At 42.9% G+C, this 72,089-nt stretch overlaps 1 protein-coding gene across 1 annotated transcript; it reads left to right on the top strand.

The window, feature by feature from the left end:
- Nucleotides 1–3,777: 3,777 nt before the first annotated feature.
- TROAP (trophinin associated protein) lies at nt 3,778–31,934 on the top strand. Its single transcript, XM_063444733.1, has 17 exons — nt 3,778–3,918; nt 5,938–6,258; nt 8,227–8,452; nt 14,695–14,861; nt 16,291–16,384; nt 19,316–19,419; nt 21,130–21,287; nt 22,218–22,294; nt 23,010–23,158; nt 23,649–23,727; nt 26,650–26,753; nt 28,928–29,044; nt 29,179–29,268; nt 29,675–29,737; nt 30,380–30,641; nt 30,737–30,918; nt 31,590–31,934. Exons 2-17 carry the CDS (start codon nt 6,007–6,009, stop codon nt 31,677–31,679), a joined length of 2,214 nt encoding a protein of 737 aa, XP_063300803.1. The 5' UTR covers nt 3,778–3,918; nt 5,938–6,006; the 3' UTR covers nt 31,680–31,934.
- Nucleotides 31,935–72,089: the final 40,155 nt, after the last annotated feature.

Raw genomic sequence — 72,089 nt, forward strand, 5'->3', positions numbered from 1 at the left:
TAAAAAGAGAGAGGGAGGGGGGTTAAAAGAGAGAGGGAGGGGGGTTAAAAGAGAGAGGGGGGGTTAAAAGAGAGAGGGGGGTAAAAAGAGAGAGGGAGGGGGGGTTAAAAGAGAGGGGGGGGAGAGTTAAAAGAGAGAGGGGGGGAGTTAAAAGAGAGAGGGAGGGGGGTTAAAAGAGAGAGGGAGGGGGGGTTAAAAGAGAGAGGGAGGGGGGGTTAAAAGAGAGAGGGAGGGGGGTTAAAAGAGAGAGGGAGGGGGGTAAAAAGAGAGAGGGAGGGGGGTTAAAAGAGAGAGGAAGGGGGGTTAAAAGAGAGAGGGAGGGGGGGTTAAAAGAGAGAGGGAGGGGGGGGTAAAAAGAGAGAGGGAGGGGGGGTTAAAAGAGAGAGGAGGGGTTAAAAGAGAGAGGGAGGGGAGGTTAAAAGAGAGAGGGGAGGTTAAAAGAGAGAGGGGGGTTAAAAGAGAGAGGGAGGGGGGGTAAAAAGAGAGAGGGAGGGGGGTTAAAAGAGAGAGGGAGGGGGGTTAAAAGAGAGAGGGGGGGGGGTTAAAAGAGAGAGGGGGGGGTAAAAAGAGAGAGGGAGGGGGGGTTAAAAGAGAGAGGAGGGGTTAAAAGAGAGAGAGAGGGAGGGGAGGTTAAAAGAGAGAGGGGAGGTTAAAAGAGAGAGGGGGGTTAAAAGAGAGAGGGAGGGGGGTAAAAAGAGAGGGAGGGGGGTTAAAAGAGAGAGAGGGGGGGGTTAAAAGAGAGAGGGAGGGGGGTAAAAAGAGAGAGGGAGGGGGGTTAAAAGAGAGAGGGAGGGGGGTTAAAAGAGAGGGAGGGGGGGTTAAAAGAGAGAGGAGGGGTTAAAAGAGAGAGGGAGGGGAGGTTAAAAGAGAGAGGGGAGGTTAAAAGAGAGAGGGGGGTTAAAAGGGAGAGGGAGGGGGGGTAAAAAGAGAGAGGGAGGGGGGTAAAAAGAGAGAGGGAGGGGGGTAAAAAGAGAGAGGGGAGTAGGGGGGTAAAAAGAGAGAGGGAGGGGGGTAAGAAGAGAGAGGGAGGGGGTAAGAAGAGAGGGGGGTAAGAAGAGGGAGGGGGTAAGAAGGGAGGGGGGAGTAAGAAGGGAGGGGGGAGTAAGAAGAGGGGGAGGGGGAGTAAAAGAGGAAGGGGGGAGTAAGAAGAGGGGAGGGGAGAGTAAGAAGAGGGGGAGGGGGTAAGAAGAGGGGAGATTAAGAAGAGAGGGGGGAGTAAAGGGGGTAAGAAAAGGGGAGGGGGGAGTAAAAAGAGGAAGGGGGAGTAAGAAGAGGGGGAGGGGGGTAAGAAGAGCGGGGAGGGGGTAAGAAGAGGGAGGAGTAAGAAGAGGTGGGAGTAAGAAAAGGGGGAGGGGGAGTAAGAAGATGGGGAGAGTAAGAAGGGGGAGTAAGGAGAGGGGGAGGGGGGAGTAAGAAGAGGGGAGAGTAAGAATGGGGGTAAGAAGAGAGTGGGAGTAAGAAGGGGGTAAGAAGAGGGGGAGGGAGGGTAAGAAGAGGGGGAGGGGGGAGTAAGAGGAGGGCAATTGCCCCCTCCCCTGTCCGCAGGCACCGTGCGGGCAGCCGGCAGGGGAGGGAGGAAGAGAGGACCCGGGAGCTCAGCCTGCAGCTCCTCTGGGTCCTTCTTGCGCGAGCACAGATCGTTGCCGCGGTTACCACGGCAACGTTACGGCTCTTGCAAGAGTAAACTCTAGCCCTGGAGCTACGGGCTAGAGTTCACTCTCAACACTGTGACCACCAGGTATTCCTGGTGGTCGCAGTGGTGAGAGTGAACTTTAGCCCCATAAACACACTGCCCCCACACCATACACATTCACACACTGCCCCCCATACACCATACACACACACTGCCCCCACACACACCATACACATTTACACACATTGCCTCACACACACACACACACACATACACTTCCCACCCATACACACACAGCCCCCATACTAACATTGCCACACACATACACAGCCCCCTCGTACACACATTGCCCCACACACCCTACACATTCACACACTACACCCCCTCACACACACTGAACCTTTCACACAGACTGCACCCCTTACACATTGCACCACTGCTCCTATACCCTACTACAGCCTCATATCCCAGCAGACCCCAGGTAAGTTGTCAAACTGTTCTTAAACGGTTTGACTACTTACTCTGGGAGGGGGGCCCGGCCCTCCTGGCACCATAACGACTACACAGAGTAGTAGTGGTTATTGTGCATGGATTATTTCTTTAAATAATCTACGAGTGCCCCAGTAGCCAGCAAGCCAGCCAACCCACAGGCCAGCCAGCCCACAGGCTGGCCAGTAGACAGCCAGCCAGCCTACAGGCCACCAGTTAGGCTTAAAGCCAGCAACCCCACAGCCTGCCAACCGCAGCCAGCAAGCCACAGCCTGCCAGCCAGCAAGCCACAGCCTGCCAGCCGCAGCCAGCAAGCCCACAGCCTGCCAGCCGCAGCCAGCAAGCCCACAGCCTGCCGGCAGTAGCCAGTAAGCCCACAGCCTTCCAGCAAGCCCACAGCCTTCCAGCCGCAGCCAGCAAGCCCACAGCCTGCCGGCAGTAGCCAGCAAGCCCACAGCCTGCCAGCAAGCCCACAGCCTGCCAGCCGCAGCCAGTAAGCCCACAGCCTTCCAGCAAGCCCACAGACTGCCAGCCAGCAACAGTAATTAAGGTAAGAGGAGCCAACTTGGCCTAGGTATCAGCTATGTTGTGTTGCTATATTGTGAATAGGAACCAGAGTGTTGGAGAGACCCCCCTCCAGGCCCCATTAGACTCCATTGTAGTCTCTAATGGGACCTGGAGGAAATTCTTTCTAACACACTCTCTAAAGGACACTGAGATAGCCTCTGCTAGAATGCTCCCCCCCTCCATGGCCCATTAGCCCTCAATTGTAGTCTCTACTGGGGCCTGGAGGCGACTGTTTCCAGCAGGGACACTGAGATGGCCTCTGTTAGAAAGACCCCCTTCCAAGCCTGTTAGACTCCATTGTAGTCTCTAATAGGGCCTGGAGGGGATTCTTTCTAACACACTCTCTAAAGGACACTGAGATAGCCTCTGCTAGAAAGACCCCCCTCCATGGCCCATTAGCCCTCAATTGTAGTCTCTACTGGGGCCTTGAAGGGATTATTGCACTTTTGTTCCTTGTGTCTAAAGATTGTGTAGGGTGTGGCTGGAGGCGGTGCATGGAGGCGGGACATGGGTGGCGCTTGCTGCGGAGTATGGGTGGGGCCTGTAAGGGGGCCCTTGATTTATTTTGCCCGGGGGCCCTGAGGGTTCTCAGTCCGCCCCTGTCTGTAGAGACTCACATTGTACAGCGCTACGGAACTTGCTGGCGCTATATAAATAATAATTATAATAGAGGTGGAATTAACCCTGAAATATAAACATTGCACTTTATACAAAACAACTTTATCTACATAGCTGGGTTAAAAACACCCGGTCTGGGTGACTTTCATGGTGCTTTAAATAAAAGGTAAACCCAGTATGTGTCCCATGGTGATTTACAGCCATGTTGTGCAGGTCAGTCACTGTGACGGCCATGTTGTGCAGGTCAGTCACTGTAACGGCCATGTTTGGCATGCGCACTCCTTCCCTCTCCTCCCCCCTCCCATCTCTAATAACGGCTTCCACTGGAGGGTTCCTACCTCTCGCGGCCAATCACTGTGAGCGTGATCCGGGCAGTGCCCCGCCCACTATTAATTCGTCACTCCGCAATTCGTTCTCCCATTGGATGTCAAACGGCGTGCCACTCAGTGAGCCCCGCCCCTCGCCCCGTTACCCACCAATGAGGAAGAGCTGCTTTTTACGAACGGGAGAAGTGGGTCTTGTGTGGAAACAGCTGAGCTCAGGGAGCCGGAGTCCGAGAGTTGGGAGCGGGCCGGGTCCTGTGTGAGCCAGGCTGGAGCGGCGGCTGTCCGGTGGGTCTGTGATTACCCGTGTATAGGATAAACTATCACCGCGTGGCTTCTGTCATTGTTACCGGCTGTGCGGGGTGCCTGTACCTTTAAATAGCGATCACTGCTGGCTGTGCGTGCTGGTAATGGCTCCCCATATACTGCAATCCATCCATATCTACTGTCTGTCCATCTAGCCACAATAAAACCTGTAAATACAGATACCTTGTTAACTGCATGGACGACAATGGCTTTATGTGAGGGGAACCGGGTCTCATTTCATCAAAATGTATTATTGTTGTTATTATTATTTATAAAGTGCCAACAAATTCCATAGCGCTGTACAATACGGGACTGACTGACAAGTATTCGCAGCAACGCGAGCCGGACGCACCGGAACAGAGCCCACATACTATAGGGGGGGGGTATTAACGTGCATGCGCATTAGGTATCTGCCGCTGGCTGTAGAGGAGCAGTGGCGAAGGGTTTTAGGGTACATTACACTTTAACTTAAAAGTGTATTTTGGGGGTGCAAATGGTAACTGCAGCAAAGCTCCGAGCTTGGGAGAGGAGAACCCAGCAGAGCTGCCGGTTAGAGCTCCTGGGTCTCTCCCCTCCGGTCCGTTAAGGTACACTGCATGGCACTGGCCCTGCGTGGGCCAGCAAGGGAGCGCCTCGGCGCTGTACTACAGTATTTTCTCAGGGGTCTCACACACACACACTGCGACCTATGGTCACCTGCCGCTGGATGTCCTCACGCTATGCATGAGGACATCCAGTGTCACCCAAAACCCCATAGGAAAGCATTGTATGTATGTTCTGTAATGCTTTCCTATGAAGGAAGTCCTAATGCAAGCACGGGCATTAACGTGCATGCTCATTAGGTATCCCCCGCCAGCTGTAGAGGAGCAGTGGTGAAGGGTTTTATCCCCTTATGCACCATGGGGAAGGAGGGTGACACTATAGGGAACTCCAAAACACATTTGTTTTCCTGGCACTTTAACTGTAAACTAGGTTTTGCCTCATTCACTGGCTTTCATTTGCGGGAAAGATGTGCGAGGGACAGCTTTGTACACTGCAAAGCTGTACCTTGCATCTTTGCTGCGAATGAAAACCTGTAAATAACAGTACTGTGCATTAAATGTACTGTACAGTACTGGGATCCCACTGAACATGACGACATTTGCAGAGTTGAATCTTGCTGCGTTCAGAATTGTGGGTTTCCATTCTTGCAAAGATGCGAGGTACATCTTTACACAGTACAAAGCTGTACCTCACGCTTCTTTCCCGTGAATGAAAAAAAGGAGAACCCAGCGGAGCTGCAGGTTAGAGCTCCTGGGTACTCTCTCCCTTCCTTCATGGCTGCCCAGCAAGGTGCATGTGGGCAGTTGAGGGAGATCTATGATCTTCCCCCCCCGGTGACACTAGTGATCCTTTTAAGCTGATTTAATGTTGTTTATACAGTGTAAAATGTTGTATGATTTCCAAAAACGAAGGATTTTGTCACCACTTTGTTTCTGCTACAGCTTTGGAAAAAGTTGTGCGCAAATAGTACGCTTTGAACGTAACTATAGCCCCCTGGTCCATTGGCTGTAGGATAACAGTCATATTTTTAGGCAGGTACACTCCCTTTACATCTGGGTTTAGATCAAGATGCTAGGGGTGGCCTGGGGCATTATCAAGCAGGAGGATAAGGTGTGTGTGTGTTTTGTTTAACAAAAATGTGTTCGTTTTCTACTGAACGGATTTCGCAGTTAGCGAGAAAACTATCAAATTTGAGTCGCGCGGGGCCCGTTGTAGAGTGAGGAGCATCTGTATTCATAATCTAAATCTGATATAAAAATAATGCTATTCTTGGGTAGCTTTATGACTTATAAGTTGTGGTACATGAGTAGCACTCCCTGGGTAAAGTAATTTAATTTTTATGCAGGGTAGCTGAACCAGTCTTTGTATTTTTACTTTTATCTTGCCAAATGGATGTCTTTCCACTCCACATGTTTATCAAAGAAAACTAACTTTTTTTTCCCCTTCTCTCACAAATAGAATGAATTACAAATTGCCTTAATTTGTAATTGCCTGAGGACCTATGTTTGATTCACCTAGCTGCTCAAAATGGAGGTTATTCGGGAACCGGATATTTCAGGCAACTATGAGCTTTCAGTTTCCCATAAAAGCAATGGAAAAATAGGGAAGGAAAACTTTAAAAATCCTTTCGAATGTCACCTGCAGGACAAGGAAAAGCTGTCTGTGGGAGATATTAATCTGACTGAATCTCAGAAGAGCAAACTTCCAGTACTGGCAAAAACCAAGGCACCCCCAGACTTCCAGAAAATGCACCAGGCCTGGCAGAACCAGTTTCAGAAGGTAAGCGCTGACCAGTAAGGAATTGGTCACGCTATATATATCATTTTTTATTATGTGAGCATTTATTTTTAACCACCTTAATTGTTCAAAGTAGCAGCCTACTGATTTCCATGCATCTTCAGGCATCCGTTATCTCGACGTGACTAATCAAATGCTTTTCACATAGCAGCATTTGATGGACCATGTAGAATATTATATTCATATTGGGTATGGATGTCTAATGGCTATTCCAATCTCCCATATACATATTTATTACTGACAACTTAACTGGCACAGTGCGTTTTGAGCCAGTAAGGGCATGGTGTGGGGTTTGACAGAAGAGGGGATATTTAAAAAAAAAAAAAGCCCAACAACCCTGTGATGACAGTAAGTGAAGTAGCTCTGTATGTCTGTCGCCAGCATGGTGTGCTCTTTGACAACAGATGTATTTTTGTGTTTGATATTGGGCAGCCTGGAACTGCCTAAGTCCAGTATGCTGGGTGTGCAACTATTCCTCTAGCACACATTCAGTATTTCTGGATGGTAAGTGTTTCAAGTAGATATGCTGCACATACAGACTCCTACCACCATGACCACTTTGGGGTTCATTTTTTAAATATATATATTTTTTTGATACATTAAAAGTTAACAGAAAAAAAAAAAAATACCTTAAGATTCCCTTGATGTGCTATTTGGCGAGACTGCTTGCAGTTGCCGGCAGACTTCTCTCGCAAGGCAGAAAAACGGTATTTGCAGATACATTGCAGAGCAGAGATTTATAAGTAGTTTTTTCGCCAGTAGTGATTCCACTCATAATAGAATGAATGGAGCTGTTCTGTATTTTGTAGCAGCTGAAGTAGGATTTCTACAAGTTCAGACATTTCAAGATTCACTGTTTAGTGAACGGGGCTATGCAGACTTACCTAGTAACACAATTATCTCAGTCCTTCCGATCAGCTGACAATTTGGCTTTGACAATTAGATTTGTGAGGATTGAGAGAGAATATAGTATGAGTGCACATGTAACTCACTCTCACTTCACTATTGAAGTGTTTTAGAGCATTCAAGGCCATATGTGAACTATTGAGGTATGCTTAGTATATAGCAACCTTAATTGGCAGTGTGTTATCCTTGCTTGCATGCTCAACAGGCAAGTTGTCCATGATGTCTATTGCATCTAAGACATCCACCCATCCCTTTTCCGTTATTCGATCTGCCAAAATTGCATATAGGGTGTCTAATCCAAATCGGAAGGAGAACACTGTATAGCGTTTGTTTTACTAATTCTATAGTGTTTCTTTATTTTCCTGTTCTATAGTGGCAGTACCATAGCATATTTTCCTCTATAGGACAGATAGTATATAATAATAAAAATACCTTAACATAACAAGTCCTTTACCACCATTCACTAAATATTGTTACTTACAATTTCCCCTAAGTTTATGCCTATCAGGCGAGTAAGGGGGGACCCAGTTTGTTTTGTATACTGGAGGAGGAAGACAAAGAATGTGATACTATATATATATATATATATATATATATATATATATATATATATATATATATATATATATATATATATATATATATATATATATATATATATATATATATATATATATATATATATATATATATATATATATATATATATATATATATATATATAGAAAAATGGTGCAAAAAAATATTTACTATGTACTGATAGCCAGGAATAGAGATTTGAATTTTCAAGCCAAAATGAAACCCTTCAAACAAAAATCCCCCTTTGAAAAAGCAACTCACAAAATCAAAGTGACTGTGTGCCACTCTGATAAACCAGAGTCCGGGGGATCAGCCCATTGAGTATGCATTGGATTCTATCTTGCCGGTAACTCTGTTGCACAGATAATGATGGAAAGACTGCCAGGTTTAAAAAAAAAAAAGAGTGAGTGAGTGTACTGGTATTTGAAAGATATAAATGTTTTTTTTTGTTTTTTGTTTTTTCAGGGCAAAGCTTTGAGTAAAAAATCTTGTACCCGTCCTCAACCTTTCAACTTGTCGCAAAAAGGAGATCGGTTCCGTGTGACGGCTATCACAGATATTGGACAGTCTGCTACTCTTTCCAACACCAATCAATGTCAGAATCAACTGACTGGCTGTGCAAACAGAGAGCCATTAACTGAAGTCTGCCTTGGCCAGAAAAGTCTCAGAAAAAACATTGCACATTCAAAAGGTACCCTGAAAATGGTTTGTGTAGATTTAAAGTGGTTTTAGATATCCAATATTCTTCATAAACTCTACTTCTATCCAAAAATATATACGCCTGATTAACCACTTGATGGCAAATCCCTTACCAGGACTGTCAAAATATATAAGGATTTACTTAACCCTTTTGTCACTTAACAATTGACAAATATAAAGCTGTAAATGGTTAAGATTAAATTAGCAACTCTGGATCCAATTGATATACTCTGCAGATAGATTTGGTTTACCTACCCTGTAAAGGCATTTTCAGAGCAGCATATTGGTCCGATCCCTGCTTTTGGCATGAATGGCATGTAATTTTAAACCAATATTATGTCTTTTTAAAATAGCAGCAATCATCTCCTTCTGATGTTACCATGCCATAAATATATATATATTTTTTTCTTTGTTTTCCATCTTGACAGAAGTAGTATGATAACTTTTGCTGTGCAGCTTACGCAGAAGCCTATAAATTCACAACTTATTTAAACATTGGAATAGAAATGTTATTTCAACGCATTTCTAATAAAAGGTACAGCAATAGGCTAAACTATCTACTTGCCAAGGGTTTTTCTGTGTATTTAACTTAAACCATACATTTTGAGTTAACCTCTCTTTGTATTGCAGTAGTGGTGTCTCATTTTTCTAAGCACTGAAGTGGTCCGTATACAATGTACTGTACAATAGTAGGTGGTGACCTACTTTTCAAAGTATATTGTAGCTCATGTTATCGTATGATGAATGGGTGTTGGTCTGGAGGGAGTTCTGGTCCTTGTCCCCTGCATAGCTTACTGAGGTTAGTTAGGGGTTGACTAGGACACTTATCATGCAGGTTTTGGTTCCCGGGCTCCTCCAAGAGAATATGAATCTAGAAGAAAGAAGGTAGGGTATAGGATAGGAGAAAGTATAGAGTTAGATGGGAGACGGGCGAAGGTGGTGGGGGGGGGGGTCCATGCGTCAGGCCCATATAGCATGGCATTGTATGGGGTTCTGTGGGGCTATAGCTATTCCCTCTAGAGTGTCTTACGTGGTTCCTCCTTTCACACTGGGGATCGGGTGGGTATCCTTTCGTCAGAGAGGTCGCTATTGTGCCATGGGTCCCATAATTTGTCAAAGCTGGGTATGGTTTCTCTCAGTCTGGCGGTTAAATTGTCCATTAGGTGTACCTCTTTTTTTTTTATATTGGATATGATCCTCTTTATTGGTGGTAGTTTAGTTTGTAGCCATGTCTGCGCTATCGTTCTTCTTGCTGCTAGTGTGATCTTATGAATCCATTTCTGTTCCCTCCTTGTCCAGTCATCTAGGGATCTATTAGGCAAGTATGTCCAAGGGTTTAAGGTCGGTGCCCTATGCAAGATGCTTTCAATCAGGTTGCGTATTTTTAACCAGAATGCACTTGAGGGCATTCCCACTACATGTAGGCCACATACCCCGTAGGCCACATACCCTCCAACAGGTGTCGGTTGGTGTTTGTTTCATGCAGTGCAGTTTAACTGGTGTGGTGTACCACCTAAACATTGTTTTATATGCCTGTTCTTGGAGGGTTACGCAGACGGATACCGAGGTGTTGGCTTCCCAGATTTCCCTCCACTCTACTCCTTCTAGTACTTCCCCATGATCTTTCCCAAGCGTCCGTATATGTTAGGGTTCCCCATTCTTGTGTTTCTGAGCATATGTGTGTTTAGGATAGTTATTAGGCCTCGTTGTGCTGTTTCCTTAAGACGCATCCTTTCAAAGAAAGTTTGTGAACTCCTAGCGGCCTGTTGCACTCTCGGTTGTTGTACATAGTTCCTAATCTGCATATGTACAAAGTAGATCGATTAGGTGCTCACTATATGATGGTTAGTAGGCAGCAGTAACCAATACAAGGAACCCCAACCTTGTAATAAAATAGCGTGAACAGAAAAAAGGGAAGGAAACCGCGCCTTGAATATGAAGAGGTATACAAATAATATACATACACAATGGTAGAAATGGTGGTCTCTATACAATTGACCTCAAAAGATAAAACATACAAAATAATAGTGCAGTAAGTCAAGTACAATGGGTATGTGAATGGATACTTGAAATAATTCACACTCACATTTCCCAAAGCTAACTAAGAGCTCAGCCGTTGGTACGCGTGGACGGAACAATCCCTGTCTAAGGATATGAGTAAAACAGTAGATGTCTTGACCTCCTCAGGTAGATGTTATGTAAAAAGACAGAGAGATCCAAATGGTGCAGTGTATATACTGGTAAAATAGATAAATTAAATCTGCATATACCTGAAGAAGTCTGTTGGAGTTAGATGCGCTATTTGTTTTAGGTGGTCAAAAGTGACCAGCTGACCGTTGTCAAACATGTATGACAAATCCTTTGTATACCCACCCTTTCTATGTTTCTAAACTCCCTTGCTGACATACCCGGGGGGAATGCCCTGTTTCTCAGAAGGGGGCTTAGTGGGGATGGGGGTGAGGCCAGTTTGTACTTACTTGCCGAAGCGTCCCAGATTCTCAATGAATTCAGTATGGCTGGGCATGTCGATCTTAGGATAGGTCTGTCTTCCTTTGGGACCCACATATAATATTTGTGGGAGGTCTACTCCAGTCATAAGGGACTCTAGATCCACCCATCTCCTCTCTTCTAATGGTGCATGCCACATAGCCACATGTGCAAGTTGAGCTGCCAGGTAATAATAATACAAGTTTGGCAGTCCCAACCCGCCTCTTTGCTTATGTCTATATAGGATATTCCTGGAAATCCTGTGGTGACGATTTTGCCATATGAAATTTTCTATTGCTTTTTGTAAGTGGGCTAGGTCGGATTTTAGGAGTTTTACTGGCAGTGCTTGAAAAAGGAATAATATTCGGGGGAGGACATTCATTTTAACTGTATATACGTGGCTTATTCATGATATGGGGCTATCCTGCCATTTTTCCATGTCTCGTATTAGGGTTCGTATAAGCTGTGCGTGATTTAATTGATAGATTTTTTTTCAGGGTCTCTTGGTAGTTGTACCCAAAGGTATTTCAAATGGTCTGTTACTATGGGTATGTTGTCCAATGCCGCCAAGTCCCCCGCCGACATGCCCAACGGGAGAGCACTGGATTTGTCTTAGTTGTCTTTGTAGCCGGAAGAGACTCCAAATCTAGAAAGGAGTTCCTTTAGTGCCTCTAATGATGCTTTTGGCTCTGTGAGGGTCAGGAGAACGTCGTCTGCATAGGCTGACACGAGAAACTCCTGGCCACCCACCATTATCCCCTTTTATATGCGGGTGTTGACGCAGAGCTTGTAATAGTGGTTCAAGTGTGAGCACGAACAGGAGCGGGGACAGAGGGCATCCCTGTCGCGTCCCATTCCCCAGTTTGAAGGGTTTAGGTCCCGTTGTGGCAATTTTTAACTTGGGTGGAGGCTTGGTTGTACATCGCTTTGATTGATGCCACATATCGGTCAGGGAAACCGAGGTATTCTAGGAGGCCAAACAGATGGGGTCGAATAGCCCTATCAAAGGCCTTTTCTGCGTCAATTGAGACCAGTCAGGTTGGCATGTTTTTTGTCTCCAGATGAGATCGATATTCCTTTTGGTGTTCTCGAAGAGTTGTCTATCCTGTAATGAATCCCACCTGGTCAGTGTATCAGCGTCTTCAAGCTGGGGTTAAGTCGGTCTGCTAATATTTTTGCTAGGATTTTGATATCTTGGTTAATCAGGGAAATAGGCCGGTAATTAGCAGGCAGTAGAGAGTCCCTGCCTGGTTTTTGCATGTGAATTATGTTGGCCATGGCCATCTCTCTCTCTGTGGTTCCCCCGTCCATGAAGTGGTTTAAAAGCTTTTCCAAACTTGGTGATAGATCTTCTCGGAACGCTTTATAATTTGACCCATCTAAGTCATCTTGTTCCGGGGGCTTTGTTGCACTTCAGCCCTGTTATCGCCTTGTCAATGTCTTCAATCGTAATGGGCTCATTTAGTTGCGACGCGGCTGCTGTTGTTAGTTTTGGCAAGTCTAGGTCGGTCAAAAAGGTATGCATACTTTCCATTGATTCTTCTTGTGCGGTTGAGGACCTGGGTGTGTGGTTGTATAGCTGCCTGTAATAGTCTGTGAATACCTTGGCGATATCGTTTGGAGTCGTTTTAATAGATCCGTCTGAGTGTTTAATCGCAGTGATGGGGGTCCGATTCTGTCTGGGGCATAGGGTTCTTACTAACATTGTGTCCATTTTATTTGATTTCTCGTAGTAAGTCCTTTTCGTCCATGACATAGCCCTAGCAGTGTCATCCAGTAAAAGTTCTGATATGGATCTCCTGGTCTCTCGTAGTTGTGGCGTGGGCGCTGTCTTGTGTTTATGTTCAAGCTGTCTCAGGTTTTCCAAAAGTTGCTTTAATGTCCTAATTTTTTTTTTTGTGCTTTTTTTCCTTGTTGCTAGTTTGATGCAAGTTCCTCTGATCACCGCTTTATGGGCTGCCCAGATTATACTTGGGGATACGTCATCTGTGTCGTTCTCGAGAAAATATGCTTTAATATCTTTCCGTATTTCTGCCCGAGTGCCCTTGTCCCGTAGTAAGCAGGAGCTCAGTCTCCATTTCCAGTGGGACGCTGTGGAGAGATTCCCTAATGTTAGAGATATGTCCGCGTGGTCTGACCCCGTAATAGAACCTATCTTCGATTCCATCGCCCTTGCCACGCTAGTGGTCTTTATTAGGAAACAGTCGATCCTAGAGTAAGTCCCATGGGGGGGCAGAATAAAAAGTGAAGTCCCACTCACTGGGGTGCTGTGCTCCCCTGACATCTATCAGGGCCGTGTCTCGTAGCAACTTATTCTGGCTCCCTCTACCCGTTGATCTTTGTTGACCCTCTTTAGAGCTCCTGTCCGCGGCGGGGCATGGTACGGCATTGAGGTCACCCCCCACTATGGTCACACTGTGGGGTAAGGCCCTTATTTTCGTGGCAAGGTGTTCCCAGAAGGTGGCTACGGGTGCATTGGGGGCATATATATTTAATCAAATGGATTGGGTGAGAGTATAGGGTTCCTGTCAGTATGAAGTATCTCCCCTCCTTGTCTAGCTCAGATGACAGAATCTGTATCGGGCATCTATTATGTAGAAGTATGGCTACACCATTACCTTTACGGAGTGCTCTAGCTTCATATGATGTGGGGTAGGTGCGGTCTTTTAGTTGAAATCCTGTACGTTTAGCTGTGTGCGTGTGTTTTTCCTGTAGGAAAGCAATGTCTGAGCCTAGTCTCTTAATTTCCCTGAACATCAGCCGTCCCTTTTTAGGTGCATTTAGCCCTTTAACATTTAGGGATGTCCGTATTAAAGCCATCTTTTCGCCATAAACATTTTTGAGAAAAAATAGACAATCAAATTAACATTAGAGTATAAACGGACATAAAGCAAATGTGCAACAGTTATGAGCCAAGCCAGTTGTTGATACTCTATGGACAGATTTTAGTGACTGAACTAGCATATCATCTGTTGAAATATGCTGTGAGGTTTATAAAAAGATTCCTTACAGGTAATTACTGATGAAATGTACTGGTGTTTTTATTTTATATGAGGCTCCAATATCAGTTTAGCTAGTGGTTGTACAATGTCCCTCACATATCTGTTTTAATTTATGAAACATTTAGTGGCCATGTATTCCAACACTTTAGTTCCTGCAAAGTACAGCCATCACGGCATTTACTAAAATAAATTAACAAATTTACCCAGATTTGGGTATTCAAAGGTACACCGTCTTTGGTTTACCTGCTTTATTTATTTATTTATTTATTTATTTTTTTCCCCATCATTATAAATATTAGCATGCCTATAGATTCCTCTAGCAATCATCAGAGGGGCTAGCAAATCATTGTCTCCATCCCTTTCCCTCACCACATGTGCAGTATGGTTGGTTAAATGGAATCTGTACTGTCAAATTAAAGAGACACTATAGTCACCAGAACAACTACAGCTGGTGATTTACTCTCGATGCCTTGTTCCAGCACTGCCATTTCCTCGAGTGTTACATGCATCCTTAGCTCTTCCTCTGCTCTTCATTGATTTGTCCTGCTTGGGAACGTATCCTTAAACGGGTCAAACCTCCCCAGTGATGCTGACACACTGGTTTCTATGCTAGAATCTCAAAGGAGAAATGTCCGTCACCCTGTTCTTTTACTCTCTAGCCAAGTAGTATGTGCATATACACAACAGCACAAATAAATACAAAAATATTGTATTCTCCTAAACATGTGATTTTGCTTTATTTCAGATCCGTCTGAGGATGAATTTAAGGCTGATCCAGCTGCTCTGGCTAGCATACTCTCTAATGCTGGGGTGTCCAATGTTGCTGGTGGCATAATGGGAAAGCTCAGCCTAGCACAGAGGGTGCCAGTGAAAATATCTGCTACATCTTCAGTCAGCAATGCCAAGGGCACAGTAAGATGGGCATGATTGTTTTTTTGAATAAGGCTATGTATTTTCTTGGAATTTAAATGGGCACTCTAGACACTATAAAGCAACTTCATTTCATAAAAGTGCTTATAGTGCCTGGCATTGACCTTCCGTTTGTTACACTGTTTTTGAATGTTTTACCACTTAGGTAAGGTTCCTTGCAGTCTAACCCCTGCTTTAGGATTTACAATCTGCCTTTTTAAAGCCATGCCAATTCATACCAGCCATGGACTTTGACGCCTGAGATCTGTCTGCTCTTGATTGTAATATTGTCTGTGAGACTCTGCATGGTTGCGTGGCTATGTAAGTGTGAATAGCTAGTCAAGTATGATGTTTAAAGTGCAACCTTGCTTTAACCACTTAAAGGGACACTATAGTCACATGAACAACTTTAGCTTAATGAAGCAGTTTTGGTGTATAGAACATGCCCCTGCCGCCTCACTGCTCAATCCTCTGCCATTTAGGAGTTAAATCCCTTTGTTTATGAACCCTAGTCACACCTCCCTGCACAGCCTTCCATAAACACTCCCTGTAAAAAGAGCCCTATTTAGGCTTTCTTTATTGCAAGTTCTGTTTAATTAAGATTTTTCTTCTCCCCTGCTATGTTAATAGCTTGCTAGACCCTGCAAGAGCCTCCTGTATGTGATTAAAGTTCAATTTAGAGATTGAGATACAATTATTTAAGGTAAATTACATCTGTTTGAAAGTGAAACCAGTTTTTTTTTTCATGCAGGCTCTGTCAATCATAGCCAGGGGAGGTGTGGCTAGGACTGCATAAACAGAAACAAAGCAATTTAACTCCTAAATTACAGTGAATTGAGCAGTGAAATTGCCGGGGAATGATCTATACACTAAAACTGCTTTATTTAGCTAAAGTAATTTAGGTGACTATAGTGTTCCTTTAATGTTGGGGTGTGCTATGTCGTCCTTCAAATGGAGGGATTTAACAGGAGGCTGGATGTTCACCTTCTTCACTGGAACTCATCGGGGGGACTGCCTGACAACTGAGGCAACTGCCCATCTATATCGTGTCTGTGTGTCTCCATTTTTTATGTGAAATTGAAGCCCTATTTCTCCTAAACTAAATGGTTATGTAATAAGTGTAGGCACACTTAATATGAAAGAGGTAATTTATGACCAAACAGACATGTAGTTTAAATTCTAGGTTTTGTTTTGGTCAGAACTTGTACAATTGCCTTCGTCCTTAAAGGGACACCAAAACTACTTTTAGGTTAATGATGCAGTTTTGGTGTATCGATCATGACCCTACAGTCTCACTGCTTAATTCTCTACCATTTAGGAGTTAAATCACTTTGCTTATACAGCCCTAATTCTACCTCCTTCTCCATATAGGTTTTTCATTTAGCATTATTCTTGTTTTTAACTTTACATTTATTTTTTTTCTTTCTCTAAGATGGTCAGAAGTTCACTTTATACAATGCGTAGTAGCCAAGCAAAGTGCACTAATTTAGAAAGGATGTCCTGCTTCTCCAGGTTGACAACAAAAGGTGAGTTCTTGTGAATTTTGTCTTTTTTCTTGTTGTAACTACAAAATGTCTGTTACACGAGTTATTTGTTGAACTATGCCCAACTATGAACAATTTTTTGTAACTGTTCTACATTTTGAATGTTCGGAGGACACTACTGAGTTCTCCAGCAATATGAATTGTATGGTAGGGAAGAGGAGATAAAAAGAAAAACAAATGTGGGTTAAATGGTGAAAGGCTTTTTTTATTTTTGTTTTTAGAAACCGTGACGGACTGCCTGGCACCCCGACTGGGTACCTCAGTCAAGCTAGCTTCCTAGCTCTTCACTGGGACACATTAGTGTTTCAGCATGACTGGGTTCTCTTTGTCGCTTCCTGCCCCACAACAGGGTCCTGGGTACAGCTTCAAGTGATAAAGCTCCCCTGCAGAGAGTATAGCTGATCCACCCAAACACTAGCCCCGACTGAGTGAAGGGTGTTAAGGAACTGGTTTATTATGGCCAAGTTGCCTGCTTATAAACACAACCCCCAGCAGGGGGTCTCCACACAATACAATGCGAACCCTGCCCAAAGATCTCTGGAACTCCTCCTCATATGGGGATGCTGCCTGGGGGTTAGCTCGCTCCATCTTTCCGTGTTCCTCTCCAGACAGGCACGCTGCACAGATGCTAGCGCTATTCCTCTTGCCAGGATCCCTTAAGATACTACGGTGTCCCAAGGATGCTTCCTCACTTGCTAGGAAGCCATCCAACGCTGCCACCAATGGGACAGACTGCCTGGCACCCCAAATGGGTACCTCTGTCAAGCTTGCTTTCTAGCCCTCCACCGGAACATGGGAGTGCTTAAGCCCCTAGCTGCTGCAGCTTGGCTGAGTTCTCTACATCGCTTCCCGCCCTGGAACAGGGTCCTGGGTACAGCTTCAAGTGATTAAGCTTTCCTGCAGAGCGTATAGCTGATCCACCCAAACACTAGCCCAGACTGAGTGAAGGGTGTAAAGGAACTGGTTTATTATGGCCAAGTTGCCTGCTTATAAACACAACCCCCAGCAGGGGGTCTCCACACAATACAATGCGAAACCCTGCCCAAAGATCTCTATGCCTGGGAGATAATTGGGTTAAAGCCCGGTAAGGAACTTAATTTAGACCAGGAACAGCGAGGCAAACACAAAAATATGAAACCTAAAAATTCTCCAAAACAGTATAAAAATATACAATAACTCCACAAATCATACATCCACAAATAGCCCCGATCTGAGCACCAAAGTTCTCCAAATAGCGCTCAGATCCATGCAGTCTAGGGGCAACGCTACCATGTTGAAGTTCTGACCAGCCGCACACATGGTCCTATGCCCAAAACAGTTCTAGGGTGTTTGGTGCTTTTGCTGGTCAACTCTCGGCAGCTCCTACGGCCACAATACAGGGTGTTCTGTCTGGCTCTCGGGTAGCTTTGTGCCCCTTAATCTCCGCCACTCTTCCTCCACAAAGCACTCTCCTAGTAAATTTTAAAGTTGTTCAAAACCCCGGACCAAACCATTCCATAACATTCGCGGCTAAGTATCACTGAGGTGACAGGGGACCCATGAAGTCCTCATGCCGAATGTAGTTCCATAACGATTGCGGCTAAGTACAGCTGAGGACATTTTGTGGGTTTCTTCATGGGAACGGCCATCAGGGAGCTAGTGTTCGGTTCCATTTGAATAAAGGGAAAGTGCCGAACCAGAGGCACCCAGAGAAAGGTGCTATTGGTGGATGGGGAGGGTTAACTCCTGAACAGGGTCTTTGTATATGGCCCATAGTCCTAAGGCAGGAGACTAGCTAGCAGGCTCCTTCAGGAGCTCGTGGCATAGGGACGTTTGCCACAAAAACTTATTTCTATTTTAATTAAAAGGATTGCATCTTGCATACAGTTATAAAACATTGAACTGTGAATGTGAAGTAGAGCTAATACAGTGCTCTCTGTTGGTTCTTCGGGTGTAAGTGGAGTGGCCATGTCTGGTACCATATCTCTTCAGTTTCATTTTCACAAACTATAAACCTGAAACAAGGGAGTGTAGAATTAGGACAAAAGGCAGCAGTTTGGGGAAGTATTGTGGTGAAGGAGAAAATAGAAAACAAAGGGGAGAGAAATGAAGAGGGTTTTCTCCAATCTGTTAAACTTTAATGCCAAGTTGTGAAAAGCTAGTAGGTTTATCATCCGTGGGTATAAATAATGGTGTATACTGAGGCTATATTTTAGCCTCTGGGTTTTTCCCCAGGTATCATGTGAATACTGATTTCGGTGCTGTGAAGTCTGACAAAGGGATGCTTAGGTTTGAAGTGGGTATAGTAGGGTAAAACATTTAATTTGTAATACACTAATGTAACCATCAGGTGACATGGGGAGTGACCAACATGATGGTACATTCTTATTCAAAACCTCTTTTTTTTTTTTTTTTTTTTTTTTTCTTTTTTAAACCACTGGATGTTACTCCATGCCTCTTCTACGGCCAACACATTTCCGGAAGAGCTATGTCTGAGCTAAGCACTGTGATGTAGTGCTTAGCTCATTCGCAGAGAGTGATCAGCTGACCCCAGGAGAGCTAATGCTTAGTAGACTTAATGCTTTTCAGCTGGTACAAACACCTCAAATTGTTATGGTGCTTGGAGTGTTCCTTTAAAATGTACAATCAATAAGTTATCTATGATGCCCAAACTGTTTCAATCCATGGAAGATCATTTCCGGAGCAAAGTTCTAAATGTGGACTATCACAAAGAAAACTGATGAGACTTATCCCTCCCCTTAGTTGGGTAATTCACAATTGGCACTTTGTCTCCAAATTGCATGTTATAAATATGACTTGATGTGTTCGATAACTAGTATGCAGCATGCTTCACACAAGACTGATTAGTTAAGCCGAATAGATAATGTTTGAATGCAAGAAGATGTAATAATGTGCTGTCTTTTTGTTCACAAGGTGAAAAGCAGAGAGTTCCCTTTAGACCAGAGCAAGCATCTCAACCATTTGATAACATCTTGAAATGTTTAACATCTAAGGATGATTGTATTCTTCAATCCCAGGTCAGCAGTTTTTTTTTTTTTTTTTTTTTTGTGGTCTTTATAGATTACACTCCTTTTATTGAGACATCACATGTGATATATAATTATCCTTTTTATGACTTAAAATTATAAAAGTGATATTTATTTATTTTTGTGTATGTGGTGAATGTGTAGGTAATAATGTGAAACAAAGCCTTTATTACAGAAATATTTTTTTTTTCTCTGTATTCTTTGTGTAAGATGATTGATAAAGACTAGTGAAACTGCCTTTAGCCAAGTTGGTAGGATGGGGAGCGGGTAATGTACTGAAACATGTACAACCACGTAGACAAGATATTCCTCTCTATCAAAACAAATGCTGTTTTATAGAACTTACTTTCCAAAATATGGAGTAATCTAATATATATCTAACTTCCCATATGAAACACATGTAATTACAGTTCCAAATCATGCAAATTGATTGCCAAATATTAAGAGAGATCCCCTTGTTTTAGTATATAGGAAGAGTCTAACCTAGAACATGCATCAGTCTAGCAGCTAATATTGAAGACTGATTCCCTATAAAGCATGATAAAAAGAAATGGAGTGATGGGAAGTCTAACTTTGCCTGGGTGTTTACAGAAGTATGGAAAAGAGGTTAATTAAACCTCCTTTAGCAAATAAATGTCCAGGTGTAGCATTTATGCTGAATGAAACACAAAGATGCTCTCAACCAGTGTGTGTGTGGACCTATTTCAGATCAACATAGATCATTGCTTTGGCCAAAGTAAAGCCTAGAAAATGGCCGTAAAGAATGATGATTAACTGCAGAACTGGGAAATTATTTTAATACTTGTATGTAAAGTGGATGTTCTGATATATATAATGTGTGTGCTAGAAACATTTTCTGGTTTAAATCTTTTTGATTTTGTACTGATTTATCTTTAACTTTAGATTTTATTTTATTTTAATCCCTGTAAAATTTTTACTTGGCCAGAAAAGCTAGAAGTGCATATTGGAGGATGCTCCGTTTAGACACTGCTGCTAAAGTATGTGAGAATATCTAAATTGTAAGAGAGTGTGTATACATAATCTAGGAATCATGTAAAATTGTAACCACAATTCTACATTCTTTAAAGTTAACACTATAGGGTCAGAAACACAAATGTATCCCTGACCCTATAGTGTTAAAAAACACTATCTACCCTACCCGTGCACCCCTAAATATAGTAAAATCTTACCTTTTATTCCAGTCTGCTGTTGCGTGCTGGCTCTGCCCCTGATCTGTCTCCTTGGCTAAGATTGTCAAGGAGGAGGCCTGGGAACAGTGTCATATGCAGCCCTGGCCAATCTGCATCTCCTCATAGAAATGTTTTGAATCAGTGCATTTCTGAAGAAAAGTCTGTGTTTGCATGTAGAGAGGGTGGACACATTGAATGTCAGTGCAGCACTGCCCCAGGAAGCATCTCTAGTAGCCATCTGAGGAATGGCCACTGGAGGTATACCAGGGCTGTAATGTAAACAATGCCCTTTCTCTGGGGAAAAAGTGTTGCCTGCAAAAAGGCTGCAAGGACTAACTAAACTCACCAGAACAACTACATTGAGCTGTAGTTATTCTGGTGACTACAGTATCCCTTGCATGTTTTCGCTTACATATATAATTGGCATTTTAGGGAATTCTGTAAAAGTAATTGATACACCATAAAGTTTTTGGTTTTTATATATTTATATTTAATCGTCGCTATTCCGCAGGTGAATCCTGTCTTACAGCAGATGAACCAACCTCTTCACGTACCTGTTACTAGTAAACCACCTCAGCCAGTCACCCAATCAGATGTTTCAACAAAGCCCCAACTTTTGCCTGATCAGAGTAATGTGGTTATCAAGAAATTTGAATCCTCGACAACAATGTATGGCTTTTACCTATATTTCTTTATGAATTCAATAAATCAAGATTATCTCATGATTGTATTGTAAATGATGATCAAGTTCTCTTCATTTCTACTTTCTTAAAAAGGTTTATGCAGAGCATAATAGGCCTTATTTATGAGCCGTTTAACAAACCCATAACTACCAGTGAGCTACATTTGCCTGCCATTGATTTATAGATTGATTAGATTAAACCTTGCTGTGTGTAATGTGCAAAGCATTAAAATATTTTAAAGAGCGCTCCAAGCAGCATAACCACACTACAGCCCACTGTAGTGCCCATCTTGTCAGGGGTGCTCTGGAACTTTGCAAAATAATTTTGTCAAACTGTTTTAGAACAGTTTCACTACTTACATGGGTCCTGACGGATGCCCCCACCTGCCCTTTGCAGGGATAATTGTGGGATAAATAATTTTTGGCATAATATGTCTGACTCCTCCCTGCTTCTGGATTCTTCCTGCAGGAGACTCCAGTCAGCTCCACTGAGCTAAGCAGGGTCGTACAAAGCCGCTCTCATTACCTCTTTCCAATGTTGTTGGATAGGCAGGTGAAAACTATTTTTAGTTAAAGTGAAAAAACTAACTGAAATAAGTCTGTTTTTTAAATCATGGGTGACACAATGAATAATAAAATCTTATAATGCTCACTGTTGCGTACATTCTTCCTGAGTCTATTTAGAAACCCCTTCGGAGTGTACAGTCTAACTAATCTTGGACTGCTGCACATGGACTGCTTTTAATGTTAAGCAATGAGTAGCCTCTTAACGTAACCTCTAAATTCTTTTCAACACTTTCCTCACTCTATTAAATATATATTTTACTCTTCTAGAAGGCTATAGAACAAGCATGTGTATTGGAGTGCTTTCATATTTATAATATACATATATTAATATACTTTTATCTCATACACAGGTGCCAAGATACTGGAGAGATACTGCCTGTGGTGGAAAGTGCTTCGGTTAAAGATACTCATGACAAACTGATATCAGGTGGATGATCCTAATGCATGCTCAGTCCAACTGCCTTCTATACAGGATAGCCCTAATTTAATATTGTTGGATACGTTTTTTTTTTTTCAATTGATTTATTATTTTTGTATAAACCTTTAAAGTTATTTAAAGGAACACTCCGGTCACCATAACCACTTAATCAAAATTAAGTTATGGTGCCAGGAGGTCATGACGCTGGCTCACCTTCTAGGATTTTTTATTTTTTTTTGCAACAGCAAAAAACTATGTGAGCGGCTGAGCTTGATGGACACATGCCTCTTTTCAGAGGACAGTTTATATAGTCCCAGCGCCTGATCTTTGCCCTCTTTTTCCGTTCGCTGAAAAGCTTCAAAAGAAGATTATGGATGCCACAGGCACGGTTGCTTCTGATTTGCTTAGAATGGTCATCTGACACTGTCAATCAGTGGCTCCCATTTCACAAAACCGTTTAAGAAAGATACATAGTTTTCTCAGCCAATTAGTGGCACCCATAACCACTGTAGCCATAATTTCCTTTTTTGTTTTTTTTTTGTTTTTAAGCAAACTTTGTGGACCTCCTGGCACCATAACAACTTAATTTAGGTGAAGTGGTTATGGTTCCCCAACTGGTCTTTTAATATAAAAAAATATATTTCAGTTAAGTAATATTTTCATATCCAACAATATTAAATCAAGGCCATAGTTTGTTACTGATGGCTCTTTAAATCTCTTGCAGATCCTGGATTTGGAGAATTTGTTGCAGATTCCCAGGCTTTGGCCAGCATTCTTTCAAACACAGGAGTGACTGTAAACAATGATGGGAAACTAAGCCTTGCGCAAAGGGTTCCTTTGCAAGAAAACCCATTGTCAATGAAAAATGGCACGGTGAGCAGTCATGTTTAAGGTGATCGGTGATCAGCGGGATTTTAGATTACAGGTTGGACATAAGATTTGGGCTTACTGTTATCAATTAATGGAGTAGTTGGATACCCAAAAAGGGGGAAGCAACTGGGTGTGTGTCTGGGGGCGACCAAGACAGGGGGTAACCCTCACATACATGTGTTAGTTGAGAAGTAGATCTGGATAGGTCCTATCCAGGTCTACCTCTGTTATCAATTAAGACTACTTTAAAGTCTGACTGCAATACAGTACATGTATTATAAAATGCATAGATTGCTGGTGTGCTGTGGAAATGTATCCTGCTTCTTAGTGAGTTTACATGCCTGATTTCTGTTTGCACTGAATATCTGTTTTAATATCTGTCGAGGAATGTTTTAATGAAGTGGCAGCACTATTCATGCATTTGGACATTTTATTGAGGAAAGGAGATGGTAACGTCAATTCTATAGAAAAGTTATCATTTTCTCTTTTTTAGGTATCTTTAGGGAGTGTGGTGGGAAAGGAGAAGACCCCAAAGCCTGCATTTGGGCGCATGTCTAATGTTCCTCTTAAAGGTGAGATTTCTTTTTTTTTTTTTGTCCTCTTGTTCCCCAATGTCACAGGAATAATCGGTAGCTGAATATTTCACCAATTTTTTACTTTTCACAGAAAGTCAAATGTGAAATGTGGTGTAGTTAGCAGGAATTATCTGTTTTCGCTGTTCTACATTTTGCTTCACTTTGTCGTCTGTATTAGCACTATAAACACTGACCAATCACCTGGTGTATCCACATTGGCAATGAACTAACTCAAGTTCATAGTTTTGTCCTATTCAAATTATTAATGGTGGCAAGTAAAATAAAAAAAATCCAATAAGTAAATTTTATTAAAGTAATGTCAAAATGTTTAATTATTTGTAATAGCAACTACCATAGTGCAAAATGTTCCACTCCTTTTCAGTTTAACTTGAAATATGGTGAAACGTATGCTCTACCCTTGTTTAAGCATTAGTGAATGTAAAGGTTTTTGCTTGGATACACTTGGATATCATGTGTTTAGTAAATGTTAGTTATTGTGCATATTTATTCATTTAAAAATAGTTTTTTTTTTTGTTTTTTTTTTTTTTATGGTTTCTGTTTAAATCCTGGCCAATTTCATCAATTTCTGCTAGTGTTTATTTTGATCTTGGCATTGATAGTGATAGTTACTCTTAGAGATCACTGGCGTGTTGTACTCCCATTCTAGAGCAGGCTATAGGTGGATTGCTTTGGGCCCATGCTTTCTAACTGGTTCAAAAAAATATGAATAGTTTAGACTGCAGCTTAGTACCACCAGTCTATAATACTCATGCCCAAGTGCTCACCCTTAACCCCTTAAGGACCAAACTTCTGGAATAAAATGGAATCATGACATGTCACACATGTCATGTGTCCTTAAGGGGTTAAAGTTCTCCTATAGTGCCAGGAACACAAACCGGTTTCCTGGCCCTATAGGCTCTTGGAATGCCCCCCTTCCCCATGGCCCCCCTCCCGCTGGGCTGAAGGGGTTGAAACCCCTTCAGCCACTTACCTTAAAGGGACTCCCCCCAGCCTTCCTTCTTGCTTTTATATGAACTTTCATTTATTAAAAATAATTTTCAGAGCGTTTTTATATTAAAAACTTACCTCCGTTCCAGCGCCGATCTCCCAGCCATGCCGCGCCCCCTTTTTCGTCAAAATGACGAAATCGCGGGGCCCAATAGGACGGTTCTCACAGAGAAGCGTCATCGCGATGTGCTGCGCCAATCGCATTCTTCATAGAGCGGCATTGACAGCGGAATGCGCGTTCGCGAGCTTTCTAAAACTAACAATGAGGGGGGAGACCTACTGTCTCCCCCCCCCCCCAGCCCCCACCCCTGAGCGGTGGGTGGGGGCCCTAAAACTAATAATAAAAGGTGGGGGACCTACTGTCCCGTCTCCCTCCCCCCCCCCCCCCCGAGCGGTGGGTGGGGGCCCTAAAATTAACAATAAGGGGGGGACCTACTGTCCCCATCCGGCCCCCACCCCTGAGCTGGTGGGTGGGTGGGTGGGTGGGGGCCCTAAAACTAACAATAAGGGGGGGGACCTACTGTCCCCCCCCCCCCCGGCCCCCACCCCTGAGCGGTGGGTGGGAGCCCTAAAACTAACAATAAGGGGGGGACCTATTGTCCCCCCACCCCTGAGCGGTGGGTGGGGGCCCTAAAACTAACAATAAGGGGGGGACCTATTGTCCCCCCCGGCCCCCACCCCTACGGTGGGTGGGGGCCCTAAATACAAAGGGGGGGGGACCCTAGTTAGCCCTTCCCCCCCCCCCCCCAAAACAAAATTATCTCCCTACCTACCCCCTTCACCCTAAAAATGAGGGGGGGACCTTTAACTAAAAACCTATAAAAAAAAAAAAAAAAAATTAGATAAAAACAACTTACCATTCTATGTTTTCTTTTTTCTAAAATCTTCTTTCTTCAGCCCCAAAAAAGGCCAAATAAAAAGCCATAATAACCGACGCAATTAAAAAAAAAAAAAAGCACAAAAAAAAAACAATCCATGTTCACCCATGGAGGGCTCCGCGCAGACTGAGCTTTGCAGGGTGGGGGAAGGCTTATAAAGCCTTGCCACACCCTGCAATTAGGCTAAGAACACTCTGATTGGCTGGTTTAAGCCAATCAGAGTGCTCTGTGTCATTTTACAAGCGTGGGAAAGTTCTTTGGAATTTTCCCACGCTGTGTAAAATGACAGAGAGCACTCTGATTGGCTTAAACCAGCCAATCAGTGTTCTTAGCCTAATTGCAGGGCGTGGCAAGGCTAAGGGAGGGGGGGGGGGGGGGGGAGGAGAAGGACAGTAGGTCTCCCCCCCCCCCCCTTCAACCACTATTGTGGCCAGAAAGAATCCCTGTGGGTTCGGTCTTCAGCTGTCAGCTGAAGCCACTCCCACAGCAGTGCTGACAGCCTCAGCAGACAAAGCGCGTTCACAGTGCTTTGTGTGCTGATAGCCCGTCTGAAGTATTCACCCATGCGTGAATACGTCAGACGTGGATGAGGCCTTTTTAGGGCCTCTGAACTCGGAAGTCCCTCTGGTGGTCTGATTGACTGCAACAAGAGGTGTTCCAAGCTTCCAATGTAAACACTGCATTTTCTCAGAAAATACAGTGCTTACAAGAAAAAGGCTGCATGGAGCTGTAGCACTCACCTGAACAACCTCATTAAGCTGAAGTTGTTCAGGTGACTATAGTGTCCCTTTAATCCAGCGCTGGGCTAAAAAACTAAACAAAGTGTTCTTTAGGTCTTGTTCTTTTCTTAAACTGTGTGACTGTGTCCTTGTTAAAAATTATTAGAATGTAGTGAAATCTAGATTGCCCACCTCGGTTTGCATTGTGCCATATATCAATTGAGTGGCAGTAAATTTTCTGCAACCATTAGTTATTTATTTAATCTTATGGTTTCAATCAATATGTTCTAATTTTTATCTTCCTTTTCTGTCAGATGCGAAGTTCAGTCCATGCCGTGTTCTTAATTCCAACCAAACGCCAAGCACCTCACCTTGGGGTTCTGCCAGACGAATCCATAAAGTGAAATCCTCTACCATGGTTTGTAATCCGTCTTGGCCTTTTTATTTTCTCACAGACAGTCGTGTCCATTTTAATGTAGAACTGCTAATTGTAGTATGTTTCTACATCTCTTCATAGCAACACCGAAAAGCTAATGAGCGCATACTTTATTTAAGGAAGAAACCGTCATGGTTTGGTCCACTTTTCTAAAAGAATCAATCACAGGGTTGCCCAGTGGGTTTGAGTGCACGTATGTTGATGAACTAACAAAGTTGAGGAGGCCAAGAGCTGACACAGACATGCTTAGATACTATTAAAGTTCAGAGAATTGCTGATTGTCTAAGTGCCCTGTTACGACACTCACCGCCAGGGGAATGGAGCCGCCGTTTAGTAGATAATCCCCTTTCTCCAGAAATGCAATTTTAGTCCAACCGATCGTAAAACTCCCGAACGGAGCATACGAATACGGCAACTCCCGATCAGCAATTCATCCGAAATCCTTCCACAGCCAGAAATAAACGAAAACGCTGTCCCAATAGTAAATCCCTCCACAAACGAGACAAAGCTCCGTCTTGAAGGTCAAACAGGAATGTGTTTAATGGGGGCTACCTGCCCGGTATTTATGCGGGTCTCCACAAGGTGGACACTCCCCTAGGGGACCTTGTGGAAGACTGTAAAATATATTAGACAGTAGCCAATCGCAGTGGCTTCAATACAAGCCCTTCCCATTTTACCCATAAGTCATTCTTTTCTATCCCGGAGATAATTAGGGAGAAACCTAATTATCTCCGAGGATAGAGACCATCGCCATTTTAAAACATAATAAGAAAAATACAATAAAATACATAAAGTCAGAAATACCTCCTCGCCATGGAGTCAAAGTCTCTCATAAGTCCTTCGGTATACGAATGACTCCATGGGACGGCTACCTGGGTAAAGTCCATACGAATTAGAGAAACTCCCGAACTGACCGGTGTTCATACGCCTCAACGAAATAGAAGGTGGGCGGCAGTCTCCAGCGGTGTTCGGTAGATAAAGAGTCCGTTTTTAGATCCATAGGTTTTGCACCGAACACCGCTGATTCGCCTCGTGTCCAAAATGGCCGCCGCCTTGTGGTCGGCATACGAACGACGACCACCCGTACGAATGGAATGGAGAGGTGTTTGCGGTTAACCACAACGTTCTAATTGTGGTCAAGGTGTTAACAAGCTGCACACTCCTCTCCTGGGTGGCCGTTGGTTCGGTAGTTTCAATCGGTACTAGGGAAAACAGACGAACAAGGGCATACGGACAGGAAATCCATGAACTCAAGGCAAACAGACGAACCAGCAATATAAGTCTATACAGATGGGTTCGTCACATGCCCTTTTCAATAAATACGTGTTCATGCATGCTTGTAATACTAACTTGTGGGAATTAATCTTTTCCCCAGTGTAACAGTAAATGATGTGCCTTGGGAATGTTTGTATTAGGTGTGCGTTATTCCTACTGCAACCACCAAAACCCCAAAAATGAATATGAAAATATATTTAATATAATTCCTTACTGACAAGCAAGTCCTGTGTTTTATTACATTGAGTTAAAGGGGCACTTTACTAACTAGTACAAGTTATAGCACTCGAACTCTCCCTTATAATTTTAAGTGCTCTAATTACTAGATTGCTATGTATTTTTAAATTTTCTTCTTTTTGTATGATCTTTTTGGTGTGACTTCTGTTTGTATGTTTGCGCACAATGAAACATACTGTACAAACATTACAAAATGTACAGTGTACTTAAAGAAAAACTCCAAACACCATAACCACTACCTGCAGAGCAAGTAGTCCAGACCTTTAAGAATGGTTTGATAGCTTGCCTCTTATTTAATTTTTCACTCTAGGTACCTGCTACCGAAAGCTCTGCAGAGCTACGCTCCGTGTCTAAGAATGTTAATCTGATGCTCTCAGTGTGCTGGACATGCACTGCAATGCTTAGCTAAGTGGAACTAATGTTTCACCATCAGTTTTCCAACAGTTTTTATTTGGTTTGACTTACTCTGGACACTTTTGGCACCATGAAAACTATATTGGGCAGTAATGGTTATAGTGGTAGGAGTGTTGCTTTAATAGTGTGAGGCTTCTTGGTTGTAGAATCTGTTAATTGGAGAATACTGATTCCTACATTGATGTCTAAATTTTGTGTTTTAGTTTTGCAATTTCTGTTCATTCCCTTAGACATTCTCTCAAGCCTTCAGCTTTAATGTGAGGCAACCAGTGTTTCATAAAACCCCCAAAGCACTTGCTGTGGAAATGGCAAACAAGCGTTTTGAAGCGAAGTTCCCTGAACCTCAGGTAGGTTATTACAGAGTGGTTTTGGTTCTTGGCATTGTCAGTCAGTTCATCATATCCTAAGTTGCTGCAATGTGTTCTTTTGGAAACAGGACACCATTTTCAGAGGATTAAATTTACTTTATCTTCCTATGCAGGCATTGATGACAAAGTCTTCTGTGAAGTGGGCAGATCAGCCATCTCCTACCGCTGTTCCTGATTCCTTATTTGAAAAGGAATCTAGCCTGGTATGTATGCAGAGACTACAAATATTAATAATGTTTCTGTGTCCACCACCGTAATCTCCTAACTACTATAGTTGACATTTTGTTTTCTTTTTTTGAAAAGCTGATTAAATGGGAGTGTAATCACAGAAAACACTCAAGACACCAAATATCTGTCTAACCTGTTTTAGCAATAGTGTCCTGTCCAGAAAATACAGCTGCAATTCATATCCATGCTCATTGAAAATCATTTAAGAGTAAACTAATGGCAACTCCTAGTCTGCAAACTTTTATGTTTGTGTGTATTTGTGTTTTTTTTTTTTTTTTTTTTTTAATGCTTTTACAACCCTGTTTTGCCAAAGCCTACAGACCTCTACTTTAAATATAAACCATTTCTATATATTGAACACTTTAAAAATTTCCTCTATAGGAACAAGTGGCAGTTAGACTCTTCCCTGATGCAGATTGTACTGGAGACATAGACAAAAAGGAGGTGAGAGCTTTGTTTGTGTTGAAAATCCTTTTTTTAACCCTTTACTCTCCCCAGAGCCCGGCGGGAGGGGGACCCTGAGCCTGAGGGTGGGGGCACTAGAGTGGTCCTTTAAACTATTGTGACTTAATATTTCAAATTCACTTGTAATTTTTTATTTTTTTTTATTTTATTCATTAAAAAATAAGCACACACCTTGGCTATATTTGCTTGACTTTTTTCCAGTTCAATGTTTTATGAGTAATCCCTCAAAGGTTGATGCAGTAGTTCTAGCATGTGAACCTGTAAGGGTATAGCTGGTCTGTCCCACAACCATGCACTGTTTAAGCTGTTGGGCTCCAACAAGTGGGTGCACATTGTAATGCACATATGTACCAAATCCTACCACTGCTCTCTTACTAGTGAGTGGATGTAATAAGTCACTCTTGAATTGTCAGTATTACACATTTCTAAGCAAGAAACATGGCTGTTCGATTCGCCCCTGGCTATATGATTAAAAGTTTATTTATTTGCTTTCCCGTTGTCCTTTTACTTTATTATATGTCTGTTTTACTTTGTATTGTATAATGCATATGCATGCAGGGAAAAAAAGAAACTTTCATTTTGTTTTTCAAAACCTGATTATCTCTATATTATGTTTCCCAGGAAATACCATTCAATGTGTTAGATTGTGCAGTGAGCAGTGTACCATGCACAAAAGATGAGGTGGTGTCTGAAAAGTCAACTGCTGCTGATGATCGCCAAATAAAGCAATTGCACCAAGAACTTGCACCTTTGAGCATACAAGAGCCAAGATCAACGCTTCTTACTGCTCCTAGTCCCAGTATAGAGCCGAAGCTAGGAACCAGTTTGCCACTGACCTTTCTTTCTCATCCGGCTGTGCAAGCTCTTAAATTTAACAATTATGGTAGTAATTATTCCTGCTCTTAGTATTGTACTATTCATTCCCAGTTAGTACAAGAGAACTTGTCTTGAGGTAACCTGTGCATCTTCTCATTTTAGGCCCTCGTTCTTTGCCCCATATTGCACAAATGCGCCTACAAGCGACAATGTCTGCAAAGAAGAGATTCTGGGATACCTGTTTAGATGATGAATGTGCTTTCTACACTTCTTTCGGGGGTTCTGGCTCTTCACGAAGTTGTGATGACCCTGTAGCCAGTTCTCTGGAAAAGCAGGAAAACATGGTGAGCATAGAGCTGTTGAATTTATGTTGCTGTCTCGTCTGGTAAACCTGATCAACAGGTTTGACCCATTCCAATACATTTGACCTTTTTGTTCTAGTTTCATCAAGGGAGCATGTTGGTTTGAACCCTCATGGTAAACTTGTCACTGATTAGCCCTTGCTGAGCATCATGATATATGTGGTTCATAAAATTCTAGGGTGGCAGGATCAAGCTCATGTTTGTGGCATACCTTCCAACATTGAGAGGTATTAATTCAGGATAGAGGTGGGCTAGAAACAAAGGGGCATACCAGTGACCTTTTTAGCGCCAATGTGGGGTAGTACAGCCCAAAAAACGGATGTGTCAACCTGGAGTGGAAAGCACACTGGACATCCCCTCTTAGTGCTGTCCATGCGCAGGCTGTTTAAGTATTCTCATGTTGGCTGAATAAGGAAAGTATAGCCATGATTTCTGGAGACAGGATTTCACATATCCCAAAAGTGAGATAGGACTTTAAAACTGTGACTGTTACTCATACTGTCTGATGTTGCAATGCATCAGTTAAATACATGGTACATTGATCAGATCTGTTTTCATGCTTTTAAACCTCACTGTGTTTAAAAACAACAAAGAAAAAACTGTATATCATGGTTTACTCCTGCAACAACTTTTCTTTCTTTTTTGCAATCTAGCACTTTATTCCTATATCACCTGGAGAGCTTGGGTTTGTGATGAATAGCCCTGTTAAAGGATCTGAGTGCTGTCTGACTGTACAGAAATAAAACAAATGGAAATAAACTACATGGACTGCTGCATATAAACTAAACAGACCTGGAATATACAGTACAACCAGTTCAATATTGAAGCTCACTTCGTGCATTTTTGTGAAGCTTGATGCGGTGCATCCCAAGAAAGACTTGTGTTGTGCCTTCATATCTTTATAAAAGTCTGTTTATTTGTAAATATCCTTGCTCATTGCTTTCCCTACCCTTTATGATTTTTTTTATTAATGTGAAAATAATAAAACACTATTTATATTTCTGCCACTATAAACAGATGTATTTTCTATAAAAGCCTGCAGCAATATCTATCTGCTTCCATAGAGATGTGCTATTCTATCCTGACCAGCTTCATGGGCAGAAATGTTTTTGAGGATTTCTAAAAAATAGGCAGGAGAGAAAATTTGTATTGGATAAACGGGGATGTTGGCTATTTTACTAGATTGCTATTGAAGGGGGGGGGGGGGGGGGGGAAGGTTTAACATTATAGTATCAACTTACACATGTCAAAAATGTACAATAATGGGAAAAGGAAAGTACACCCTCTTTGAAGTCTATGGTTTTACATATCTGGTCAAAATTACAATAATCTGTTCCTTAGCAGGTCTTAATATATTATTTTAACAAAATAAGGCCAAAAAGGAGAAGCCATGTGTGAAAAACAAAGTACAACCTTACTGCTTTCATTGGAATTAAGTAGCTGACAGGTGCTGCTTATCCAATGCCCTTGATTACTTGATCAACAAATGTGACCACCTCCATAAATGCCAAAGTTTTAGCAGTTTGCTGGTCGGGAATTGAGGTGTGTGTCAACACAATGCCAAGGAGGAAAGACCTCAGCAATGATCTTAGAGCAATAGCTGCTGCCCATCAAACTGGGAAGGGTTAGAAGGCCATTTCCAGGGAATTTAAAGTCCATGTTACAGTGAGAGATTATTCAAAAGTGGAAAACATTCAAGTGTCGGCATCGCATCAAATTCAAGGTCAGACCGTGCATTGCAAAAAAAAAGAGTTTCCGTACATCCCAGACTCTACAGATCTCAGCATGTTAAAGTTCAAGACAGTACTATTCGAAGACTGAACAAGTGTTTGTTTGGAAAGGTTGCCAGGAGAAAACCTCCTTTTTAAAACGCATATGGCAGCATGGCTTAGGTTTGCAAAGATGCATCTGAACAAACCACAAGACTTCTGGAGCAATTTCTTTTGGACAGATGAGTCCAAAGTAGAGGTGTTGGTATATACGTTTGGTGAAAACCAAACCCTGCATATGAGCACAAACCCCTCATACCATCTTTCAAGCACAATAATGACGGTATGATGATTTGAACTTGTTTTGCAGCTACAAGATATTGGAACCCTACAGTCATTGAGTCAAACTCAATTGAACTACTTTGTATACCAAAGTATTCTATAGTCAAATGTGAGGGCATCTGTCTGACAGCTAAAGCTTGGTTGAAATTGAGCCATGCAACAAGATAATTATCCCAAGCACACCAGTAAACATACAACCGAATGGCTATGAGAAAATAAAGGTGTTGTCCAAACCTTAACCCAATGAACTGAAGAACGTAAAGAAGAGTGGGCAAAAATTCCTCCACAACCATCAGAATGATAATCGTACAGAAAACTACTTCAAGTTAATCAAGTCAGTTACAAGCTATTGAATCCTAAGGTGTACTTAGTTTTTCACACATGGCTTCTCCATTTTATCTTTATTTTTGTTAAATAAATCCGCAACACGGTGTAATATGTCATGTATTGCTCATCTGAGGTTGTATTTTCTTGATATGTAAAACCATAGAATTTAATGGTGTACTTTTTTTTTTTCCCCCCAATGACTAAAAACACATACAAGCGCATTCCCCAATATTGCAATGATAGCCCCATCACATTAATTTATTTTTACTATCCATCTAGAAGCCTCCAATTGTCAAATTCAGTGAACTAAGGCCTGGGGTAATATCAGTTTCATGGATGTAAGGATTAATATGAGATTGACTAACACTCCATCCCTTTACTCCAAACACCATGAACAATGCAGTGATTTTAAATGGTTATGATGCTTGGCGTCTGTATGTGCAGGATTTTGCTATGAAACTCTGCACATACAGCGTTTAACCTTAGGTGTATCTATACCTACAGAAATGTCTTTGAGGTGTCATTAGCCAGTCTGGATTATGAGGTCTGGTATAGCTATTAATTCTGTGCAGATTTCAATGCACAAAATGTCATTCATTGGTATGTCAGCTGATGCTTTCAGCCATTGACTTTTGATGGGATTTGCATATGGCTTTGACAGATCCAGGTAATAAGCCAAGCTTGGCAATGAAATCTCTGGGTCTTTAGACGGCCACCATTCCAGCATTCAATGGGATAAAATTTATTTAACATAGTCTATGTTCATAGGGTATTGTCTTTGGCTCTTTGGATACTTAAATGAGTCTTGGGCATCAGATGAAATGGTCAGTGGAATTGTGGGTAGAGAAGCCATTTCTACACCAAGGTCTCTTTCAGGCACAACAAATACCAAAACAACTACAGCTTAATATATTAATGTGTATAGTCAGTCCCTGCAGACTTTTTGTTCTAAACAAGAGAAAAGGCAGTATTTACATTGCTCCCTAGGGACACCTCCAGTGGCCACTCTGATGGCCACTGAAGGTGCTTCCTGGGGCAATTCTGCACAGTGTCCCAAAATTGCCTAAATAGTGCATCCAGTTGCTGCAGGGACTTCTCTACAATGATGTGGTAGTTCTGTGCAGGAATAGGCCTGTGAATGGCTTCAAAAGTGGCATGTCGCTGTGGGATAATCTGTATTTGGCCTCAAGATGCAGCTTGGGTTAGTGGTAGAGGCCAGTGGAGACTGGAATAACCCCCACTGATCTAAAGGGGGGGAACAGGATAGCTTAAGTCCTCTGTGTGTGATTCTTGCTATGGGGTACTGGAGATTGGCTTCCTCCCCCAACCGCTGAGAAATACTAGGCCTCACAGGCACCTCTGGCTATGCAACAGGAGGCCCTGTGTGGAGTAACGGGAGGAACCCCGCTCAGCCCCACAGATCAGTAGGATGTGATATGTGCCAGATCGGGGTGTTGGGAGCAGAGTATATTGCCTTAATGCTCAGGCAGGAGCTCTCCCAAAACGTGTCTGGCTGCCATAGTTCAGGCCTTGTCCCCATGCAGAGTGTTTTGAACAGTGGAAGAGACGCTGGGAGAACTGCGTGAGGTTCCAGGGGGCTTACTTTGAAGAAGACTGAAGCGTCATTTTCCTATGTATAATGTTTCTTGTATCTTAAATGTCTCTATTTTTCATATTACATGGCTGGATACTTTCCTGACAGACCTCGTATACATACACAAATCGTGGAAAGAAAAAAACATCTTACTACAGGACAATGATAAAAAAAATGTCAGTAAGGATTGATTTTCACAGGTTCAGTATGTTTCATTTGTACTCTTTACTGTATACGTATGATTCATGGGTTCCATTAATACTCTATTCTCTCAGCTCGTGGGAGATGCCTACAAGCACAGAATGTATGGACAGACACGCAAGGTCATACTGTCCAGAATTGTTATTACTCAATTTTAAACCTACCCCCATTAGAATTAAATAAAATAAATCTAAAAATTAAGTGCTTTATACTTCCTGACCACACTTTAAAAATAAATATGTCATACAGTCACTTAAAACAACAACTAGCCCCTGCAATTAATTTATTTTTTAGCTATCTTTATAAGTTTATTAAAACACAGAACAAACATAGTCTGGCAGCACTGCATGACCATAATTTTCAAAAAAAAGGTTTACAAATACAAAAAAGAAAAAAAAATTTGACTACAAGGCACCAAATGAAAAGTATTTTAAAACAAATCAATCGTAAACGAAGTATTTGAATCAGTTCTGGCCATCACGGGATATATAGTCAGGTCCATAAATATTGGGACATCGACACAATTCTAATCTTTTTGGCTCTATACACCAACACAATGGATTTGAAATGAAACAAACAAGATGTGCTTTATATACAAACTGTTGTAATTCCTACACCGTTCACCTGATTTGGATGTAAATACCCTCAAATTAAAGCTGAAAGTCTGCAGTTATAGCACATCTTGTTCATTTCATTTCAAATCCATTGTGGTGGTGTATAGAGCCAAAAAGATTAGAATTTTGTTGATGTCCCAATATTTATGGACCTGACTGTATGTCACCATTGAAGAATATGTCAAACTTATCTGAGTTCCAATAAATTTGTTCTTATATCTTTAAGCGTGTATTGCAGGCTTGTTTGAACTGTGATGGACTCTTGGGTTGGCATTAATTGTGAAACACCATTCTATAGTAATATTTATACTGAATAATGTAGTGAATTGGGGGAAAGATAGATCTACTTTAACTATTAAGCCATATGATCTGACTGGTAGCTTGACTATAACAGTAGTTATTAGCTGCCCATATGTACAATTAGAGACACTGGGTTTGTGGGGATTTATAAGTTCTAATGGAAAACAAAGTGATGTTCTGTTAAATCCCCCCTAAGGTGATGTAGAATTATTAAAAATCTTTATTGAACCTGTATTGAATTATTGCACTAACTCCATTTTAACCCCATACTGTGACAAATCCTCCATTTTGTCCTCATGACCTGACTTCTCCATTTTAAAACTACATTACATGACAGAACTTCCCAGCACATCTAACACAATGGACAAAGACTGTATTTTCTATAAAGACATGACTAACTCAGAAACTGCTGAATTTCCCCTAACTCGCAACATAGTATAATTTGAAGGCCATGAGAACACTGTAGTAATGAAATGTTCTATTCATAAGAGACCTTGCACCTGACCACAAGACCTGACATCACTGACTGTGTAAAATGACGCTCAAGCCCCCCTTTCCACCGAGTAAACCTCATGCTAGGGAAGATGGCGCTTGAGCCCCTTGTCCCCACCCGTGTCCAAAACAATACCACCTCTCGGTGGGTGGACACTTAGCTAACCACTTAGTTTTTGAGCCAATTAATTATATTGATAGGTGGACACTAACCCAGACACTTAACAATTAATCCAATTAATGATGTTTATTTACTGATATCTTGATAATCAATGGTGACGCAAAATGCCTCTTAAAAGGGCCTGCGAGCCCATTCTTGCTTCACTTGCCAATAAATTTCCTCGAAGTTATTTTAACCTGAACTCTGTGTGTCAGTCTGAATTACTTCAGCGTATATACGCAATTCAATTTTCTTTAATTTGGACAGGAACAGATAGACATTTAAACATCTTTGTTTACTGCTAAAAAGTACCATAACAACTTTGGCGCCCAACGTGGGGCCCCGGGCTATGTCTGGCCGGTGAGCTGTCCTAAGGAAGACGCTGTTGGACGGAGGAATCCGGGGGGAAGGAAAGGAGACTGATCACCTCCAGGTACACGGTAGAGACTTCTGCAGAGGCACTGGTATGTTCCGGCCCCTTTGATTGACCCGTCCACGTGTCTGTGACTGCTTCCCGGGAGGACATCAAAGACAGGTAATATCTTGCCCGGGGTCTCGTTACTCACTTGTTTACCTGCATTTAGTCTATCTGTTGCCTGGGTGTGTTTGTATTGGCCTGTTTTAGCTAAGTGCCTGGGTTGAGTGTTTATTTGTTTCCCCTTTTTGGGATAAAGGGGGGGTGGACCCGGGGGATTTGCCTGGAGTCCTGTTGCCTGTTTACTCCTTTTAGGAGCCACGTGGCTGTGGCTGTAGGGAAAAAGGGGGGTTGACCTGTGGAAGTTTCCTGGGGGTCTTCTTTGCCTGTTTACCTCTTTTAGGAGCCTCGTGGCTGTGGCTGTATGGAAAAAGAGGAGTGTTGGAACTGTGGATTTTGTGTAGACTCATAATTTCCTGTGATCCTTCTTGTGTCACTTTGATAGCCTAGCTAGCTCCATTGTGCACGTAACTCTGCTTGCAGAGAGGTGGTAACCCACAGCTTCGAGCGCTGAGGCTGGTGGAATTCCAATTTTCTTTTATTTGTGGCGGGCGGATTCAAGCAGGCATTGCTTGTCTCCAGCACCACGTAGTAGTGAAACTTATGAGTGGGTTCATAGGGGCACTACGGGAGTGAGGATAGAGGTGGCCACACTTGGTGGACTGCTGTAACGAGGGAGGCTAGACAGGATTCGGGTCGGAGAGGATTGCTGTTTCCTGTGGCCGCTGGTAGTGAGACTTGAGGAAGTCGTTCTCCGAGCGGGGACACTACGAGGTTGAGGGAGGTGACTTAGGTCACGCGAGTAAAGGAAAGTATTACTGTTGATTTTATTTGAACTGTGATGCATGCACTGTATTTCAATTGTATTGTTGTCTTGTTTGTTTAATTAGGAGTCATTCAAACTCCTCTGTCTGTCTCTAAGGATTTCTCCTTACCTTTTTACCTTCTCTACACTTCCTATATTATTACTCTATCCACTCCTATTTCTCTTGATAGAGAAGTGATTGGTCACACACTTCTCACCTCGCTCCAATCCGTGTCTACCACCCCGGGTAGGCGGATTCAGTGACTAGTCTACGTTTTGGGAAGACGCACCTGAGGGGGGACCCACCCTTCCTCGAGTGGCAGTCGAGCATTGTAGACGTTCTTGTTCATTTTTCCTTTTCTTTCCCTATATCTAGGACGCTGGTGTAGGGGGAGGAGGAATATGGGGCAGGAATTGAGTAAGCCCGGTAGGGGCTGGCTCGCATGTGATTTAGTTGAAGACAGAGAGGGAGAGGAGATGGTTAGAGGTGTTGAAAGAATTGCTAAAGTGTGTAAAATTGCTGTGCCTTCATGTGGCAGATTGCAGCCAGAAAGCTGGCGTAGATTACTGACAGAGAAGAAAGGCAAGCTCACAGATAACGATTTATTAAAGACTGCTGAAGCGTGGTACAGAGTAGCGAAGGCTATTCAGCAGGAAGGTTGGGTTGAGGAAGAAATAAATCACAAAGGTGTGAAATTGTTTGTGTATCATAATAACTGTGTTGCTGGGGTATTCCCTCAGCCAGCGCCCCAAAATGGCGCCCAGGGGATGTCTATCCCCAAGGTTCAGTCAGCAATAGGTGATAGCCAGCTGACTATGTTCCCCACTCCCAATCCTCCCGATGCCCATCCCGTTACCTCCCCTGTCTGCCCGGTCCTGAATTCTGATGGATCTTTCTTTTCCCCTTCCCCATCTCTAACATTCCCATCATCCTCATCCATCCCTACACTATCTCCTGTACCTAATCCTAATATTTCATCTGCCATTTCTTCTCTACACTCCCTCTCCGTTGATAACCCTACCCTCCCATCTGCATCCGCCCAGCTAACTACCTCCTCCTCCCTTGCTGCTGCCAATCCTACTACACCCGCTCTGGCTCCTCCTTCTACACCCACCCCTACCAAATCCCTCTCCGTCCTCTCCCGTACCCGCCCCTACCCCGGCCCAATATCCCACCTCCTTCCCAAATCCCCACCCAACTCTCCTGCCCTCCCCAGCCTGGCCATACCCTTTCCCATATCCCATGGCCCTGCCCTATCCAAATTATCCATACCCCCTTCCCCAAGCCACTCCCCAGGTTCCGGTCATGCCCAGTACGGCACAATCTGCCCCGGATGTGCCCACATCCAACATGGCCGCCACTTCTTCCCTTAACCCCAATGCAGCTTCCTTTCACGCCCCCAATATGGCGGCCCCCAGTCATTCAGCACCCCTCATGCCGGTACTTCCCGGTGACTACTTATCCCAAGACTATGACCCACTAGCCACCCCCGCATCTGGGACTCCCTCCCATCCCCCGGTTCTGTCACCTCAAGCGGGCCCCTCACGTAGAAGGGCCCAGATCGTAGAAATAGAGGAGGAAGAGGATGACAGGGTATCCCAGGACTCATTGGAGGCTGCGGGAGCCTCAGCCCATCGTTCCATCGATGATCCTTTTGGACACAAGGGTCGGGGAGAACGGGCCCCTCCTAAATATGTTGCCTTTAACCCCACTCAAGCTAGTGCTTTAATGAAATCACTCCCTGACCCAGAAAAGCAGCCTATGCCTTTCTACCGAGGGATAGTTCAAATTCAAAAGACTTATTCCGCCGCATGGCGTGATTTACTGAGCATTTGTGCTATTAAAGCGGGGGATGCATATTGGCCCAGCATGGCCCGCCACCTCAGTACAGATCTGCTCACCAGTGATGTTGATTACCCCTCTGGAGTAACTTTTTGCAACCAATTGAGAGAATGGGCTAAGGACAAACTTGCAGATCAGGCTGCTGGCCTTACTGATATTATACAAGATAAAGGAGAATCAGTGGAAAGGTTTCATGCAAGACTGTATCAAATGTTTACAGATTTGGGGTTTGATCTTACCGATAAGATCCATTCACAAATGCTGTCTGGTGCATTTGTCCAAGGTGTTAAAGATTCCATACGCAAGGGAATCATTGCTGCACGCCCCGAATATAAGGTTGTTCCTCTGGATACTTTACTTCTAGTTGCTAGAGGTCTGGAATCTGCCCAGACCCCAAGGAGACCCACCTCAGCTCCTCTCATGGTGTCCCGCTCCACTCCTGTCCCAAAAGGCACCAAACCTGAGGATGGACATTGCTTTAATTGCGGGGCCAAGGGACACTTTAGAAGTGATTGCCCTGAACCCAAGAAAGAACCCAAGAGGCTGCCCAAGCCTTCCCCGGCTCCCAAAGCCACTAAAACAGTTCCAATAGTTGAGGAACCAGATGATTAGGAAATTGGCAAGCCTGTGTCATTAACCCCTGTCATGGCAGTGTCTACAGGGGACAAGGGGGGGCCACTTGCTACAGTGACTTTACCCATTGAAGGCCAACCCACCACATTCCTTGTTGACACAGGTGCAGCCCGAAGTGTTCTGCGAGAACAAGACCTGCCAGACCCATCTTTTCTGTCAAATATTGATGTCTCTTGTGTTGGAGTGGATGGCCAGCCAAGACACAGTCCTTTAACAACTCCACTACGAGTTGGCACTAGCCTGCTTGCTCGTTTTGTGGTATCCTCCACATGCCCAATTAACCTGTTAGGCGCTGATGTTCTCTCACGCCTGCAGGCATCTATCACCTTCACTCCAGATGGACAAGTAGAAATGTCTACACCTCTATCTGAATCAGACACCTCAGCCTTGTGCTCCCTACCTCTGATGCTGCATTTAGAAGGACCCCGTGGGGAAGCAGCTGAACCGAGGTCCAATTTCCCAGAGGTATTAAAAACACAGGTGCCTGCTAAATTATGGTCCTCAGGCCCAGAGGACATAGGTCACCTAAATGTCCCACCTGTGGTGGTAAAGCTTATTCCAGGAGCTAAGTTACCAAGAAAACCACAATATCCTTTAAAACCAGCACAGGCTGCAGCCATTTCTATTCAAATCAAAGCACTCTTGGAGAAGGGTGCTCTAGTGAAATGTAAATCAGAATGTAATACTCCATTATTTCCTGTGAAGAAGAAAACTCCAAAAGGTGAGCGAGAGAAGTACAGGATGGTTCAGGATCTCCGTGCTGTCAATGAAGCAACTGTCCTGGACACCCCTCTTGTACCAAACCCTCACACTCTGCTCTCTGGAGTCCCACCATCTGCAAAGTACTTCACGGTCATTGACCTGGCTAATGCCTTCTTCAGTGTTCCACTGGACCCAACCTGTCAATACCTATTTGCTTTCACCCATGAAATGCAACAGTATACCTGGACTGTCATGCCCCAAGGGGCACAAAATTCTCCAAGTCAATTTGCAAGAGCCATGTGCACCATCCTTGACCCATGGCAAGCTGAACACCCAGAAGTTGTTCTGCTCCAGTATGTGGATGATTTATTGCTCTGTGGAGATGATATACCCACTACTGAAAAGTGTTCAATTAGTCTCCTTTGCTATTTGGCAGAACAAGGATGCAAAGCTTCACTCCTCAAGCTGCAGTTCTGCCAACCTTCGGTAATTTTCCTTGGTCATTGCCTATCTCAAGGTACCAGACACCTTACTCGGGACCGGGTAAGGGCAGTACTGGATATCCCACCTCCAAAGACTTCTAAATCTCTTCATGCCTTCTAAATCTCTTCATGCCTTCTTAGGCCTCATTTCCTACTGCAGAGCATGGATCCCAGAAGCCTCTCTGCTTATGCAACCTCTCTATGATGCACTCAAGTCAGACCCATTCTGTCTGACCAATGAAGCTCTGGATAATTTCAAATCTCTTAAACGTGCCATAGCTACTGCTCCTGTCTTGGGCCTACCAGACTATACCAAACCTTTCAAATTATTTGTCTCTGAAAGACAAAGCCATGCTACAGGAGTTCTTACCCAAACTAATGACTTAAGAGGCCGCCAGAGGCCTATTGGATATTTCTCATGTCAACTGGACATTGTGGCCAGAGGGACCCCTTCCTGCCTTAGGGCTGTTTTTGCTGCAAGAGAACTCATTGAAAGAACTGCAGACCTAGTCCTTGGCCACCCTCTGGTTGTTTTGGCCCCTCATGACATCTCTGCCATTATCAACCAAGTCCAGCTCAAGCACGTGTCTCCTGCTAGACACTTGCGTCTGCAATGTCATCTTCTTCTGCCTGACAACATTTCCATACAAAGATGTCAAGTTCTTAACCCATCCACTCTTCTTCCACTCCCTGAGGGGGGTATCTACTATGGATTTGTCACGGATGAAACCTACATCTACCTTCTCTGTGGATGTATCAAGAAAATAATGCATCCACATTTAACATTTTACGAAGACAAGACACCTCTCTGTGAAGGCCCGGATTATGCCTTCTGTACCATGTGGTACAAGCCAAACATTACTACTGAACCTTGCTACGAAGATGAGCTTTACCACTGGATTGATGTGAAGCTCACTGCTCAAGATTTCTATTGTGACTCTGAAGGCAATAGCATGGTCCTGATCCAACTACCTCCAGAACTCAATTACCTGTACCGTCATTGGGATACTGCTATCCCGCATATCCCCGTTACCAAGTTAAAAACCAGGTCATGGAATGATCTTGGGCCCATGGCAAAATTATGGGCCACCATGGATGAATTACAGTTACAGGAAAATGGTATTGCCAAATACCCAACAACTGATCTTCTTGAAGCATGGCCACGCCATTTCCTGGAAAAGGAATTTCAAGATCTGGTCATAGTGAATGATTATGACCCAGAAACACCTCATGACTGTTTTGAACAGATGAACATGGAGACAGTGCACTTACCAACTGTGCATGAGAATCCATTACCAGATCCAGATTTTACCCTGTTCGTGGACGGTTCAAGGTATGCTGATGAAGAAGGAAAATACCATACAGGGTATGCCGTAACCACAACAGATGAAGTTATCAAATCATCATCTTTACCGCCAGCAATGTCTGCGCAAGAAGCTGAATCACAAGCCCTGACTTCAGCATGCAAAATTTCCGAAGGAAAACGTGCCAACATCTATACAGATTCAAGATATGCTCTGGGTGTGGCACATGACTTCGGCCTCATTTGGAAGACAAGAGGATTTCTTACCACCGCCGGTACACCAGTCAAACACAGCTCTGCAATCAAGGAACTAATGGATGCCCTCCTACTCCCTGAAGAAGTGGCCGTTTTGAAAGTCAAGGCACATGGGAAGTTGGATACAGATGAAGCAAAGGGCAACCATTTGGCTGACCAGGCCGCTAAGCAAGCAGCCAGAGATTTGCAGGAAGTGGATGAAGAAGTGTCCGGACAAGAAGAAGAAGTTCCTATTTTTGCTCTGCAAACCCTTCCTACTGATTTAAGAATTTTGCGAGAACAGCAAGCTGCAATTACCCCTGAAGAAATCCAGAAATGGAAGAAGAAAGGAGCTATCCTAAAGGACGGAATATATTACAACAACTTTAAATTCTGCCTTCCCAAAAATTTATATCCAGCAGTTGTCCAATGGGCACATGGGCCTGCACACCTGTCAAAAGACTTAATGGCCGCCCTCATACAAAAGTATTATGAAGCACCCGGAATCACAACATTGATCAATAGCTTCTGCAGGGCCTGTGTCATTTGTGCAAAATGCAATCCAGGAAAACCAATCAAAGTGCCTTCAAAACACCTGGCAAAACCCATGTACCCATTCCAGAGAATTCAAATTGACCATATCCAAATGCCCAAGAGTGGGCCTCATGAATATGCACTAGTAATAGTGGACATGTTCTCAGGCTGGCCAGAAGCCTACCCAGTGGCCAATATCACTGCAAAAACAACCGCAAGACGCCTACGTACAGATATTGTATGTAGATTCGGACTTCCAGAAGTCATTGAAAGTGATCAGGGCCCAGCTTTTACAGCAACAGTGACTAAAGAAATTTGGACTGCTCTGGGGGTGACCCTAGCCTTTCACACCCCTTACCACCCACAAAGTAGTGGTAAAGTAGAGCGCATGAACGGCACTTTAAAAGCCAGAATGTTAAAAATGTCACAAGAAACAAAGATGCCCTGGCCAGAAAGCCTGTCAATAGCTTTATTCAGCGTTAGGCACACACCTAGAGGGAAGCACTCATTATCCCCATATGAGATTCTATTTGGGACAGCACCCAGACTAGGTTGTTATTATCCGCAACAGTTACAGCTTCAATCAGATGTTTTAGTAGACTATGTAACTGAACTTGCAAGTGCCTTAAACAAAATACATGCCCAAGTTTTCTCTTCAATTCCAGATCCCGATTTGGATACAGGTACCCACAACCTGCTTCCCGGAGATTGGGTTCTGGTTAAGAAATTTGTGCGGAAAAATACCCTGGAACCAAGATTTGACGGTCCATTCCAAGTTCTCCTGATCACCGCAACCTCCGTCAAATTGGCCGACAGGCCACATTGGATCCACGCTTCCCACTGCAAGAAGTCTCCTGCCCCAGAGGAAGCAGATACCGCACAAGCATGTACCTCTGGTACATCATCTCCTTAATTAGTTCAATTAAGGCCCAGCAAGTAGCCATCACCAAAGATGTTAGTGGGTACACCTTCTGGTATAATTCATCATGTACCCACGTGGCTACTTATACCTTTGATTATTGTGACATCGTAGAATGCCCATTCCCTACATCACAAATTCAGAATATCTATAGAGATATCCCTCATGCAAAAGACCCATATGTTTGTGTAGTTGACAAACAATGGGGGCACAATTGTGACCATTGGGGGGCGGCGGGATGGAATGCCGGGCCTGCCTGGTGTTACAAACCAAAAAGTGCCTTATCTAAAGTAGATGATCATGGTAGATCCCTTCTCCAGAGAATGACTTTGAGAAAGCCTGGGGGGGGGGGGGTACACCAATGAAATTAATCCTTAATATTGAGCATCCAAGTCCAACAGATGCAGACCAATATGTAATGGGAATGTATTGGAAAAAGGGTTCCTACCACAAGTTAGGGCATTTCTACCTCAAAGATATGTGCAACTCTTCTGAGTGGCAAGGGGCCACTCATATGGTCCCTAACCCATTAAAACCACACATCCAGACCTTTCAAGACATGATGGCCATTGCTAACCCCACCTTTGAAGATACCATTGCCGCTGAAACAGGTTTTAATGATGTTAACCTATGGTTAGAGTGGATGAAATATAATGCTAATAAGCATAACAGAACCGCATGCTATGTGTGTGGCGGTGCTCGGCCTCACCTGGGCACTGTGCCTTTAACCCTGCCAGTAGATATAGAAGAATGTGTTTTGAGTCTTTTTGCCTATCACTACGATTTCAACAGGTCCATATGTAAAGCATGGACAGTAGAGTATCCTCTTCTAACCAAGGATGTCAAACCCCCAGATGGTATTACAGTATATAAAGGTAATTACACTTGTTATGCTAATTATGATGGAATTGGTAAATTCTTGGGTAACTTCTCTAAGGGGTATTGTGCTACCTACAGAAATGTCTCCATGAACTTGTTGCAGTTTCATACTAGGTCATTAGGGGATATTTACTGGTTGTGTGGGGATTTACAGCTAAGATCCAGAATGGACAAAGAATGGTGGGGGGAGTGTACTTTGGCTAAAGCCATTATGCCCATACACATTATCTCTGACACACACCTCAACACCCATGAGTTCAGTCACACTAAGGTTAAGCGCGAAGCCCCAGTGAAAGGAAGTTTTGATCCTCACGTTTATATTGATGCCATTGGGGTGCCTAGGGGGGTGCCCAATGAATTTAAAGCAAGAGATGAAGTTGCTGCAGGATTTGAATCACTTTTTACCATAGTTACCGCAAACAAGAATTTAAATTGGATAAATTACATTTATTATAACCAACAGCGCTTCGTTAATTATACCAGAGATGCCCTCCAGGGATTAGCCGAACAGTTGCAGGCCACATCCCAAATGGCCTTCCAGAATAGAATGGCCTTAGACATGATTCTAGCTGAAAAAGGAGGAGTATGTAACATTTTGCCCGACACCATGACATGTTGTACCTACATCCCAGAAAACACAGGCCCTAATGGTAAAGTTACATTAGCCATAGAAAAATTAAATGAACTCTCTGAAGAGTTAAAAAGGAATTCTGGGATAAAAGATCCCTGGGAAAGATGGTTTGGTTGGATGACAGGATGGCAAAAGGCTTTAATGCATATTGGTATAGCAATACTAATTTTTCTTTTTATCTTTGCTCTTCTCTTTTGTTGTGTCCTCCCTTGTCTGAGAAAATCCCTCATGAAGACTGTTGACCAAGCGGCACCCACTTTCACACATCTCGAAGTTGATGACCAAGATTTCCAAGATCTCAACTCACCCTGTTTACCGCTGCAAACTATCCCTTTTGTTAATAAAGTGCGAGAATTCTAGGAAGGGACCAGCTTAGGGACAGCATCTGTCAGTGAATGGTAAAGACCCCGTGTGGAGAAGTGGTGGACAAGCCACCATGGGCCACCCATGGGAGTGAAGTGTTCGAGAGCCATACTGACGATGAGTTAGCCCATTAGGGTCAGATTTAGGGACAGACTTGCACTTTGCATTAACACCTAGCTAGCGGCCACGGGGTTTCTGTGCCTTTGGGCTAACACGTCTTCTGGTATTAACAAATAAAGTTTATCTCTTAGAATCTAACATTTCATAGGGGGGACTGATGTAGAATTATTAAAAATCTTTATTGAACCTGTATTGAATTATTGCACTAACTCCATTTTAACCCCATACTGTGACAAATCCTCCATTTTGTCCTCATGACCTGACTTCTCCATTTTAAAACTACATTACATGACAGAACTTCCCAGCACATCCAACACAATGGACAAAGACTGTATTTTCTATAAAGACATGACTAACTCAGAAACTGCTGAATTTCCCCTAACTCGCAACATAGTATAATTTGAAGGCCATGAGAACACTGTAGTAATGAAATGTTCTATTCATAAGAGACCTTGCACCTGACCACAAGACCTGACATCACTGACTGTGTAAAATGACGCTCAAGCCCCCCTTTCCACCGAGTAAACCTCATGCTAGGGAAGATGGCGCTTGAGCCCCTTGTCCCCACCCGTGTCCAAAACAATACCACCTCTCGGTGGGTGGACACTTAGCTAACCACTTAGTTTTTGAGCCAATTAATTATATTGATAGGTGGACACTAACCCAGACACTTAACAATTAATCCAATTAATGATGTTTATTTACTGATATCTTGATAATCAATGGTGACGCAAAATGCCTCTTAAAAGGGCCTGCGAGCCCATTCTTGCTTCACTTGCCAATAAATTTCCTCGAAGTTATTTTAACCTGAACTCCGTGTGTCAGTCTGAATTACTTCAGCGTATATACGCAATTCAATTTTCTTTAATTTGGACAGGAACAGATAGACATTTAAACATCTTTGTTTACTGCTAAAAAGTACCAAAACAAAGGTATGTTTATAATTAAATCTCTGCAGAAAGCTCAGCTATCCAGACCTCTCTATAGTGGTTGCCATCAGATCAAGAGAGCATGGAGGCCCAACACCTAATGGGGCATGTAGCTATGGTGGCCCTCGGTGTGACCATTAAGAATACATGCCATCTGGGGAATCCAGTTCAGGCAATAAACAAGCTAAACTGTTGACTATGAATTTTCAGGAAGAGGTTTGAGGATGTTTGTGTTCTAGAACACTGTATTCTAATATCTCCGTGGACACTTTGCCACAATGTAGCTATTTCCGCAAGTCATTAGGCATGCATGGGGTACTGGCAAAGACCCAAACTACTGCCACAACCTGATGGAGTATCAAACACGTCAAGCGGGATTGGATAGCACAGGTTCAAAATCTGTGATAAATGACAGAATATCCAAATTAAAATCAATACCATGACATTTATGATCTGTTTATTCATACGTCAGTGACGGACCATCTCTGTCCTGTTTCTGCTCTTTAAGATGCACCACGTATCCCAGGTTTCATCCCTGGCTGCTGTCATCCATTGCAGATTAATTGTCACCCTGATATAGCTCCCGCCTCTGCTGACAGAACACTAATAAAAGCATGAGGAGATACAGGATAACAATGTCTCTGTTTTTATGCCCTTTATCCTCAGTTATTTAAAATCTTACTGCACTAAAAGTGTTTTATACCCCAAATCATTGTGTTGCAGCTCTATTCTGCAGAGGGCTGCTATGGCAGGGTATTAATAGTTTATTGCAGGTTCTGTCATTGAGTGACATTGCTGCTATAGGCATAAGCTTTCTTAAATGCCTTTGTTCTTACAAAATGCCTTGCAAAAGTCAAGATTTAAGCTATCTCAGACATTGTATTATGCTGTCCTTGTGTATCTGTCAATGGGAATTAAAAAAAATGAAAAAATGTCATAGATAATACAGAATTAAAAACTTTACTGAATGACCAGCAGGTGGCATTCTTGTATTGCATCAGCCATACACTGTCTCATTGGTATAAATGGGAGTGAGGCGGCGATTGATGAGTTCAAGACAAGATTTTGCTCTACTGTAAGATATGCGTAAATGTGCCATCCACCCCGCCCTCCCCCAACATACACAAAAACAATAATAAATAAAAGGACTAAAAACATGTCGACACAGTTGTCGAAAAAATGTTTCATATTAAAGTTTTATCTGCAACATATGCCAAGTTAGATTTGGCAAATCTTCAATATTAACATAAAAATTACTTCTTTTTTTTTTTTTTTTAATGATGAATGCCATCATAGTTATTAATTAAACCCAAATTGTGGAAAACTGTAGGAGGACATTTGCAATTTTATTTTCGCTTGAACATTTTTTTTAACTAAAGGATACAAAAAAAAATCCAAAAGTAAGGTAAAATGCTACTGAATTAGCAAAAATAACATAAAAGAAAGAGAGAAAGAAACAAACAAACTCAACACAACAGTGCATGGATAACGACATATACTAAATCATAAGGTGTCATGATGACAAAACGCATTTCAGACCATAATATGTGTACAAGAACAGTCTTTGAAATTCTGGAGAAGTGGTACCTTGTCATATATCCATATAGTATATACACACAGAGTTCAATAGGGCCTTAAGGTACGTTATATAACGCTGGCCTCACAGGGGCAGAGGTGCTGGATATAGAAGGGACCAGAAATTGTTACTTATTTATAAAAGTATCCCAGAAGGTCCACATTGTTGCATAGGTTCAAGGCATCCCAAACTGATGGAACATCATCTGTCTGTAGGAAGCATTATGTGAGATATGGTCCATGAGGGCAGTACAGGATGCAATATTAGGAGATCCCAGCTTGGACAGCAATAAGAATGTGAAACACCAACTTCTGAATGTGTTTGGGGTTGCCTTTGGGAAACATAAAGAGTAGGAAACATTCTGGTGTACGGACAGGAGAGGCAGAAGCTGGAGGCAGGAATATAAAGCCCGCAAAAATATATATATTTTATCCTAAAATTTCACAAGTAAATTCTCAGCTCACTGTCTGCCCAGTCAGTTGGGTATGTGAAAATACCTCCTGGCACGATTACAGCTTCATCAGAATTGTACCAACTTACCTTTAGTTCATTCCAATGTGTCCCATCAGTTTGGGGTGCCTTGAGCCTGTGCACAAATATGGTCCCTCTGGGATTCTTTTATAGATAAGAAACAACCTCCGACCCTTCGACATGCAGCACATCTGACCTTGTGAGGCCAGTTTTATCGAATGGCTAATCATATAGTTGATATCAATGTGATATGTGAGCACTGACCTTAGTGGAAATGCTCACTTTTACAGCTTTATGCTCATCTTTCAGGATGCTTTTACAATTACATTGATATTTTGTAACAGATTTTCAGAGAAGATATATACATAATTCAAATAGTAGACTTTTTAATGTTGGTTATTATTCTGCAAATGTGTATATATAAGGATTTATTTAGAGATGTTTCTTCTTGTAGACAAAAATAAATTAATTAGTCTTTAGTATTATTGCAAATTATATATATAATCCGGACAATGTTTTGATAGGCCAGTGGAAAATGCTAGTATCTACGGATTATTATTATTAATATATATATTTTTTTACATTTAGTGGCAAGGAAATAATCAGAGGGATCAGGCTTGGGTCTATTTGACATACTAAAAACATCTAAATTTACAATAAGGGTAAGAGATCCCTACTTGGGCACCTTAAAGGAAAACTATGGCGCTAGGCCTCCCACTGCCATGTAATGGTTTGAAAGGTGAGCTTTATTTCCTTTCAGTCCACCCCGCGCCGGTCTCCGTCATGCTGCACCGCATTCTCCGTAGGGAAACATTGGGAGGCTAGTGCGCATGTGGAGCAAAACGCTGTCTGACCATCTGATTGAAATAGCTGCGTTTCACTATCAGTGTGACAACCACTAGAGCGGGCTTCCCCAAACTCCGGCCCTCCAGATGTTACTGAACTACAACTCCCATGATTCTATGAATGAAATAGATAGGCTGAGAATCATGGGAGTTGTAGTTCAGCAACATCTGGAGGGCCAGGGTTTGGGGGAAGCCAGCACTATAGGCATGATAACCCTGTAATAAAAACATTGCTGCAGAAAGGGAAAGTTTTTAGTTGCAGGATTAAAATTACAGGTACATGGCACCGGGACCACTTCACTGCTATAAATGGAGTGCCAGCACTATCACAATAACACAATATTCTTTTTAGCTAACTCCTGGCAGGCTGAGCATTATATGTAACTCCCCAATTATTACTACTTTTCCACTTGTGAGTCATAGTTGAGAGTGTCCAATTAGTACCGTTTTGCTGCCTAAAACAATTAATCATGCACAGTCTTTGTGATTATTAGTCTAGATATAAACTATTTACTGCCAGAGAGATGAGTAATGTACATCTAAAAGGTATTTATCACACCGTGGCATTCATTGGATTTTTATTTTAAAGATTTTCAGGTACATGTGTTAGTTTTACTGATTAATATTGTTTGAAAGATTTGTCAAGCCTAAAGTGAATATAGCTTTGCAGCTACTTGTTAACTGTATGCTACTAATGTGATGTTACCGGTCCCATATATGAGCTTTTTTTTGTTGCCTAGATACTATTAATTCTAATAGAGCTGCCAATTCAGTATCTTTTAGCCGAACACCTGAATTTCAAACGCTTCCTACTCTAACAATCATTCTGAATTTTCACATTATAAACCATAATATAGAGAATGGATGATGCATTTCTCGAGACCTTGACTCATCTTTCTAGTCATCACCTTGATTCACGTTTGTAGGATAAAGTTTCTATTGTCTCCTGAACGTACACCTCTTCTTTATGCATGTTGGGAAAAGTTGGTCGGATGTTCTTCTGAGAATCTGTTTTAAATGTACTTTTATTCAGTACATAGTGTGTCAGGCTCTGTGACTTTCCATCATATTATGCTGGTTTTGATCCACGTCTAATATGCATTCCGATGTTTTAATACTGAATGCCTCTGTACTTTGATTATACTGGTGTTGGATCTGGATTTCTAAATGAACCTAGGGATTTTGAAATGGGTCACTCCGAGTATCATACCCATGTGTGCTTTAAGTTATGGCACTGAAATCTCATCTTTCTAGTCAGTTATAGTTCCATTATTTATATACACATATATATATCCGATTAAATTAGTAATACCCTCTTTATAGGACTAACAGAATTTTGTAATTAGAAGCATTTAGACTTGAGAAAAGGAGGATCTACTTGATTGTAATTACAAAATTCTGTTAACCACACAATTAGAAGATACTAATTTAATTGTTCATTGTTACATATCTGAAAAAAGTCTTGCGTTCATCAAGTTTAGCATTTCTTTTTGCTTTTGGTACAAAAGAACGCAAAAAAAAAAAAATAGTTTGAAGCACTTTCCAATTTGGCAACATACTAGAAAAACAAATTCCTTCTTGACCCCAGAATGGAAGTCAGATCAAGAATCGGTTACCCCACATATTGAAAATTATATCCCTGAATATTATGTTTCTGTAAGTATTCACCAAGTTGCTCTTTAAACATCTGTACAGACTCTGAAAAAAAGACCTCTTCAGGCAGAGAATTCTACATCCTTATTGTTCTTACTGTAAAGAAACCTTTATTTGCCTTAGACTAAATTTATTGTCTTCCATTCTAAATGGGCAACCTTTCCTGGGTATGGATAGATTTCCAGACAATGATTTGTATTGGCGTGAATATATTTGTATAATGCTATCATATCTTCTCTGAGGCACCATTTTTCTAAACAAAGTAGATTTACATATTTTTATTTTATTTAATTTCTTTATTTTAGTTGTACATAGATTAGACATGTATGTTTGCACAGCCACAACAGCTATTGCGAACATGTTCAAAAAACATAGAGATACAGTTGTTAGCATTAGATGACACTGCACATTTTTTGTTACGATATATATCAAGAGAATACAAACTTGTCAGTAACGTTCTGCAATACACACATACAGTGGTACCTCGGTTTACAAATGGCCTCGGTTAACATAATTTTCGGTTTACACATGAAAATCCATTGAAAATAACACCTCGGTTTACAATTTTTTTCGCAATATGAAGCAAGTTTCTCCAGGATGCATTGCGCCTGGGAGGTTTATAGCGCTGCCCCCGTGCATGCTGGAGTCTGTGGGTAGCACGTGGCGTTGAGTATGGAGGTGGTGGAGTGGTTTTTGCATCAAGTTTTGGAGCCATTCTGGAATTTTTTTGTAGTGGTTTTGGGCCTTTCTGGAACTTTTTTGGTGCATTTCTCAAGCAGTGGCAAGGTAGGGTGAGGAGGATCAGCATGGTGCCATGGCAGGTCCCGGGATTCATGCCCAGGTGTGTCCACCATCTTAGGTTTAGCAGAATCATCTCACAAGCTGGTATAAGCCTCCATGCCTTAAGGGACTCTGAGTTGCAGGTCAAAGTGGACCGGGATATCCCCCACCTGTCCAAAGGGGGGTAGGAGTGTGGAAGACTCGTATCTTATTTTCTGGCGCCAGGAGAGCAGCCGTCTCAACTGAGTTCCGTCGCCAGTAGGCCTCAGTTCACCGGTGCAGGCTCTCGGTGGCAAGGTGGTCTAAATTAGGTGTCTTCTGACTCAGCAGGTTTCCCTCTGAGTTGTAGGGTCACATTAAAGTATTTGCAAGCCGATTACCCGGGTTGATTACTTAGATTGTGGCAGGTAGTGCCGGAGCCCGCCATGCACGTGTCTGTTCGGCTTGGCGGTCAAGCTCCGCCTCCGATTTACATTTTTTAAACCATTCTTCGTAACTATAATCTTCCATTCTTTTTATTAATTTTGCAGCACTGCACTGTTTCTAGTGCCATAATGTGCTTCTTTAGAAAAGGTGCCCATAATTGCACAGCATATTCAAGTGGTCTTCCAATTAATGCTCCTTTTATGCATGACATTACCTTACTGGACTTAGCAACTGCTGATTAACATTGTACACTGTTACCTAGTTTGTTGTTTACAACAATTCCTAAATCCTTATCATGTGCTATTCCTAATTCTCTATAATTTAGAGTGTAAATTACTTTAAGTTGCTTGTTCATTCTTTATCCCAAGGTGAATCTGTTAGATTACATCCTATAGAATGTAAGCTCGATTGATCAGGGTCCTCTTCAACCTATTGTTACTGTAAGTTTATTTGTAATTGTCCTATTTATAGTTAAATCCCCTCTCATGATCTTGTAAAGCGCTACGGAATCTGTTGGCGCTATATAAATGGCAATAATAATAATAATAATAATCTGCATCACTGGACTAATATGGCCACAATCTCTATTTAAAAAAAAAAACACACTCTATCTCTTGATCCAGCACACTCACTCGCTCATTTACCTAACATCAATTTGAAAGCTCCCAGAATGTAAGTTTTTTTTTTTTTTTTTTTTTAATAATGGGGGTTTAGTTACAGTATATGATCATACATTGCATAAGCCTGCCACAACATCAATGTACCCAATTTTGGGCAGATCCTATCCTAGCACCTAACGCCTGCTCTTATGAGAGTAATTCACCTACTTGGGATATCCCTCCTCTGTAGACTCTCTGCAGTGAAAGTTTAAATAGGGCTCTAGATATATATAGTTTTGTGTTGTGTGTGTATATATTTTTTTGTTGTGTGTGTATATACATATATTCCAAATATCTCTGCTCTCTTTCTACTTACTATCTTTCTATCTTTCGGTTTATATGCTTTACTATATTTATTTACTCTCTATATTTAACAAATATGTATTAGTATCCTACATCTGGGCTCCCCCCCCCTCCCCTCCCAAATTTTCTTATTATAATTTTTTATTATTATTGTGTGTTTCCAAATTGATTAACTGTCATGTTTACATGTTTGTTTGTATCCCAATTCTACAGGTATATCTGTAGTACTGTTGTGCGCTGCGTATACCTAACACTATGCGCTTGTTCACATTGGTTAACACGTGGCTTCCCTCAGGTATTTGGAAACTATTATTAGTCTGTAATGAAGTCATATAATTATTGACACGCACCACTCAGGCCTAACTACACCTATTTGTCAAAAGGTGTCCCATTTTGTCACTTTTGGAAATTTGAGAAATTTACACATACTTTCATACTTTACAAATGCTAAGAAATCTCTCATGTAAGAATCTAAAAATACTGACTAAACAGCACATTCAGCATGTTTTGTTTGAGAGATTAGCCACATAGTTTCCCTTTTTTATACGTTATGAACTATTTACTAATTGGGAAAATATAGGAAATTTGGGGAATGTATCAAAGTTGGGGAAAAGTTTCCAAATCAGATATTATGACCCACATTTATTACATTAATTCTAAATATAGTCAAATAGTCAAATTTAATTTAAGGACCTGCACTCTTACAAAAGGATAAAAAATAAATATAAACAAGCAACAACAGCCAGAAAGAGGAAACCACTGTAACGAAAGACAGGAAGTGATGTGTGAGGAGGTTAATTGCTTCCTCCAGCCTGTAGAAAAACATCTGATCTATTACCCTGTTGGGAACTTTTTGCACATATATTTCTGAATGTTCTAATCAGCTGTTTTATTAGGAGACTTGTGTTATCTGACAATAGGAAAAGTGATAATAGACAGCCATACGGCAGCTTTAGAAGATTCCTTGTTAAACCTCAGTCAAAGAATATTATTGGATTTTTTGAACATCTTTAAGTGATCTATGACCCAGCTGACCGGTGACACTCCCTTCCAGAAGGTGGCAGATAGGGGCATGCTGCTGGCTGCATATTCAGAATCTTAAGCTTTGTTCTCTTGAGGTTTCGGTGCTTGGACTGGCCCTTCCTGTACTGTTCCCTTGTAATCCCCACTCTGTACACATTCAGATCAATGCTCTGGATAGGAGGATAAGAGCAGAGCCTTGGATTTATTGAGGGGATTGCCGGGTCTCCTCTGGGATATAGATCCAGGCAGTGGATGCTTCCCCCTCTCTCCCCGCCCTTTGTCTGGCTCAGTTTGGGTCTGGTGTGGGGAACTGACAGTGCCTGGTGCGTTCACCATCACTCACAGAGCTGGCGCTGTGTTGCAGGGAGTATATGTGTGTGTTCAATGCTTTAATAAGCTCCCAGGATAAAACCTCCTTCATTACTCCATGCAAAAGGCTACACTTAGGACATGAGTAGCTGCATTTAAAGAAGGGATTCAGAGTAAGCTAAAGTCATGGTAATTATATATACACACGCAGTGATACATGTTTGGTTGAGCAGGTTTGTATGTTCTTACACTGGCTGTCGGTCGAACCCAGTCCCTTTAAGATAGACACTTAAAAATCATAACTAAAAATATCTCATCAATTAAACATAATGCAAACGTATTTATTAACTTTGGGCACATTTCGCATGCATCTAATGACAATGTGCAGTACTTGCTAGCCATTCATTTGATTTCATCATTATCTAGATTTATGTATTTTTTTAAGACTTAGTACTACCAAGGGCATCTTTCTGTGATTGAGCCTCTCTCGCAGCATAAGGAGTTAATAAATGAAGGGTCCTGCATTTTTTTTTCTTCATCTGCTGAAAGATTCCCCCAAGGAGATAAAAGGAGGGGCTCTGAACTTGACTGAATGTCAGGGTTTTTTTTTCCCTCCTACCTGACCAACGATGTGAAAAAAAGAAAAGTCAAGGGAAAAAAAATTAAATTATTCGTAGACATGGAGAAAGTCGTCAATGCTGTCTTGATCGGTTCATACAACGAATACCGAATAACTTTAAAAAAAAACAAAAAAAAAAGTATATTTAAATATAAATATTTATTTGTATAAAATAAAAACCTACATTTTGTAAAATTATAAATTAATTTCCATATTTTTCATAATGTAGTGATCTAAAATTGTTAAAAACCAATATATTATATATGTGTGTGTATATGACTGATGAGTACATTTACAGTTTGCTAAGCAACCGTATCTTAATACTATACTATATACTATATGACAATATTAATACTAATAAGATTGGTTTGCCATTGGCTAATGCTCTAAGATAGCGTTCATATAATATTTAATCAATAGTTAGACTTTACAATGTAATTGTATTTATTACAGTCAATCTTAATTACCAATACTGAGATAAAAACATTTTTATAATGAGATGAATGTGACAAAATGATGAGAGGCAAAGGGGAAGCATCGCTGTACACAGGCAGGGAGAGGAAGGCTGCTATTATGGAGTACCGTTTTCCCAGCATTAAGTAGCTAGAGGGTTTGTGTTTGGATAGACACATTGATCTGCCTGCTACCCCTATCTATTGCTCAGGATGTCACTATGACAGGACCTGTCTGCTGTTTCCTCCTGTCTTGAATGCTACATTTTTTGTCTGTGTGTGTCCATATCATAAATCACATCCTTGTTCAGCGCCTGAAGCAGCTAGAGATAGGGGGGGAAAAAATGAATTGTTCTATTCATGCCGTAACCTGCCTATTACACTCTATTTATTGCTTGTGAAAGTTCTGGCAATAGATTTAATGTGAGAGATGGATAAAGTGCATCTATGAGAAAATTGGTGCCGTTGCAATAAAATCAGAGGATTCACATATAAAATAACAAGCATCAGAATAAAGCACTAGCATGGTATATTTGTACAGATATATACTAGATTGGAAATGTAGTTGTGGTTTATTTAAGGATATGTTTATGTCGGTGGGCAGGTTCCTTGGTATAAATGCAAAATCATGGTTTGCTTATATCACTATATGTAAAATATCTACAAAATAGTTGTTCTAATGATGGAACAATCAGTGGAAATAATTAAATCAGTAGAGACATTAGAGAATTATTTTGTAATTGCTCCGATTTTAGAATTGCAACGCACATTTCTGTTGACTATATTTTATTAATCTGCCTATCAATGTGTAGATGATCCATACACATATGGTACTATCTATATTTCATAAATTGCAGAGATTTTATCTATATATTAATTAGACTTTATTTGAAGACATTGAAGAGACACTATAGTCTCCAGAGCCATTACAACTTAATACCAGGCTTTTCAATGTTAATGGCAGAGTTTACATTGCTGCCTAGGAACACCTCTAGTGGCAGTCATTCAGACAGCCACTAGAGGTGTTTCCTAGTCTAGTGTTGCACAGTATGCAGCACTGGCATTCAGCATCTCCACGCGCTTTGAGGTGTTGCTGATTGGCACTGCATGCGCAATAGACTATCAAGGAAAAAGAGAATTAAAATGAATTTTCATTCAGTGTAAAGGAAATGTTTGTCTTAAGAAGTTTCAGAACATACATACCACACAGATCTGAGAACAGAGGAAATGGACTGAGTGTGACGGAGAAAGGTCCTACTTGTCTCACTTCTCGATGAATAGCAATGATTCGAGAAAACGTATGGCATAGAGAATCTGGCAATGTAAAAAAGACGCATTGGGGCAAAAAAATCCCGATACCGTCAAGATAAATGAGATAACAAATGCCTGTGACGAAAATGGGTTGTAACAGGCTTGAGGAGCTTGGAGAAACACCAATGATCTGAACTGAGACCGAAGGGAAGGCAAGTAAATTGCCAGGGGATCCCCTTCCATAGAAAATGGAGAAATTGACGTCACTTCCGTTTTTCTCCTATTTGGAGATTCTGCCTTCTTGTGCTAGGAGAGTGTTTGCGCCTTTAATTAGTTTTGCTTCCTCAGGGTTACCCCCTCTAGGTTTCAAGGAAAGTCTAGTGTCTTATTCTGTGACATCACCAGGTTTAATGTCACATTCCTGCATCTCATAGAATTTAGCAGATATACCCCCAATGAACACATGAATTAATTTAAGTATGCATTTATTTTTATTGAGGGCATGTCTAAAACAGCTTGCAAAATCTACAGATCTGCTGTCTTCCTCTTCCTCTCCTTTTTCACCATAACACACTTTCTGAAACTGTCCAATCACATACCTCTCAATGCAGATCAATGAGAAATCTTTGCAAGGAGCTAAACAACCAGGAAGTAAAAGGACTGGTTGTCTGATTACTAGCTAGGGGTGTAACACAGTTAATTTATAAATGTGCCAATTTCTATTGAAAACTGCTCACACTCTTCACAAAGAAATGACTTCAGCAGCTGAAGTGTTTAAGTGTATGGAGTGTCCCTTTAAAACTCCTTAGTGTTAGAGCAGCAAAGAAAGAGGAAGAGTTAAATTGGCAACACCTTGTATTTGTTACTCTGTGTTATTATTGTAAATTCCCATTGGATTAAAGCCCTCAACTCCTCCTGTATTTGGCACATTTTATATTTTCTCAGATGTATTCCACATTTGTCATTTTACTTGTACTAATTTTACCCATGTAAAGCGCTGCAAATGTGTTGGTGCTTTATAAATAATGTATAAAAATAAGAAGAATTGCTGTGGTTGCTAAGTAAAAAAAAATTGCTGCTATGGATCTGTGCGTCTGTGTATCTGCATGACAGTACCTGTATATCTGGATGTGTGTCAGTGTGTGTATCTGTGTGTCTGTGTATCTGCATGTGTTTTATATGCGTATCAGTGTGTGTGTGTGTGTCAGTGTATATGTGCATACATCTCAGCAGTTAAACTTCAACACTACACACAAAGACACCCCTGCATTCAAACATCAACCCCTACATTCAAAAGCAAACACTATGCACAAGTAAACCACTGCTTTCAAATGGAAACAGTACATAAAAACACACAACACGACACACAAATCACCCCTACATTCACACACACATACTCCATACAATAAAATGCTTATATTCAAACATACAAACACTGCTCAGTGATAAATAAAACCATGCAAGGACAAATGGTAGATCCCCAGCTGGCAAAGCATTGTACAACACATGGAGATCTACTTTTTGTTTCCCATCCTTGCGATAAGGCCCCCAACAATTCTTGCACCAGGGGCCCTCACTACTTTAGTTCCACTACTGGGTCTGGGAGCATCTTGTATGTAGACACCAGGAGGTCCTAATCAAAAGGCACACATGGATATGATATGGACATGACTGGTATCCATACCAGGCACCCATTAGTGCTCCATACACATACCAGGCACCTCATACATGGCAAAATTTCTGAATTACAGCTCAACAATCTTCAAGGGATGTGACACTATACTATTCTTTGAGTAGTCTTGTAAAATTGTTTCCAGTTGTGTGCGACGACTTCCTTTTTGGGGATAAATATCTGCTCGGAACATATTTAGAACAGTGATCTCAAATCAAGAGCTATATCACATGAGTTGGGTTTAAGCAGATTAAACATGATGACTTTCTAGTTATCTCAAAGGAACAAAAAGACAAGGTGCACGAGAGTACTGAGAACAGACAAGAGCTCAAGTATCCTTCCCTTCGGTGGGTCGCAGGGCCGGACTGGCCCACCGGGACACCGGGAAATTTCCCGGTGGGCCGGCACATTAGGTGGCCGGTGCGCGGCGCCTAGTGTCCACCACTGGGCCAGCCTCTTCTCCTGGGGGGCCCAGGAGCCGGCCACCTCCGGGCCCCCCAAGGCTGGCCCTGCTTACACCTGGCGGGCAGGCGGGCTGGCCAGTGCGCGAGGGAGCACTCTCCCCTGAGTGCTTCCTCTTCAGCTCCCTCGCGCACTGCACTGATACCGGAGCCGGAAGATGACGTCATCTTCCGGCGCCGGTATCAGTACGCGGCGCGCGAGGGAGCTGAAGAGGAAGCACTCAGGGGAGAGTGCTCCCTCGCGCGCCCGCCAGCCTGACTGCCCGCCGGGTGACCGGCCCCCCAGGAGCCCAGCAGCAGCACTGGACCCCAGGGAATCCCCTCAGCACTCCAAAAGGTAAGGAGGCTGGGGGGATTAAATTAAAAAAAAAATGTGTTAGTGTGTGTGTTAGTGTTACTATGTGTGTTAGTGTTACTGTGAGTGTTAGTGTGTGTGTGTTAGTGTTACTGTGAGTGTTAGTGTGTGTGTGTGTGTTAGTGTTACTGTGAGTGTTAGTGTGTGTGTGTGTGTGTTAGTGTTAGTGTGTGTGTTAGTGTGTGTGTTAGTGTTACTGTGAGTGTTAGTGTGTGTGTTAGTGTTACTGTGTGTGTTACTGTGAGTGTTAGTGTGTGTGTTACCGTGTGTGTTAGTGTTACTGTGAGTGTTAGTGTGTGTGTTAGTGTTAGTGTCAGTGAGTGTGTGTCTGCTAGTGAGTGTCAGTGAGTGTGTTACTGTGTGTGTCTGTTACTGAGTGTGTTTGTGTTAGTGAGTCTGTTTGATGTCTGTTAGTTAGTGTGTGTTTGTCAGTGAGAGTGTATGTTTTGTAAGTGAGTGTGTATGTCTGTCTGTCGCTGAGTGTGTCCCTGTCAGTAAATGTGTGTGTCTGTTAGCTAGTGTGTATGCGTCTGTTCGTGAGAGTGTGTGTGTGTGTCTTCAGCACTTACCTTTCTCCAGCGCGGGACTCCCTTGGCGCTGGGGATCCCTCTGCCGCTCAGCTCCGAATGCGCATGCACGGCAAGAGCCGTGCGCGCATTCAAACCGCCCATAGGAAAGCATTACTCAATGCTTTCCTATGGACGTTCAGTGTCTTAGAATTGCGGAAGCTCCTCTAGCGGCTGTCAGTGAGACAGCCGCTGGAGGCTGGATTAACCCTCAGTGAAAGATAGCAGTTTCTCTGAAACTGCTATGCTTTTAGCTGCAGGGTTAAAACTAGAGGGACCTGACACCCAGACCACTTCATTGAGCTGATGTGATCTGGGTGTCTGTAGTGGTCCTTAAGTGTGTGTGCATCTGCATGCACTGGTGTACATACCCTGCGACCAGGTGCCCGCCGCCATGTGTTGCGGCCCCGGCCTGCGCAGAGTAAGCGTGCGGGGCGGGCCCACGGATCAATTTTCGCACCGGGGCCCCATAGGTCATGTGTACGCCACTGGGTAGGGGAGCTTCTGTTCCCCTACCCTGTCTGACAGGAACCTACAAGCGAGAACGCTCCTCCCGCGAGCAGGCAGGTTGGAGCGTTGTCGTGCGATACCATGGCAACGCTCCGACCTGCCTGCTGTTCTCGCGGGAGAAGAGCGAAGTCAGCCTGCAGCCAGAGGAGCTGCAGGCTGAACAGCACGCGCCACCACTGGACCACCAGGGATTGAAAAGTTCCCCCTCTCCCCTGGGCCCTGACCAAAGGTAAAGGGGGAGGGGATTAAAACAATTTTTTTTTATATAAAGATATCAATGCTATAACCCCCCCCATACACACACTACACTCCTCCTCCCCACCAACAGCACCCCTCCACACACACAGAACTCCCCCACACACACAGAACACCTTCACACCTTCACGCACACAGAACTCCTTCACGCACACAGAACCCCTCCACACATAAAAAGCACCCCTCCACGCACACAGCACCCCTTCACGCACACAGCACCCCTTCACGCACACAGAACCCCTTCACGCACACAGCACCCCTTTACGCACACAGCACCCCTTCACGCACACAGCACCCCTCCACGCACAAACAATTTCTTTCATGTTTGAGTGATAGTTTTCAGTTTTTTTCCCGCTTCCATATCTGCGCACTATGCTGGCGCGATGCATTACGGGGCTGGTATGGAATTTTTTTCCAGGGCTGCTTTTCATTCCCAGTCCGGCCCTGGTGGGTCACCACTAAGATCTCAGGCTAGTTTTAGCTCACCTTGTGGCATTACAAAAAGAACCAGGGTCTTTGGCATATCAGACTGATCCCACCCAAAAGGGTGGTCCAGATCCAAAATGCAGGTCGTCTCTCTCTACACGGCAGATCCAGATACCCCAGAAGATCGTTTTGGCCTTGTTAGGCCTTGTCAGTGAGGTATACAGAAAAGGCAGTGCTTATACTTGTTAGACTGCAGGTACAGGCTCTTTTCAGCAGAACCAATACATTAAGAAGCAGTGGTTATGGTGCTCAGAGTGTCTATTTATGTTTTGAAAGGTCCCATGCACTAACAATTTTTGAGGGCGTTGCTACTGTATGATTTCTCAATTAAGCAATTGTATAGCTTCTAACATGGCGATGCTTTGAGGATTGCAGCAATGATGGAAAGAAATTATATTTAGTTATTATATAATTGATTAATTCACACAGGACAGGTAACATACAGGCAGGTCACACTGGAAGCTAATTAGTTCAATCTGGAAAACCAAATTGTTAAAGAGGACCTGTCAGATTCTGGTTTTATTGAAAATTGAATAACCAAACAGTTAAACTGTATGTACTTGAAAAGCCAAGGAAGGGAGGAACCCCCCCCTCCCTCCCCCGCCCATTAACATGTAAATCCCAAATTAGACCCTATTTTAGGCAATAATGTTTTCTGACTTCAGAGGCATTACAGTGGTTAATGAGTTGAGGATTGTAATCTCTCTGAAAACTCTCTCACCATTATGGCCAAAAGACAGAAAATGGTATAGATCAATACCTGACACTGAATTGTAAGGATCCTCACTGTTGCCAGATATTACTAAATTATTACATATCATTATCTGTGTTTTCTTTTAACCCCTTAAGGACAGAGCTTCAGAAGCTTGTCTTTCACTTAATGACAACGGCATTTTTTGCATTTTTTGCTGTTTGCGTTCAACTGCAATTTGCATTTTACTAATTTATTGCACCAACGCATATTATATACCTTTTTTTAAAGGACAGAAAGGGCTTTAATTTGATGTACCATATATATACATAAATGCTTATTTATTATAAAAAAATACAGAAAAATGCAAAAAAATGAAAAATTTAGATTTTTTTACAGTTTTTGCAATAATAATGTGTGCACAATTTTATTAAAGACACGGAGGCTCATATTATGCATAACTCTTTCTTTATTTCCTCAGCAGCAAAGATAGAGGAATATAAATATTATCAAATTGAAAGGAAAAAACTGTATGGGTACACAGGCAACCAATAACATAACAGAGGAAGTGACTATATAAGGCCTGTGTCTCCCACAATCCCCCTCTTTCTTTGCTGCTTCCTCAGACAGCTAAGTATCTTACTTGAGCTCTCCTACTCATTGCATTTTATTTGTGATATTTACTTGTGATTACTGTTATTTGCTTATTTGCTTATTGCTGTAATTTACTTCTTATTGTTTTGGTATTTACTTGTCACCTGTATCGTTGGTGGGCCTGGGTGTTCCCCTGGGACTTTGCCCGCGCCCGCAGGCTCTATTTCCCTTCCCTCCCGACCCGGTTTGCTTTCGTGCGCTTCCCAGCGCTACCCTCTGCCGCGGCGGTCCTTTCTCCCTGCGACCGCGGCTGGGTGTGCTCTCTCCCCTCTCGCGGGCTGCCTGCGCGGGTGGGTGCACGCGCCCCCTCCCCCGCCGGGAGCCTGTCCGCGAGCGCACTCTTACACGTGCGGTGGCCATCTTGGGCGATCATTTGCATCGCTCACTGTCCTGCCGTGCGGTCAGTCACTTTTTTCTCCGGGTCCCCCCTGCTACACCAACGATCAGGTCATACTGTTTTTTTGTGTTCTTGCTGGGTTAATCAACCCACTTTAGTTAGTGCTTATTTTACTGTTCAGTTAGTGCCGTTTTTCTATTGTGACTCTGCCATTATGCAGGATAGGGAGGATGGGCCTGCTGATCCCTCTGGGGATTTGCCAATTGATAACCCTGAGAGTGCTTTGGCCTCTCAAGAGTTCCAAGCCTTATTAGAGGCCACTATGGCTTCCTCCCTTCAAAAGGCTATTGCCTCAGCGATGGGGGCTGTTTCCTCATCCTTCACCCAGTCACTGCACTCTGTGTTTTTGCCTTCCATGGCTACCCCTGCCGCCCTGGGCGTGGGGTCCCCTTCCCCTGCCCAAACCGTGCCTGGTGCCCGTAAGGCGAAGGCAAAATCTCGCCATATCGGCTCCCACTCCTCGATGCAGGTTTTGCCTGCCATGACTGACACGCCTCTGGCGGTCGCAGATAGCGCGCCTCCCACGCGCACAAGAGCCCCTGGCCGGGCTAAAAAGGCTAGATTGTGGAAACGGGCTAGAGCCCTGGATAATGGGTCGGATACCGACCGGAGTGTGGAAGATGATTCCGATATTATGGAGTATGACTCCTTTGTTGAGGGCGAGTCAGGCGAGGACGTACCCCCTACGGGTATCACCCCTTCTGGGTCCTCTGCCAACCCCAGAGGGAAAGTGCCAGACCCCGCTGGGGATAATGTAGCACTTGTAGATCCACAGGGTAACCCCCTGTTTGACCCGGACGACCTCCGTCACCCGCGGTCCGCTGAATGGGTCCCTCCGGACCATATCGCCCAATATGTGGCTAAACGGATACGCACACCCCTATCCAAAGAAGGCCGCAATAAGCTGCGCGCCGAGTGCCCACGGCCTTCCCTCCCTGGCGCTGCCTGTAAGACCCCAGATGTTGACCCCCAAATTGCCCAATTTTTAAATAAATCTGGCTGGAAGCCTAAGAAGGGTCTCGACCACTCCCTGAAAGGGTGTCAAGACAAAATCCTTGATACGCTGGGCCCCCTGTCGAAGCTGTATGAGCTTCTTGACAACGCTAGAACTGGGGACTCTGTGTTAGATGTCGATGTAGCCATCGGGTGGGTCCAGCGGGCTATCTGCCTTCTAGGGAACGCAAACACGGCTATGTCTTCCGAGAGACGCAAGGCTATTCTTTTGAAAATTGACCCTAAGCTGGCCGCTATGACCGTGGCGGAGCCTGATTCAGCCGATGAGGGGATGTTGTTTGGCACATCCTTCGTGAAAGATATGGGATCTTACGTCAAGACCTTTACGGCGATTGACAAGGCGCAGGCAAATATGAAGCGCGTATTCGCGCCTAAGGTTTTCGGTGGGGCCGGGCGTAGCAGGAACCGTCCACCCGGCCGTGGTTTCCGAGGCTCGTTCCGTGCCAACAGAGGTTCCTTTTTTCCCTCCCGAGGTTTTCAAGATCCGAAAATGCCTCCCTTCTTCCCGGCAAGAGGGAGATCGTGGGGCTCCAGATACCCCCGTGGTGGGTCTTCGGGCAGACGCCCTTATGGTGAGTACCCTTTCTTCCCCTATCGATCAGGTTCGGGTGGCGGGGAGGCTGGCCTTATTCTACCTAAGGTGGGCAGATATAACCTCAGATGCTTGGGTTCTACAATGTGTAAAGGGCTATCAGCTGGAGTTTGTCTCCCTGCCTGTTCAAATCTCTGCCCCCAGGGAATTGTCTCTCCCACAGGAGCAGGACGCGATGATCTCCGCAGAAGTCGAGGAGATGTTCTCGAAAGGTGCCATCGAGGAATTGCCGTTCGCCACCCCAGGCTTTACGAGCAATCTCTTCCTAGTGCCCAAGAAAGGGGGCGGAGTCCGCCCAGTGATAAATCTTCGCCCTCTCAACGCCTTCCTACGCTACCAACATTTTCAGATGGAAGGCATTCACTGTCTCAGGGACCTTCTACGACAGTCAGATTGGATGGCCAAGTTGGACCTGAAGGACGCGTACTTCACGGTTCCAATAGCGGTAGAGTCCAGGGACTACTTACACTTCACCTGGCACGGACGGCGTTGGCGCTTTACATGCCTGCCGTTCGGTCTCTCCTCGGCCCCTTGGTGTTTCACCAAGGTAATGAAGCCGGTGGTGGCGTACCTCCGTACCCGGGGGGTTCGTCTGATCTGGACGACATCTTGATAATGTCCCAATCGATGGAATGCCTGAGACTGCATTTGGACTGGACGATCAACCTTTTGCAGAACCTGGGTTTTCTGATCAACTGGGACAAGTCGGTCCTGACCCCCGCCCAGTCTATGGAGTTTTTGGGGTTCCAAGTGGATTCCATAAAACAATTCCTGTACTTGCCGGAATCCAAGATGAAGGCCATCCAGAAGGAGCTCCGGCGAGCTCTTCGTGCTTCAGACTTATCGGTTCGGCAGTTAGCGAGGATCATCGGCCTGCTGGCCTCCTCCATTCGGGCGATATTCCCAGGTCCTTTGCATTACCGGGCCCTCCAGCGGCTCAAGGGGTCACACCTACGTTCGGGTCACTCCTACGAATCACGGATATGTTTGGACGAGGAGTCCAGAGACGAGCTGGTGTGGTGGGTGGCACACATGGAGGCCTGGAACGGAAGGGCGATTTTCGGTTCCATTCCGGACGTGATCATAGAATCAGATGCCAGCTTGCACGGCTGGGGTGCTCGTTGTGGCGACGTTTCCACAGGAGGCAGATGGTCCGACACAGAGAAGTCGTTGCATATCAACTGCCTGGAACTTCTAGCAGGAGCCTTTGCGATTCGCAGCCTTACCCCTGGAGTGAGATGCATTTTGGACTTTTCAGGTATGTTACATATTGGTCCTTTTTTGTGGTTAATTGCGTGTGCCACTTATGATACCTTGATACTAATCATATTTTGTATTTTTCAGATTTCAGTTCTGTTCTGTGATTGATCAACAGTTTTAACTGGTAAGCACACAGTTTGGAGTTTAGTTATTACCATATTTTTCTCTCTCTTTTAGCTTGAAGTTATTGGAATGCTGCTGTTTCCTGTTCTGACCAAGTGGGATTTCGTTCGTCTTAGCTGGTCTTCGGTTTTCGCAAGAAAGAGGGGGATTGTGGGAGACACAGGCCTTATATAGTCACTTCCTCTGTTATGTTATTGGTTGCCTGTGTACCCATACAGTTTTTTCCTTTCAATTTGATAATATTTATATTCCTCTATCTTTGCTGCTGAGGAAATAAAGAAAGAGTTATGCATAATACTCGCCTCCGTGTCTTTAATAAAATCATGACTTTACGTCATGTTACTAGTAAAATCTGGGAATTAGTGCAGGTTAAGGAAAGTAATTAAAAATAAATTCATTTAGTTGTTCTGATTTACAAAATATATAATGTGTCTGGGATTTTACGTTTTTTTTGGTAGTTACAGGTCACAAAGCACAAGGAGTAAAATAAACTTTTAATGTGGAGCGATTTTAGAATTTGGTATGTTTGTCTTGTAAGCTTAATAGCCATAAAAGAAAACAAAATTGCCACACAAAAGTATATATTTATATAAAGTAGACACCACAGGCTATTTACCTAAGGTTGTTTTGACACTTTCTACGTAGCCATTTCACCGCCAACCTCTGCTAAATATTGGAGTAAAATTTTATTTTTGGGGGGTTTTGGCACACAAACTTATAACAAAGAACTTCTCATGTGTATTTTGTAAAGTTGGTGTGTGCTATTCCTGTACAAAGTTTTATTTTGTATTCAGTTACATCTGCTGAGTAAAATGACACCCCCATTGTATGTCTTTGGTACTATTTTGTGAAGCTACAGTGCCATATAGGAGACCTGTCCTTTTCAGTATTCACAGTCGAATTTTGAGAGACGGATTTAATGAGCCTATGCTTCCATTTGGGGTATTATAGTAGTTTGACTGTTCAAAAAAAAAAAAACACAAAGGCCTACTATTTGTAAAAGTAGACACTCCAAGGTATCTCATAAGGTGCATATTGTGCCTTAACATGCCCCCATTATTTCACCAATATATGACAAAGTATGTGGTAAAAAATAATTTTGGGCATTTTTTACATACGGATTGCATTTTTGCTGGGCATTTTGTATATTTCATATGTGCCACTAAGTTCAAACCCCCCAAATTATGCTCAGCTAAGTCTTCCGAGTAAAAGGACACCCCCATTGTATGTCTTTGGCACTATTTCGTGAAGCTACAGCGCCATACAGGAGACCTGCCCTTTTCAGTATTCACAGTAGAGTTTTGAGAGACGGATATAATGAGCCTATGCTTCCATTTGGGGTATTATAACAGTTTGACTGTTCATAAAAACCCCACAAAGGCCTACCATTTGTAAAAGTAGACACTCCAGGGTATCTCATAAGGTGCATATTGTGCCTTAGCATGCCCCCATTTTTCCACCAATATATGCCAAAGTATGTGGTAAAAAATTATTTTGGGCATTTTTTTACATACGGATTGCATTTTTGCTGGGCATTTTGTATATTTCATATGTGCCACTAAGTTCAAAACCCCCAAATTATGCTCAGCTAAGTCTTCTGAGTAAAAAGACACCCCCAATGAATGTCTTTGGCACTATTTCGTGAAGCTACAGTGCCATATAGGAGACCAAGCCATATCAGTTTTTACAGAACTTTGGATTTTGACGCTGGGCCTATGTGTATTTCCAAGCATCTTCGCAGGTTTTAAATTCAAACTACCCCACAAAGGCCTACCATTTCTTAAAGTAGACACCCCAGGGTATTTCAAAAGGCATATTTTGAACCTTAGCGTGGGATCATTTTTCCGCTAGCGTGTACCAGGTGTAGTGGTTATAAGCGTTTTTTTCTGCCTTTTTGACACACAAAGTGAGTTTGCACAGTATATTTTGCAAACCATATGTGTACTACCACTGTATAATACTTCATATTTTGCTCAGCTATGTCTGCTGAGTACAAAAATACCCCCGTATGTACCTTTGCCAGGTATATGTGGACATCGGAGGGGCACATTTGGGACACAGCCATTCCATTTTTTTTTCAAATTTTGAATTTTTACGCTGTGCCCATGTCCCATTTTAGAGTATTTTACCAGGCTATATAATCCAAATACCCCATAAAGCCATACCATTTCTTAAAGAAGACATCCCAGGGTATTTCAAAAGGCATATTTTGAACCTTAGCGTGGGATCATTTTTCCGCTAGCGTGTACCAAGTGTAGTGGTAATAAGCGTTTTTTTCTGCCTTTTTTTTTTTTTTAATTCTTTATTTTTTCTGTGCAGAGCATAACATTACGCTTGTGAAAGCCACGACAGCTGTGACAAGCCAGACAGTGACAGTGTTAAACATCTTTGTGGCATACATTAGACAGCACAATTTTATAATAAAATGAAAATAACATGCTTTAACATTTTAGTGAGATATGCTAGCTTACATGTAACAGGAAATGCATCTCCCTATTGCTCATTACCAGTAGTGTAGCAGGCTATGCATCAAAGGTTATGTGTATAAAAGGAGGATAGGCTAGACATGTCTACAACAGCCGAAATAATATGTAAAACAACGAGATTGACCAACTTTCAGGTTTCAAGTCTGCCCTGGCAGTGCTATCAGTATTAGAGAAATAAATGGTGATACATCACTGTTAGTACATTTAGCCATCTATAGGTTTCGATCACAGGTCTAAACTATAGGGTTGCTTAAAATAAAACAGGCTTAGACGCGTCGGGTATAGGAATTCCAAGGAGGTCTAATTAGCAGGTAAAACAATATATGTTAGGCTTACTGACTACATTGCTATAATTGGCCTTAATAACACTGGATGCCGGTGGATTAAGCTATCCAGGAGACTTACAACAGTAGGGGTACATCAGTCCACTGGTACCTGCTTCACTCTATTGAGGCTGAGGTAAGTTAGGCTGGTATTTGAGGAGTCAGGTGAGGAGCACCTCAGTGAGTGAGTTAGGTTTGCAAAACAAAAAGTAAAGGGGAAAGGAAACTGAGTCCTCGGCAGTCCAGTGGTGCTCATGACCATCTTGCAGGTAGGAGCAGCAGGTATCCCTGCGAAATAACAGGTAGGTATGGGATACTTGCAGTTAGTCCGCCTTAGGCCCTCAGCCTATGCCAGTCCTTGAGGCTCGCCGCCCGGTAGCAGGAATCCGCTCGGCAATATGCTGTGGCCAAGCGGTCTCGATGGGGTGTCGCGGGGAGCATAATAGCCGGACAGATTTGATGGTGTGAGGCTGTGCCGTTCTCCGAGTTACTGTGCGGGTCTGCATATGCTGGGTTGCGCTTTGGTGGTCGGAGGGGTCAGGTTCCTCTGAGTGAGGAGTGCGTCGGGCGGAGTCGATTGTGTCGGTCCGGTAGACGCAGGGCCGTCTGCTAATTGCGGGGGAGGAAGATGTCGTCCGCACTCGCCGTTTCGATCCCCGGTTTCTTTTCTGACCTGAGACCGCTCCAGTGGCTGGGGGTAAGTATCTGCCTAGTCGGCGCCGGGTCACCGGTCGTATCCATACCGCCATTGCGCATATTGCTGCGTGGAGGGACCGGCCTCTGAAATGGAGTTTGGTCCATAAATGATTGCTGCGCCGTTCAAGGAATACCCCAATACTTTCGGGTGGCTTATTAAGGGAGCGGTTTGGCGCTGTTCGTGCTTTGGCCGCCATCTTGATTGAACCTTTGTAGTTCTGGTTTGTCTCCTGTTTCGTTGCTTTTTGGGGCTGTGTAGGGGGGGTAATCATCCCCTGCGAGGACCGGGATATCCCCCGCCGGTCCAGAGGGGGGGGCAGCGGGGCAGTCGTTTGGTTGCGCTTGGGAGCAGGTCCTAAGCCGGGGGATCGGCCGCCTCCCCCAGGCCTCGGGCTCCGCTCTAGTTTAGGCCGCATGGTCGGAACTTGTGCTCGCAGTGTGAAGCGGTGCAAGTCGGGTGTCAGTTTGTTCCCGGTAAGGTCCTGGACCTGTTTTTGGGTTCCGTGTGGTGCCGGCATCTTTAATGTAGCCGGGATTGCCAAGTTTCTGCCCGTTTTTGCTGGAGCTCTCATAGAGCACGTCCTGCCATGTTGGCTGTCAGGCCCCGCCCCCGAGACCTTTTTCTGCCTTTTTGACACACAAAGTGAGTTTGCACAGTATATTTTGCAAACCTTATGTGTACTACCACTGTATAATACTTCATATGTTGCTCAGCTATGTCTGCTGAGTACAAAAATACCCCCGTATGTACCTTTGCCAGGTATATGTGGACATCGGAGGGGCACATTTGGGACACAGCCATTCCATTTTTTTTCAAACTTTACATTTTTACGCTGTGCCCATGTCCCATTTTAGAGTATTTTACCAGGCTATATAATCCAAATACCCCATAAAGCCATACCATTTCTTAATGAAGACATCCCAGGGTATTTCAAAAGGCATATTTTGAACCTTAGCGTGGGATCATTTTTCCGCTAGCTTGTACCAGGTGTAGTGGTAATAAGCGTTTTTTCTGCCTTTTTGACACACAAAGTGAGTTTGCACAGTATATTTTGCAAACCTTATGTGTACTACCACTGTATAATACTTCATATGTTGCTCAGCTATGTCTGCTGAGTACAAAAAAAACCCCATATGTACCTTTGCCAGGTATATGTGGACATCGGAGGGGCACATTTGGGACACAGCCGTTCCATTTTTTTTCAAACTTTACATTTTTACGCTGTGCCCATGTCCCATTTTAGAGTATTTTACCAGGCTATATAATCCAAATACCCCATAAAGCCATACCATTTCTTAAAGAAGACATCCCAGGGTATTTCAAAAGGCATATTTTGAACCTTAGCATGGGATCATTTTTCCACTAGCTTGTACCAGGTGTAGTGGTAATGAGCGTTATTAAATTTATTTTTTAACTTTTTAAAACTTTTTTTACTTTTTAAAACTATTTTTTAAACTTTTGTTTTGCTTATTAATTTTTTTAAAGTTTCCTAAACTTTCGTAAAACTTTTTTTTTACAGATTTAACATTTTTCTAAGCTTTTTTTTTTACCGTTAACCCCTAACTAGCAGTAAGCAGCACTAACAGTAAATTCCCCATTTTCCCATAACTCCCACCCACCCCAGCTAGCAAAATATTTAATTATACAATATTT

This window comes from Pelobates fuscus, chromosome 1 (genome assembly GCF_036172605.1).
Source record: "Pelobates fuscus isolate aPelFus1 chromosome 1, aPelFus1.pri, whole genome shotgun sequence".
Taxonomy (NCBI): domain Eukaryota; kingdom Metazoa; phylum Chordata; class Amphibia; order Anura; family Pelobatidae; genus Pelobates; species Pelobates fuscus.

Bases quoted from the DNA above. Each gene is read 5' to 3' on its own strand.
- TROAP (XM_063444733.1), top strand. From the start codon at position 6,007: ATGGAGGTTATTCGGGAACCGGATATTTCAGGCAACTATGAGCTTTCA. The intron at 19,420-21,129 runs GTCAGCAGTTTT...GCTATTCCGCAG, and splicing joins ATTGTATTCTTCAATCCCAG to GTGAATCCTGTCTTACAGCA. The intron at 22,295-23,009 runs GTGGATGATCCT...AATCTCTTGCAG, and splicing joins TCATGACAAACTGATATCAG to ATCCTGGATTTGGAGAATTT.